General features: G+C 34.3%; 2 long non-coding RNA genes across 2 annotated transcripts; one reads left to right on the forward strand and one right to left on the reverse strand.

Annotated features, from left to right (window-relative positions):
- The first annotated feature begins 33,119 nt into the window (after window positions 1–33,119).
- On the forward strand, window positions 33,120–34,397 carry LOC140054698 (uncharacterized). The gene is made up of 2 exons (XR_011846560.1): window positions 33,120–33,215; window positions 33,652–34,397. It is a non-coding gene; the product is annotated as an uncharacterized lncRNA (long non-coding RNA).
- Window positions 33,874–34,915, reverse strand: LOC140054697 (uncharacterized). The gene is made up of 3 exons (XR_011846559.1): window positions 34,873–34,915; window positions 34,394–34,512; window positions 33,874–34,203 (listed from the first exon to the last, which is right to left on the reverse strand). It is a non-coding gene; the product is annotated as an uncharacterized lncRNA (long non-coding RNA).
- Between the last annotated feature and the right edge of the window lie 37,174 nt (window positions 34,916–72,089).

Below are 72,089 nucleotides of genomic sequence, written 5' to 3' on the forward strand. Positions count from 1 at the left end.
TATTCCATTTTACTGTGAGTAATTGCGGTCAAATTTATAATAAATATTGAAAAACTGCAGGTATATACAAATGATTTCTTGATTGCTGCCCTCTATATATTTTATTCCATGGATTTTTAACTGTATTCAAAGATACTATTTGCTGTATTTAAACCTACGGTAAAGTTTTTTTTTTTTTCTCTTTCGTGTTTTCTTTCACATTTCTACGGTGGCCTATAAGTGTCACGGCAACTTTAAAAATATATCACGGCAATTTTCAAAAAAAGCCACGGCAATTTGAAAAAAGCCACGGCAATTTGAAAAAAGTCACGGCAAATTAAAAATAAAACATCACGGCAAATTAGAAATAAAACATCACGGCAATTTAACAAAATACCACGGCAACTTAAAAATGAAACACCACGGCAAATTAGTATTGAAACGCCACGGCAAATTAGTAATGAAACACCACGGCAAATTACAGAAGCCACGGCGGAAATGAGCTCGTATTATCTCCCGCAAGCGATTTTTTTTCCGTACGAGAGTTCTTCCATCGGTTCGTTTCGGACTCAATCGACTCTCTTCGGTATTCGGTAAAGTCAGCTCACTGATGCGTGACAACATAATACAATTTACATTTACAAACCGCGAGCTTACTTTCACACAGGCTCTCACAATAGTAAAATAAATCTACACTAATACGAGTTTTGATTTGATGACATTAATTAATAAATACTAGGCCTACTTAGTAATTACATTAAGAACCCAATAGCATATTGAAGATATTTAGGTCTACGACCCAATAGTAGGGTATCAGATATTATTTTTTGAAGTTGAACGACCTTTTGTCACGAACAAGAGGCTCTTTTCTTATCGTTTATGGTATTGTAGCTAGCCCATGGCTAGCCTAGCTTGTGTAAGCCTATGCAAGGTATTACTTTTGAATTTAAAATGATTATGTACAGTAGGAATTCCTATGCACAGTGTATGTTTTTTATACCTTTTAAAATAATATTATTAAATTAATATTTATATTGTAAGGTAATGGAAATTTGACGTTAAAGGTGTACGTATTAATTATCCCCAATCTTGAAAAAAAGATTTCAGACTTTTAATAATAGGCAACTTTGAAGTTTTAATTAAGTTATAGGCCTACAACTAATATTATTGTTTATTATGTGTATATGTAATTTGGAAAATCATAAAAAATACATGCAAAGTAAAAAACATTCAATTACGGTACTGACACGACTGCAATAGTACAAATACATTTAATAATAACACATTTTCCAGGAAGCTTATAATTATATGTGATACTATCATCAATTATTAAATTAACACAATATTAAACGCTTTATAAGCAAGCATGTATTTCTATACATTACAACTTACAAGAATACATGTTACTAATACTAGGCCTAAATGTATACAATTTTTCAAATGTTACACTTAAAAACCTGAAGAAAATTGTAATTTTCTTGATAAAAACATCTGTTAGTGTTACTTCTGTACATATAATTTCTAACCTACTACTTCATTTTATTAAAATAAAAAATAGTACTGTAGATGGAATGTACTACATTGAAGCACACGTACGTAGGGCAAGGCTAGCTAGGCTGGCCTTGCTTGTGACGACCAACAAAGTGCTGCTACTGTGTGTGTGTTACTGTTTGTGAATCTGATGGTGGTACATACATTGGTTTGTGGCTGCCTATACAGTATTATATTATTAAAATTCTAGGACTATTATTATTATTACAATGACGTTCAGTACTACTATTAATATTTATTATTATATTTACAGTGAGTATAGTATTAGGCCTCTAGTATAGTATGTATAAATTTGTCACTCGTGCAAAGAAAGAAGCTGCTCACGTTTTGTGGTTGCTGTCACGCATCAGTGAGCATCGGTGGCTTACCGAAGAGTCGATTGAGTCCGAAACGAACCGATGGAGGAACTCTCGTACTGAAAAAAAAATCGCCTCCCGCAATGCAAATATAGGGAAGTTAACTGGCAAAGCAAAACTATGGAGGGCGTCGAAGCAGCGAAGCGTGTTAATTGAAAGTTTTCACACAAAACGTTTTGGACACGCGACGCTGAAAGACGATTCCATACATATAAAAGACGTAAAATAAGTTTAAAAAAACTCCTCAATGATATAAAACATTAAACCTTTTTTATTTTTAAACTTATTTTCTTAAAACATATGTATATTTCAAAAATATTTATATGATATTTTAAATACTATAACATGTCAAACATTGCTATGCAAAACAGTAAATGAACATTCTCGCTTCAAAAATTTCGGAAGTAAAATGAGTCATCTAAAATGTTAAATTACTATTAATTCGAAGTTTTTCAAACTATGCAGAGTGGTATATCATCTTGTTTAACTATTATTGCATCTAATTTTAATTAACACGAGAGAGAAACAATTATTTCAAGGGAGTATAATTTGATTGAATTTAGGCTATTTGACACAGCAGAATAGACATGCATGTGTTAAAGCATAAGCGCGTTTAGGCCATTATTAGGCGCGCGCGCGCTGGCGGCTAGGCCTTCTTACAATACTATAGATACAGTACTGTACAATATCATCATAATAAATACTGTACTTTATTAATTAAATTGCCTGGCTGTGCGTCTCAATAAGGAAATTATGCAAGATAGTAATTTATGTATGTTTATTATATAAACATACACTATATTATTTCTATTATTATTTCATTTTTTATCTGTAATGTTTAATATTAAAGGCAAGACCTAGATGTACCCATAGAAAAATATACCTCAAATATTTGTATGTATTCACATTTTTAAATAATAAATAATAAATTGTAAATACTGTACAGTAATAAATGTTTTCAATTTTATAGGTTTATAGTAGGCATTAAAAAGTTTCATTTATTATAAAAATAAATGTAGATTTTGTTTATTTCAGAATGGACAACCATATACAAAATCTATTTCAGTATGCAGAACATGTGGCTAAAAATCATGTGACTAGATCAAATATACAATTGCCTCCTTTTATATACTCTTATAATAAATATATTTAATAATTATTAATAGATTAATATTGTTAATACTGTAGATATTAAAATTCATTACTAAAAACAATGACAATATTTATCGATAGTAATCTTGATTAGGCCTAACTATTTTTCTCATCACAAATTAAAATCATATTAGAGATACATCGTATTCGTAACAATTACAATATATTTTATATTATAACATGATATAATCTTCTGGAGCCGTCAACTACAGTTAAATATCGCGTCTATTCCATTCACCATTTGACAGTGCTTTTTCAACAGCTGGAAAATTAGTCGACTGTACCATATTTTCTGATCATTCGGAAAAATTGCCTCATGCAAAAAATACACATTTCATCTGACTCCAGACATACCTTTAAAAAAATATAATAAAAAATAAAACCAGTGTTATGTGTAATTTATTGGTAATAAAATTGCAATTAATACATATTAATTGTATGCATAATTATAAAATAAAAATACTGTACAATGTTTAAAATAAAATGTTGCCTGTTACCAAAATGGAATAACCCAAACCTAGCGTTACTTATACAACAAGTGGATTATACTATTATTAAAGACTGGGAGGTCAGTGTAATGATATTAGGAGCTGAAATAATTTTAACGATATAAAAACAATATTAACATTAATGAACTATAAAGATATACTGTAAAACATTAGTTCTTAAACAATTTAAGCTATAACAAACAATACATTATGAAAATGTGTATAATTCGGACCACATTCCACAAAAATACCTAACGATATGCCTCGCACATGGGTGGATATATCCCCAAACTCCAGTCTCTTTTAAAACTTGTATGTAGGCCTAGGCCTTCAAATCTAGGCCTAGTCGGTATGTTTAAGATATGTGATGAGAATTACCTGGCATGGTAGCATTTAAAATACTTGAGTGTGTTTGGTTGATCGCTAACATACTCAATAACAACTGTATTTTAGAGAGAAAATAGTGAAAATTCCTCGTTTTTTGTTCCATCACAACTCCACACCGTCAATTGTTTCTCTAAAACCTTTAAACCACGTGACTAGTTCAATTAATCATGAATATGTATGAGAATACCTGACCTCACAAAAAACTTCCGAATTTTTTAAAGAAAAGTTTGAAAATTGTACGATTTTTGGTTTAAAATTTGAGTAAAATTGAGACAAAAAGTAAGATAGATAACAGGTATATTCCGCTTTGTTTTTTCTTCGTGTTTTTAGATATTTTGATTAAAAAAGTATAAATGAAAATAAATAAATTGTTTTAAGGTCAAATATTTATGGAAAGGCTATGAAAAATGCTAGGCCATTTGTTGATCCAAATTCAATCAACCGTTACGCAAAATAAACAAGTGCGCGTGGTTTTTAAACGGCGCGTTAATGCGCATGCGTCAAGTCGCGAAATTCTCTACGAAACATACGTCACGGCGGAAGTAAAACCCCTGGAATCTTCGATTTTTTTCTGAGGTAAGTAATTATTTGTATATTGATGTAAAATAATATTAATTTACAGTACGCACGTGTTTATTGCACTCTTCTTGAACTCTCTATGCGGGGCTAGACCCTACTAGCCTAGGCCTTATTACCAGGTAGGTCTAGACCCTACATTCTACAATGTTTTAATAATATTTACAGTAATCTGTTTTTTATATTAACAATTAAGTTTTTTTTACAGTAGGCCTAGGGCCTAGGCTAGCTACTGCTACAATCCTACAGGCATTATTATGCCTAGTAAAACTAGTAGGCCTAGCTAGGCATAGCGAATTTACTCGCGCCACTGATCGTCGGCTAGGTCATATAGGCTAGACTTAACTATTAGCAGCCGCAGCTAGGTGGGTATAGGCCTAGATTTTATTGTAGTTGTATAGGCCTACCTATATTATTATAAAACTATCTGTCCTATAAAACTAGTAGTAGGCCTAGCTAGGCATAGCGAATTTACTCACGCCACTGATCGTCGGCTAGGGCATATAGGCGGTGAACCATATAGGCTAGACCTAGCTATTAGCAGCCGCAGCTAGGCCTAGATTTTATTGTAGTTGTATAGGCCTATTATTATAAAACTATCTATCCTATAATAATTATAGGATAGTAGATAGTTTTGGAATTGATACTTGGTATATTTACGATTAGCCTTGAATTATAGTTATTTTATGACAAATATTATATAGTATTATTTTTTTTATAGTGCAAATTAATGTTATGTATAAATATTAAAGTTGACATTGAGCTTGCATACAGTCGGTAGGCTTATGTGTTTTCTAGGCCAGCACGGAAAGTAACTCTTTCTCTCTCACTTGTTTCATTTAATTACGATTGTTTGACTATATTTTATACATGATATTTGTGCTTAAATTCCTTTTAGAACAAGTAGACCAAAATGGCTGAACGTGATGGAGGAGGCCGTGAAAAGGATATAGATATTGTGTAAGTTTACTTATAGAGTACAGTATAAATAAATTGCCCTTGCAAATCTACCTGTACTGTAAGTAGTAACAATCGTATGAGGGTTTGTGTGTTTGATGTCCATCACCACACCACACCAACTTTAACAGTACATGCGTTATTCTATTTTCCAGATACTGTAGTGAGTGTGGAGCAAAGGTTCTAGTGATATCTAAATTCTGTTGGTCATGTAATAGTAGAGAGGCCAAATACACAAAAGTCCTCTATAAAAAGTTTGGGGGGAATTTTTTGTTAATAGCAGGCAACCATGTTGAATGTATCCTTTGTGGGGTGACAAAAACGATAGGGGTGGATGCCATCTTCAGTTTTAGGTTTTAAGGTCAGTTTATGTGGTCAAGAGGTCAAACAAGATCAAAATATAGGATTTTTTTTTATTCACGGAAAATCATCTACATCATCAGATCTATCCAAAAAGGTATATTTGAAGATCAACTGATGCTTCATATTATAGTAATTATGAGATAAACATTTAATTTTACACATAAAAACATAGGAAATTAAATATAAAAGTGTCATTTTCTCAAAATGTTGTTTTCACATATTTCTGTAAAGTACACACAGTTTTTAATAGGCTTTTCCCAGTCTGTTGTAAATTTGTCTTTTTCATGTTGTCCACCAGTCATCGTTTTGATTTTTGTCAGAAAAAATAGGTCAAGTGTTATATGTATGAAACGCCATATGTGCCAAAAGATTGGTCTTTTACTATAATATTAATATTACCTATAATAATGTAATACAGTAATATTTAGAAATTCGTTTTTAGAAAAATTATTAATATTATCTATAATAATGGAATAATATTTAGAAATTTGTTTTTAGAAAAATTTCGAAAACAGAGACCCACTATATGACCTAATGTCGAGATGTTTTTGTTTGGGTCAGAGACTCCCTATAATGTAATTATTTAAACATTTTTTTCATTATTTCAATGATACAAGTTTTTATTGAAGTTTGTTGTTTCAAGAAATCTCGAAAGAGAAGCCTGGGTATTGAGTCTTGTTTTCAAAAACTCTAACTATTGGACTTTATCAAGGTTGGAAGGAGTGGTAATTGGGGACTTCTTCTTGAGGCCTTCGCATCTATGCTATCATGGCTGACGGTGATAACAAATATAAAACTCCTTAAGTAATTAAGAAGTCCTTTATACACATGGATAAAGACGATTTTAACGTTTTTACTGTGTCCAGGTATGAAATCCATTTCTCCCAAAAAGTAAACGCACTTGAAGAGGACAACGTCATGCGACAAATCAAATTCCAGCTATCCATTCTTATTCATATGAAGATCGTTTAAAGTTTCTTGGCCTAACAACCCTGTATGACAGACGAATTCATGGTGACTTGATTGAAAATTTTCAAAAGATTTCGAGGGTGTAGCCAAGGAAGACTTCCTTCAAATAAGATGCAATCTAAGCAGAAATACACGAGGACATCAGCTTAGACTTATTAAACCTAAATTTCACAAAGGACTGATAGGAGATCCACTTTTTCACAATTAGTAATTATATATTTTAATAGTTTGCCAACCAAAGTCGTCATTTCTGAAACCACCAACACATTTAAAAACCGATTGGATTCGTTGTAGAAATGAGGTTAAAAGGGTAAACAAATTTACCTATCTAAACTATCAGAACCCATATTCTAAACACTGAGTGGATGATTGATCAATTCAAAATAGAATCATTGGTATAACAAGAAACGCTGTAATTCATTGATAGGTTCTGCATGACATGGTCAGACTGATCACGAATCACACATAATACACAATATTCTTTCGAACTGACAGATGATAAGGAAGATATTTAAAGTAACAACTTATTGAAAGAAAAAAAACAGTACAGTAGAACTTAGAACTTCATGAGCCACTGAGAAAGCATCGCTCTAAACCTTTGCGGATTTCTATAAGGCAACTGTTTCGATAAAGTATATAAAAACTGACAGAAAATCTGCTGATCAACCATTGGAGTATGATCATAGCCCAATTTTAATATCTTTAACCAAATATGATTTCACATATCTTGATGGATGGCGTTGAAATACCCACAGATGTTCCAGAAGAAAACTTACAGTAAAAACATGATGGCCATGCACTATAGGATGCAGTAAACATGGCTGTAAACATTTTGTGACTATGCAAGTATTTATGCAAGTTACCTAGATATTTCGTCATTTTGTTGTATTTGATCATTACATTGGAAAGGCGTGGATAAAAGCAGTGACACGATTGAAAGGATAGTCCCAATGTACTAATCTGTACTTCCGTATGTGTTTTGGGCCACACTCATCGGTTTCGAGGAGAACAAATATCACACAGTTTTTAGACATTCTTTATGTCAATAACAAAGAGCTTGAAATTATACATGAAAGTTGATGTTAATAATGATATGCACTTTGTAACAGTAGCCTTCAAAAGTATGGACGATGTCTGGTATAGTGAAAAATAAAGTGGTTAAAAACCTATTAAGAATAATCTAACCAGCTTCCATGCCATTACAGGTTGCAGCACGTCATTATTCGCTGGTTATGGGAAGAGGTCATACTGGAAATCATTTGTAACGCATCCACTCCTTGTAAATAGAATTGATTAAGATTAAGACTTTCCACGTACAGTGTACACTAAAGTTTAATATTGCCAAATATATGGTACTCTTGAGCAGATAACTGTATAATAACAGACTACTCTTTGATGCTACCTAACCTCCATCTATACTCAGTGACCATATACCATTAACACTAGTGATATATATTTCCCTTAAATATTAAGTATTTCTCTTCACTCAATAAATATTTAAGTACCTGTATTTCTACTTCGGGAAACACTTTAAATTAAAAAAACTCACCTATGGTGAATACAGACGTCATATAACCTAAACATACGAGCCAACTATCAGGCAGAGATCAGTATGTTGCCTAAATGAATCGGGTCGTTTGGAAGCCCCTAACCCAGTTGTCAGTTTGGAACTTGTTACATACATGTATGTATGTAAACTAAAGAGCCAGATGAAGTTGTTACAGAAAGCATGCATATGTGGTTGTGATTCAATCGTTTGCCGTTACCCAGATGACCAGTAGGCATTATATATCAGTGCTTGAAGAAATACCCACCTCAGAGCGTTACCTCCTTCCATCCCAGAAAAATTTCGAATATTGGCATGTGCCCATGCCGCCCATTACTCCCCATCCACAAATCCTCTGTGACCGTTTTTAAATGAAATTTAAGACATTCCAGTAGTCCTCCAATTTCGGTTATTTTGATACTCTAGGACTCATCCTCTCCATTCCTTGAACACCTTCTAGGAGTGACTCACAAAGTTTAAAATCTTCCCAGTACAATTCTGGTCTTTTTGACACCACACTATAACCATCAGCCCAAGGCTATCGATATCGAAATTATATTTATTTCAATTATTAATACCGATAATTAACAGGTCTGTGCTCTATTTGACCTTATGACCTTGAAAATGACCTTTAAACTTGTAAGTTGAACAATTTATGAACTTCACCATCTGCAGCAATATGTCAATAATGATCCAATAATGGTTACATTTCTTTTAATTAGCTTATATTTTGTTGAAAACAGCTTAAACCTCTATTTTACCATATTTGACCTTATAACCTTGAAAATGACCTTTGACCTGAAATTTGAGAGCGGCATCCACCCCTATCTTTTTTGTCATCCCATAAGGGATATATTCCACATGGTTGCCTGCTATTAACAGAAAATTCCCCCCATGATGAAAAAGCTCACATTAGCCGCCCTACTATAAAGGCAACCAAACAAAATTGCGACCATCTGACTGCTCACCAAAATTCTCAAATGAAGTTGAATCTCAATCTCCCACCTGCTCCACCAGTATTTCGCCTTCTCAGACAGATACCACCATGTCATTTGATTTTTAAAAGCTAAAACATCAAAAGAGAATGTCACAATGCCAAGGAAAAAGTCAAGAAAATTAGATGAAGAAGTAACAATTAACATTGGGTTTAAGCTGTTAAAAAACGGAATGCTCAAAGCTTCTAGAGGGAAACGACTACCGATTAGGTTGCCCAAGGCTGCCACATATCCGATTGTTCTTGAAAGGGCTATTGAAAAATTGGCTGCTTTCGATAGAGAGTTTGACAGCAAAAGCAGCTATGTTTTACTTTACGAAGATAACAGCTACGCTCGATTTATACCAGGAAATTACAAAGAATTCTTTCAACTAGAAAAATACAAAAACGAACTTGGAAGGGATTTCAAGAGAATAATTCTTTATGTATGTCATGAGGATGACTTTAAATCATTTGAAGGAAGAAGTGATGACAGTGAGGAAAATGATAATGATGATGTAAATAATGAAAATCTATTTTACCTGAACCAACATGAAGAAGGGTACGTTAGAGAATCATTTGATATAAAGGAAAATGATGAAGGAGATGAAGACATACAGTCAGAAGTGAAGAAAGATAGTTTTGTCAATTTGACACAACAGCCTTAACTGCCGTGCAAAATCTTCAAGTTGTGACATCAGCGAAAGATGTATGCGCGCAGTTAAATACAAGAATTGATTCAAGTAAACAATTTTTTTTGATATGCAGAAGAAATGCTCCACTTAACAGACAACTTTTTCTGTGGCAACGGGAATCAAAAAAGTCAGATATCATGTCGCAATTTAGGGTAAAATTTAGCGGCGAAGAAGGAATCGACTCTGGGGCATTGTCGATGGAATTTTTGGAAAATAATTTAGACGCCATCGCTGCACAGATGTTTCCATATGGAAGCCCTTTGTATTCAACCAACCAAATCCAAAATGGTAATTTCCGCACTTGCGGAGAAATAGTCTCCGTTTCAATAGCGCAGGGTGGTCCTATCCCATGTTTTCTCAATCGATGTGCATACAGGTGTTTATATGCAGATGTTGATTTGCAGGATATAAAAGATGAAGACTTAACTGCCTATGAACTAGATACTCTAAGTAAAATCAGAAATGACTGTCATGCCCATGTCGACACAATTTTGGAGCATGGTTATACAGGGATAATTGGTGAAAAAAATGTAGAGGATATCTTAAAGTCAGTTAAAGTCGCGTTTGTGGGTAAACGTGCTTTGTGCATGAATGAATTCAAGCGCGGTTTTGATAGGTATGATTTGCAGCAAATTATATCAGCTTATCCAGATGCTTGTGCAAGCTTAAGAGTTCAAAAAGAACCTTGAGCCAGATGCAAACTATCTTTTTTCTTTAATAGAACCCATTCACTCGGAGCAAGGATCGTCGAAGCGCACTCGTGAAGAATCTATTATGGATTACTTTCAAGATTTGTTGATGTCTTTAGAAGACACTGATATGACCGGCTATCATGCTTCTGTGACATGGAATGTGGACAATGAAGAAGGCCGTTGTTCTGAAGACGCAGAATTTGAAAACCCTACCTCAGTGTAGCAGGTGTTATGGGATGGCTGACTGGTCAGAGACAGAAGAATGTCATGGGAAGAGAAAGACCATCTATAACTGCAAGATTCGACCATGAATGTCTATTGCGAAACCCAAAGCATACAGTATGCTTCCCATTGGTTGGTGCTTGTAGCAGAGACTTAACATTACCAGTTGCACACATGCACAGAGAAGAGGAATTTCGTAAGCTTTTTATACTCGGTTATTGCAAGGGTCAATCTTTTGCAAAGTCTTAATTAAACAACAAGCAGCCAATTATACATTCTTTATAGATTGCCACTGACCAACATATGTTCATGTTTTTCAAGCATTAGCACTGTATTACAGAGTTATTATTGTGTTCTAGTTCTGTTTATAATAAACAGTGTTTATTCTATTATGACTTAAAAGTTTTTTTTTGAAATGGTTTTACGTTTGATGACTTGCTAATGTTTTATTTAATTTTCCAATCATTTTATTATAATTAGGCAATGGAAATCCTGTTTAGTATAATAATTAGTACCAGCACGCATAATTAACAAAAAAGAGGTAAATTTCAAAATTAAAATCAGTGCTTCTTTTAAATAATAAAAGATGAATAGTGTTTTAATATGTTAAAGTTTCTGCGTAAAAAAAAAATATGCATATATTTACAGTGTTTTTTCCACTGTATTTCTAAGTTATTAGAAAATGTTTCCTCTTGGCCTGTAACGAATACAGTAGTACACATTTGAATAAACCACATGTTGCAATGCATTATAGTCATATTACTTACTTGATAAATAGACCACATTTTTACATTGTTTTACATATAATTAAAATGAACACCATATATATTTTCTCATAGTCTTGAATCAACTGTCTACAGACGATACTTTAAAACAGTAATGATTGACGTCACAATTATAACATTATTCAAATGCATTACTGAAATAATAAATGAATAGGCAGAGTTTACTCAACAACTAATGTATAGTTATTCATGTTTATTTCATGAATATGTTTACAAAAATTAAACTTTAAATAGGCCATTTTTATCCAAATCCATTCTATAAGTGAAACATATAATATGAGTACATTATAAAACACTCCATTCAAGCTGATAAGCTGTTATAAGCAAAACATAACAATACAATAATTTGCTAACTCAATACTTGAATTATTTTCGGTTTTATTCAACATTTTCAGTTTTATTGTAAATTAAAACTACTAGAACTAGTGCAGGTATATTCTCAATTGACACCATTAACAGCATACCATACAATTAAATTATAAAGCCTAAGTGCTTCTTGCCAATTACTAGGTTGTTGGAACTGACATGTTTCCATGATGTAGATAAAATAGTCATTGTGAATATTATTTTCTTCTGTTTCAATCAAATGTTCCTTCGCAAATATCTTGTTGTGTTCTGTAATAGAAAGTAGCAAGTTTGAAGTACCCCCATGAAGTTCCGGTAAAAAATACTAAAGAACAATCTTTCATTTCCAAACTTATTTATATAATATGTTGGTAATAGCTTCCATCTCACATGCTTTCTACATATTAATTTTCTCGCCCACGCAACCTTGAGCGCTTTGACCTGTAATGCAAAATCCGGCATATTAATACCTCCATCTTTTAGCTTGCCAATTAATGTCTTTCTTTTAATTTTTTCCCCTTTTCCATTCCATAGGAAATCGTATGTCAGTTTATTCACCTGTAAAACAACATAATTTGGTACATCAATTATAGAGGCGTTATGAATTAGTTTAGATAAACCGAGACTCTTTAAAATTGTAACTTTTCCAAAATATGTAAGGTTTCTACCTTTCCACGTGTTGAGTAGTCTTTCTAAACTTAACAATTTATTAGCCCAGTTTAGTTCTTGACATTCATCCTTTTTATAACCTACATTATTCCTAAAATTTTAATTGGTTTTTTAACCCAATTTAAGTTACATGGTTTTTCAATTTTATTTATATTTCTACCAATCCACATGGCATTTGTTTTTCTTTTGTTAAGGCTCATACCTGATACTTTACAAAAGTTGGTAACAATATTTAAACCTATCTCAATACTATCCTCATTCCCAGTAAAGATAACTGTGTCGTCCGCTAATTGGGCGATGCGTATTTCTTCATTTTGCACCGGGTCGGGGACAGCTATGCCTACAAAATTCACATCATTTCTTATATTACAGGCCATGATTTCTACAGTTAAAATAAACAATAACGCTGACAAAGGACAACCCTGTCTTATACCACTATTCATTTGAAAACTTTCAGAAATCCATCCATTATTTACAATTACACATTCGGTATTATTATAAATTGTTGATACCCATTTACGAAAAGAATCTCCAAAATTAAACTTCTTTAATACTTTGAACATGAATTCCCTATTCACAGAATCAAAAGCTTTACTAAAGTCAAGTGATAACATTGCACCATCAATATCTTCATCTTTGGTATAGAATAGAATGTCATTAATTAATCTTATATTTTCACCCGCAAAACGCCCTTTAATATATCCTTTTTGATCATTGTCAATTATATTTGCAATAATCTTTTTTAATCTTGTACATAATATATGAGTTAACATCTTATAATCAGTGTTTAATAGAGTTATAGGCCGCCAGTTTTCTAAAATTTGTTTGTCACCTTTTTTATAAAGTAAATTGATCACTCCGCGTTTCTGCGTGTGACTCATTTCATTTTTGTTATAACATTCGTTTATGGCATTACAAGCAATATGTTTGATATCATTCCAAAATAATTTATAGAATTCCACTGGCAATCCATCACATCCCGGAGCCTTGTTTAGCTTCATTTTTTTAATAGCTTGTTCGCATTCAGCTATTGTTATTGGGCCTTCACATACCTTGTACTCATCTTCTGATAAAATATATACATTTGAATTATTTAAGTATTTGTTTATGTCCGCTGAGGGAATATCCTTATTACTATATAATTGTTTAAAGAAATTTACTTCTTCACTAAGGATTTTCTGAGGTTTTGTTAATATTGTCCCATTTTCTTTTTTTATACTTTTTATATGTTTTTTTGTACCGTTATTTTTCTCTAGCCCAAGAAAATACTTAGTACTCCGTTCACCTTCTTCCATCCATTGTAGTCGTGAACGTATATAATATGCACCCTTCGCCTCCTTTTCATAAATTTTTTCTAGAACTTTTGTTTTTTCTTCAATTTCAGTCAGAATACATTCATTTTCACGTGTGCAAGTCTGGTCAATTGCTTCATTTAGAATTGTTAATTGCTTCTGAAGCTTTTCCTTTTTTTTAATTTTTTCTTTATTTATTTTTTTACTGTAAAAAATCGAAAAGTCTTTAACCTTCACTTTTATAATTTCCCAAATTAAATCAGGGCTAAGGATCCTTTCGTTGTATTTGGTATTATGTATAATATCCCTAATATGGTCTTGATAATCCATATTTTTCAACAAATCATTATTAAGCTTCCAATAGCTAGGACCCCTTTTAGATTGATGTAACCCAATTTTAATTGATATTGCTTGATGATCTGTTAGTATTGCTGGCCTAATATCACATGATATTATTTCATTGTATTCAACAATATTTTTAGAGGTAAACCAATAATCTAGTCTTCTATAAATTTGGTTATGTTTTTTACGCCAAGTAAATTGTATTTTGTTTGGATTTGTAATTCTCCATGCATCTTTTAACATCAATTTGTTCATAAAATGCTTAACCGTAAACACAGATGTGTCTTTTCTATCAGCACTATTTTTTGGTCACAACGTCTATCAAGTACGCAATTAATATCACCCCCCAAAATAATTCTATCACTGTCAAGATCAATAAAATTTGAAATGATATTATTTAAATCTCTAAAGAATGTGCTTCTCATTTTGCTATTATTTGGGGCATATACATTAATGAACACAAACATCTTATTATTAATTTCTGTTTTAATAATTATATATCTCCCATTTTTACCTACACTTTGCTTTATCACTTTATAATTGAAACCTTTTCTGAATAAAATCGACACGCCTGCACTAGTCGAGTTATTAATACTATGTACACAATCACCTTTCCAAATCGATTTGAATTTTTTAAATAAATCTTGTGTAAGATGTGTTTCCTGTAACAGTACCACATCCGTTTTTTGATCTTTACACCATTTTTCAATTTGTAATTGCTTGGTATTATCACGCAAACCTCGTATATTTAACGAGATACAATGAAAATTTGAATTAAACATTGATCGGTTTATTTAAAGAACCATTGGTAATTATACATACACACATTAATACCAGTATTAAAGGAAAATAGCGAAAGTAGCATGCACAACTATTATAGTATAACACTCTCACTTTTCTATAGTTACTTGTTTTTTACTTTTACTGGATTTTCTTCTTCTCTTTGAGCCTGGCAAGGTAGGAGAGATGTTTTCCTCGTCATCCTTTTGTTCGTTGGTGTTAATCACTTTTCCCTTTACCTTCTTCTCGCTGGTTGAGGCTTGTTTAAGGAAGTCCGTGATCTTGCCTTGCTTCTCTTGAAGTTCATGCCTTTCACTTTCTTCCTTGTCTTCCTCTTCACTGCCTGTACTTTCCTCCGAGCTTGAAACTTCTTCATTAATAATTTCTTTGTTTTCATGTGTGTTAGCATCTTTCGTATTGTTCTTAACGATGACACGTTCCCACATATCTTGAATTAGTTCCGGTAAAAAATACAAAGAATCAGGTCGCCCCTGTACAGTGTCATGTCGTGATTTGCGAATATAGTGAGTGTTCCAATGCTCTTTAACTTCATCAATGCTCTCTTGTAGTAAATCACTAAAACAAAACCACAGGCACTCCTTATGCAGTAAATTAGTAAGGTCAACAACATTATTTTCACAAAGTTCTTTTTAATTAATCCACCAATGTGTGTGACTTCGTCTAAAAAAAGACCACCATCCTTCTATCCTTTGATTCCTTGGCGAAGGAACATAACGGTGACTACCTTGATCATCTCTAAAAAAGGCTTGCATTGCAGCCATTAAACCATTTTCTGTTCCACGATCAGTAACCAAGTCAATTGGACATCCTGCAGCTTTCTCCACTGCTTCTAAATAACATTTTGCAATATTTGTGGGTAAATTATTTGAGCGGGTTACATATAACCAAATAATTTTCCTGCTCCAACCGTCAATACAACCATGAATAGGAAAGCCGAAAGGTTTAGTTTGTCATACCCATCACAATGCCACGAATGATTCGGTCCGGGATTATGATAAACTCGTCTTTTTAGTCGATGGCGTGCCCTTTCTTGAACACCATCTGGGTCCAGCTCTCGTAGTACTTGTTCGACAACCAATCTTGGTACCCGTATACCATTTAATTGCAGTGTGTGCCAAATTGAACGGTAACCTCTCTGACTATCAGGTCCATTCAGTAATGTTTGGATGGACTCTGTTATAAAATCAATATCATAATCTGGATTTTTACGTTTAAGTCCTAGACGCTTTATCCTCTTTTTCAACGTACTTAAACTTAATTCTATGCCATGATACTTGGACAAAAACAAAAACAAACAGATTTCATCATATATAAAACCTTTGAAAAAATAATATTTGATTAATCCGTCTTCATCAATTTCATCTTCTCCTGTCTCATCCAGATCACTGTTTACCCTGCCAGTCATATTGCATTACTGTGTACGGCCTATACAGCCTATAAATATGGTCACTTTTTCTTGGCACCTTCACAACCAAGACTCTCACATATTCATAATAGTTCCTGAAAATAGAAAATATATTGTGTACTGTATGTATCAAACAATTAATTTACACTTACCTGCTGACAATGCAACTGCCTGGACCTGGTTAGTGCTACTTTGCACCGGGTACCCTTTGCACCACATCTCACAAGCTTAACCCAATTTAAAAACAATTATCTGCTGAGCGATTGTGATGTTGAGTGACCGTCTTATGCCCAGTTAGGTGTCAAAGTATAGTAGTGCCGGCTAGGCCTCTTTATTATTAGCCAAACCATCCATGTTGTTATGCCTACTAGGCCTAGGCCTATATATATAGTATACATTCGCTATAATTCATACCTAGACATAGGGCCGTTATTAAGCCTAAACTAGACCTAAGCCTGCTGACAACAACCTAAAACCTGCTAAAGCTTTATTATTATTTTTATTATTTATTTATAGAAATGTAGCCTAGCTATGGGGTGTCACGAAACCTAAGACCACGAAAGCTAAGACCCCTAAGACCTAAGATCACGAAAGCTAAGATCCAAGGCCTAAGATTACAAATATTTATCTTTCTCACCTGCCTTGTATTTTAACTCCCAACATTTATTTTGAATACCACACCTTAGAATTGGCACTTTTATGAAAAAGAATCACATAAAAAGTAACAAATACATTTTTAAATTGATCATTTTACAGACGTTTTTCTCGCACACAAACTGTTTGCGAATTTCGCATGACTAGCCTACAGTACAGTAGCAGTAGGCCTACCATGTTCAATGTTTTTGTTTCTATGGAACGTCAAAAGAGCAAAAATTATATAGAGGGCTGAAAACTCTGTGGAGTGCATCTACAGTGTGGATGGAACAATGTAAAATTAAAATTATAATGATAATAGTATAATCATGCAAGTACGAAGAAATAAATACTGGCAAATAAATTTTAATTTAAAAATCATGATTTGTTTCGTTTTCTTTCTGTTTTTATACTTGTACTATTATAGTTGCTCTTTTGGCGCTCCATAGAAACAAAAACATTGAGCATGCATGATCATTTTTAGGTTTACATGAAATGAATGGAAGTATATCAGCGGTGAATGTGAAGCAAAACCTACAGGTCACAACAGAAATTAATAATATCTTCATTGCGTTTTGTCATAAGAATAAGATTGTTTACCACTACAAACCATTTTCTAAAATAATGCAGTAATAATGAAGTAATAAAACAGTAACAAGGAGCAAGTGTGTAAAATGAAATTACAAATTTTCTAAATAGAAAATTTGTGTTCATTCATATCAAAAATTGTGAATGTGGAAAATGAATGTTGATTGTTTAGACAGGCTAAATTATTAATTGCAACATTGAAGTTATTAATTACACTATAATTACATATATAGGCCTAAAATGCCAACCAAGGCTTTACCATAAATTTGTATTTAATGATATAGAATATAGAATTTTTAACTTTAAAGTGAGTTACCTGAATATTATTATTATTAAAATATTAAAAATGTTGTTCTTGTGCAACAACAAACAAGGTGAGGTGTGTGTAGGCCTAGTTAGAACTTAGAAGAATAGGCCTCTAAAGCCCTTTTCTCACAGAGCTGAGTGCCAGGAATATTGCGGGAATATACCATTACCATGCCGGTATGGTTTTCTGTGAGAACGGGTCGTCTTGGCATCATGCCGGCACCATGCCGGCATCAACATGACCTGCTTTAGACCTAGTAATATTCTAGGGATATTCCCCGCAATGCCAGACGGGCATTCTGTGAGAACGTAACGCCGTTATATTCCGGGGTTCCTTGTCGAGGCTTCAGACACCTTGCGCGGTCAAGTGTATCACTTTGGCGCCGATTCAATTCAATTAACAATAATAATGTCGAACTGGAGGGATAATGAGATAAGAGAGCTGCTTAAAATAAGGGGACAAGAAGAAATTTGTAGCATAATCTATAGCAGGCCTACTAGCCTAGGCCATATAGCTCTTTGTTGGTGCCTAACTAGCCTGACCCTTCGTCGCCTTGTAAATTGTACAGCCTTCTAAGGTGTTTTACAGATTGCCGATTGACGGCTAATTAATTGCTGTACCTGTATAATATATGCACAATATACTGTACATAGCATGTATTGCATAAATATGCTATAAAGGAAGATAATAATCTGTAACCTAACATTCGCCGCCATATATCCCTAGACAAAAATAATAACAATATAGGACGCCCTCAATAATTATTTTGTCAGAGACTTTTTATTGGCCGAGTATGCCCGACTCCTTTCTCACAGAAAGCCGGTATATACCGGTTATATTTCAGGCACGATAGTCCGATGAGAATGGGTATATGCCGGTAACGATACCGGCACGACTCCAGCACCGTACCGGTATATTGCAGACACATCTGTGAGAAAGGGGCTTAAGTCTACTCTCTAGGCTAGTACATCTTTTTGGAGGTATCAAAAATTGTTTATTCTGTAACTCCATGGGCTAGACTAGGCCTAATTATTTTGTGTGATGACCTTTATTATTATTAGTAAGAGTAGGCGAGCTGCAGAGGCTCCTGTGTGTGTTGGGGGCCTAATAGGCTAGCTAGCTAAGCCTACTACTATAGTATAGGGCCTATATATCATATGGTCCATGGAGGTTTTATTTCCAGGGCATAACGTATTTACCTGATCTAATGTAATAAATAGCGAAATATTGGCTACATGCCTTGATCAGTATAAATATTGAGTTTTTTTCTTTCTTATTTCACTGACTGTTTCTGCTATCTGATAGCCTCGGTTCCACGGTGTAGGTGGTTACCGAATAGCTTCGTGTTCTTGCGCGCGATACAACACATGTCATGATGGTACCGCGGAAAAAGTAAACAACCTGGCCTAGGAACCCGCTAGGCGGCGCGATGCAATATGAACGTACTTTAGTTTGAATAGTCGGATTTGCGTCCCAACTACTCGATTTTTAATCCCAATATTTCAAAATGTAGTTTATAAATTTGTTCAACAGGGATTTTAAATTCGAGGTGGTTCATTTTTGATAAATATTTTAATTAAGTGGTTTTTTAAGGCACTAATTCAATAAAAAAATTAAACACGAATTGTCCCTTAAATTTCAGATTTTTGTATGGATGAAAATTCTTTAAAAAATTGTTACCATATAATTTAATCCTTTGAAAATATATTCCATTTTCAAGTTTTTTTATTTTTAATAGTAATTTTACATGATATCCTTTCTCCTGAACCCTACAAATTTCTGTATTTTGAACAAATTTGAAAAAATACGGCGCCCTCTCTTAGACGAAAATTTGTTCGATTTGTCGAGTGGCTTTCCCACTGCATGGGGGGAGCTCGAGGAGTTACAGTATACAAAGAAACATGTCTGTAAAATCATCAATTTAAAGGATTTATTTATTTGTTTTTATGTGTTTCTCCGTCTGAAAGTACTTATAAATCCTAATTTTAAAGTGTGGTATTCAGGATAAAGTTAGTCAACAAATTTGGAGTCAAAATACAAGAAAGGCAGGTGCGTAAGAAAAACATCCTCTGAACCAACACAATGGAGTAAATATATACCAACAAACAACCCGTCAAGTTTGTTTGTTGTAAAGAAAAAATATACATTTACTCAACGGGCGAAAATAATGTGAGTTTATCTATGTTTTGCGGTAGTATTTAATTATTTATGGTAATAAATGAAACCTACTGTGTTTAAAATTATGTATGGATAAACAAGTATTGTTTTTAAGCTGTAGTATATCTTAGAATTTGTAATCTTAGGTCTTGGGTCTTAGCTTTCGTGATCTTAGGTCTTAGGGGGTCTTAGCTTTCGTGGTCTTAGGTTTCGTGACACCCCCTAGCGATTCCCTACTACTAGGCCTAGCCTAGTTTTACTAAGTCTAAGGCCTAGCTAGGCCTGTAAAAGCTAGCCTAGCTACTAGGCCTAGATAGAGTATACAGTAGGCTAGGCCTACTGTAAAAAAAACTTGTTAATGTTAATATAAAAAAAAGATTACTGTAAAAATATTAAAACATTGTAGAATGTAGTGCCTAGGCCTACCTTGTAAACCCGGCCTAGGCAGTTCAAGAAGAGTGCAATAAACACGTACGTCGTAACTGCTGCAGTTAAATACACTAATATATTAATTATTATTTACATCAATGCACAAATAATTACTTACCTCAGAAAAAATCGAAGATTCCAGGGGTTTTACTTCCGCCGTTGTAACTCACTTCCGCCGTGGCTTTCTGTAATTTGCCGTGGTGTTTCAATACTAATTTGCTGTGGCGTTTCATTTTTAAGTTGCCGTGGTATTTTTGTTAAATTGCCGTGGTGTTTTATTTCTAAATTGCCGTGATGTCTTATTTTTAATTTGCCGTGGCTTTTTTCAAATTGCCGTGGCTTTTTTCAAATTGCCGTGGCTTTTTTTGAAACAATTGCCGTGATATTTTATGAAAGTTGCCGTGACACTTATAGGCCACCGTACATTTCTACTTTGATAAATTACGGTGTACTTTTGTAGTATGATTTAAAGATGTATTGTCCCTTGAAACACAAAAAATGAAGGTCAAAATATTCTAAATCTAAATTGGCCATATCAAAGTAATGTCGAAAATTCGAGCCAAAAACGACAAGTTTACGTAATTAACAGGTAAATTAATTTGATTACATTTCGTCTGAAAAATCGTCGCGAGCGAAAGTAAACAAAGATTTCAAACCACGAGTATGCATTATGCATGATGCTAATTGGGATTGTTTACAACTCGTCACAGTTGAGAAGGTGTTTTTTCACACAGATCGCAAGGAAGTTTTATGATTATGCATACAGTCGAGAAGCCAAACAAGGAGACGGGTTGGTGAATTTTGTCCAAGATGGGGAAATTTCTGTCCAGAATGGGGAAATATTTTGTCCAGAATAAGGACAAAAGCGATAGGTGGCGCTATAATCGTGTCCAAGATGGGGAAATTTCTGTCCAAGATGGGGAAGTGGTGGCGCTATATCGTGTCCAAAATGGGGAAATTTCTGTCCAGGATGGGGAAGTGGTGGCGCTATATCGTGTCCAAAATGGGGAAATTTCTGTCCAGGATGGGGAAGTGGTGGCGCTATATCGTGTCCAAAATGGGGAAATTTCTGTCCAGGATGGGGAAGTGGTGGCGCTATATCGTGTCCAAAATGGGGAAATTTCTGTCCAGGATGGGCTTATGCTGTGTCAAAAATAGGCAAGCTGTCCATATAGAGAAATCAGATTTGTCCAAAATGGGGAAATTTCTGTCCAGGATGGGGAAGTGGTGGCGCTATATTGTGTCCAAAATGGGGACATTTGTGTACAGGATGGGGAAATGCTGTGTCAAAAATAGAGAAGCTGTCCAATATAGAGAAATCCGATTTGTCCAAAATGAAGAAATTTCTGTCCAGAATGGGGAAATACTGTGTCTAAAATAGCGAAGCTGTCCAATATAGAGAAATTCGATTTGTCCAAAATGGGGATTTCTGTCCAGGATGGGGAAGTGCTGTGTCCAAAATAAAGAAGCTGTCCAATATAGATAAATCCGATTTGTCCGAAATGGGGAAATTTCTGTCTAAGATGGGGAAGTGCTGTGTCCAAAATAGAGCTGTCCAATATAGAGAAATCCGATTTGTCCAAAATGGGTAAATTTTGTCCAGAATAGAGAAGGGCTGTGTCCAAAATAGAGAAACTGTCCAATATATAGAAATCCGATTTGTCCAAAGTGTTTTCTAAAATAGAGACATTTTCAGCAGAAAAATATAATTTTGACAAATTTCTCCAGAATAGAGAAGTGCTGTGTCCAAATTAGAGAAACTACAGTATCCAAGGCCTAATAAATTCAATTTTTCCGAATTGTATAAAAGAGAAACTGTCAAATATGTAGAGAAATTCAGAAATGTTCAAAACGAGGAAAGTTTTTGTCAAGATTAGCGCTACATCGTGTCGAAAATCTGTCCCGCATATAGAGACTATCCAATATAATAGGGAATGTCTCAGTTATGGAAGCATTCAATTAATATTTAAGACGTATGGTACAGTAGGCCTGTCACACCAAAATCAGTCCGGGCCAAAATCGGTCCGGCGGACCAGTTTTGGCTGCCAAAATCAGTCCGGAGGACCATTTATGGTTATGGCTGCCAAAACCTGTCCGGCCGGACCAATTTTGGCCGCCAAAACTGGTCCGGCCAGGATAAAATCGGTCCGGGTAGTAGGACTGTTTTTGGCCGCCAAATATGGTCCGGTCTTACAAATATATGGTGCGCAAAATGAGTCATAATGTATATATCATTAAAAAAAAGCCATGATTAGTCATTATATTGAAAACTACGGTTTTATTTGTTATTTTAATATTATAAATTAAGCCTGTTTTTTTTATTATCATTATTAGTAGTAACTCATCAATAATTAGTACTAATTGTTAGGCTTTTTGTATACAATATGTATCTCTGCCTGTTTTTAATCTATTTTGTTCTTTTTTAACATCTTCGTTTCCCCATGATGTTAAAAACAATTTAATTATTAAATATTATTATTATTAACTATTTATGGTTAATCAATCACTATATAAGTTCAATACAATTATTATAAAACAATTATCCAATATTGATTAGGCTGAGGAAGGAAAAAGGCCTCAATCATAAATAAAATCTAGCTGGCAATATCAGCGTCTCATACCCGTTCATGTGAGTGTGTGGCAGGCCGAAATATGAGTGAACACCTAAGTCATGTTTGTAGATAAAATACATTTATTTATATATATATAAACTTTATTTAGACACGAGACTGATGTGCAGTACAACTCGTTCAATCAATATTGATTGTTTTTACACAAGTTCGTGATACTGTATTACAAAACAAAACAAAATCAACACCATATAAATACAACAGAAACGAAAAAAATTGAAATTGAAAAGAAACAAAATTACAGCAGAATCCCCTTCATCTGACACCTCTATTTAGGGTACACCATACCGGTACTTCCCGTGTAAACGGGAACCCTTATCGATGTGTATAATTCATGGGGATTCAACTGTAATACATAATAAATCTTTTGGATTTCATTGACGTTAAAATAATAGTGATAAAACACACATTTTACATAGTATTTAGCCATTTTAAAAGTTGGATGTAGATCGTAGATTACCATACCATTATGTTTTACAATGCATTTTTCAGATACGTTTTAAACAACTTAACTGAATTTGGAAGGGTATCAACATTGAGACTATTCCATATAATTGCTCCACGATAAGACAGACTTCGTTTTTTAAAATCGGTTTTTGGCTTTGGGATGAATAGATGTGTATCACTGTTCCTTAGATTATAATTTATATCATTGAATGTAAATACATTATTTAGGTAAGGTGGGGCATTATCTGTCAAAACCTTATATATAACCATACAACATTCATATCTATCTTGATAAAATAAAGGTGACCAATTAATTTGCCTTAGTGCCTCACTACTAGGTGTGTGTCCCATGTTAGACCACACACGATTCGAGCTGTTCTGTTTTGGATAGTTTGAACTCTTTTCATTAGAGTTTGACTACTATTTCCCCAAATTATGTTACAATAGCTCAAGTAAGGTATTACAATAGAGTTTGCAATATGTTTTAATGTGTTTTGTGGAAAATAATAGCTACATCGTCTAAGCATACCCAATCCATTTAGAGCTTTACTTCGAATGTATTCAATCTGATTTTTCCATGATAAATGTTCGTCTATTATGATACCGAGATGTTTGCAATATAGAACGCGTGGTACAACATCGTTATCTATATTAACTGATCTATTTTTTTCTTTGGTGGTTGCCAATCGGTTTGTCGATCCGATCAACATGAACTCGGATTTAGAGACATTTAGACTCAATTTATTATTTTTTTTATTTTTAAGTTCTTCATTTATACTTTGGTATATTTCATTTTCATTTTTTGAAGAACAATAAATTATAGTATCGTCAGCATACATACTTATTTTACATTTGTTTGCAACTTTCGATAGGTCATTTATATATAAGAGGAAAGCAAGTGGGCCCACGATTGACCCCTGAGGCACTCCACATTGGATGTGTGTATAGTCAGACAATGTATTATTTACATTTGTGAATTGCTTTCGCTCAGACAGATAGCTCTCGAACCATTTTAAAACATATTTACTTAAACCATAAAGTCTCAATTGGCTTAATAGTATGTTATGGTTTACCGTATCAAAGGCCTTTTTAAAATCTAGTAAACAGATTCCGACCAGCTTACCCTCGTCTATTGCACTATACCAGTCTTCCGTCACTTTTGTAAGTGCAGTAGATGTTGAGTATGATGGTCGAAAACCTGATTGATTTATACATAACAGATTATTATTATTCAAAAAAGCATAAAGTTGATTAAAAACGACTCGTTCAATTATTTTTGAAAGTATAGGTAGGACGGAAATGGTACGATAATTATTAGGGTTAGTTTTTTCACCATTCTTAAAAATTGGCGTGACCTTTGCTATTTTCCACGTATTTGGGAATTTACATGTTGTGAAGGAGTGATTTATGATTCTTGTAATTGTTGGGGATATAATCGGGGCAGACAGTTTTAGAATGCCCGGTGGTAAGTTATCATGACCAGTGGCTTTGTTTTTTGAAAGATTATTTAAGTATTTATATACAAATTCACATGTGATGTGTTCGAATTCAAAATTATTTTCGGTGAAAGCATCGATTTCATCATAATTTATATCATTTATCGGCTCATGTATTTGTGATGCAAGATTTGAACCTATATTTGAGAAAAATGTAATAATTTCATTTGCGATGTCCTTGGCTTTATAGAGGACATCGCCATTATCATTGCAAATTGTTTGAATAGTTTGAGTTTTCTTTTTTGACGATATAATATATCTTATGGTATCCCATGTTTTTTTACATCGTTTTTATTTTCTTTTATACTTTCTTGAATAAAATTAGCTTTACTTTTACGTATTAATTTATTGCACATAAAATTATTATCTATTAATTTAATTAATGAACTATAAACGTGAATTTGAGTATTTTACTTTGAAATAAAAAAACAATCACCGTATCCTGATGATAAAATAATAAATAAATCCATATCCTAGTAAAATATTTTCATTTTATTACAATTCTATGTAATTTTATTAGAATAAGTAGTCACATCATTTTCATTGTTTTTTTTTTGTATTAACAGGTGCTTTTGATTGGTTATTTGTTATTCGTAGGGCCACTGATAAAGTTTTGCAAGAGGAACTCTTGTCAGTACCGGTAGATTTTGTAATGTAATGTTTGTATTGAATAGGCTACTGTAATCATTGATTGTTTATTAATTAATACCCGCGGTCTGTGGTAAAAAAAAAATAAATAAATAAATAAAAAACAAAGAAAGAAAAAAAAAATAAATAAAAAGGATAAAAAGAAGGAAAAGAAGCGACAATCTGTATTAATTATATTAATAAATATCCTGTAGGCCTACTCTTTCTTGATGTGGTACTACTTTCTTTTGTGGTTTTTATTGTTGGAATTTAATATAATATACTGTAGTTTTTAACGATTAACATAAGTAGACATAATAAATCAGCATAGCAATTCACTCCCTGGTAAATTTAAAGGAATCCACATTGATAGAATAGTTGCTCACTAATAACATTTGTATAGACACAAAGTTTTTGAGAGAAATGTAACAAAAAAATAAATCTAATTGAGCATGATAAACCTTACAGAAAATGCGAAGCACTGGCTGTAATCATATTTTAATATCAACATAATTATTAGCCCTAAACTATGCCTATTTGGAGTAGGAAATAACGCAATTAAAAGCACTAATGTTACTAATATGCAAACACTCGTATACTATTGTAAAATGAGAAAAATTAGGCCAAATATTGCACGATTTGTCAATGATATCACTTTGTTTATAGCTGGAAATTAATGATTCGGCGTGTACGTTTGATTTTAAACCATTGAGTTACTATAATAACTCAAGGATTCCATCATGTGGTCGAAATTCCATGTGGAATTACTGCATGTGACGGTAGATTAATACCCGCGGTCTGTGGTAAAAAAAATAAAATAAAAAATAAAGAAAAAAAATAAAAAAAAGAAAAAGGATAAAAAGAAGGAAAAGAAGCGACAACCTGTATTAATTATATTAATAAATATCCTGCACTCTTTCTTGATGTGGTATAATGATGTCGGTGCCTGTACTACTTTCTGTTGTGGTTTTTATGGTTGGAATTTAATATAATATACTGTAGTTTTTAACGTTAGATAAAAATGTATAGAATCAGTGTAAATTTACTTTAGAGGTAAATTGGAACCATTTCACTCAATAAATGTTCATTATACTTAAAAATAGCTGATAAAGGTGTCACATATTTACCAACCTGTACTTTGAAACTGTTTCCAGGCTGAGTACCGTAATTATTTTAAGGGGATAAGAGCCTATTTTGAGCCTGAATTTTACCTGTGGGACGATAGATTAATACTCGTGGTCTGTGGTCGAAAAAAAGGTTAAAAAAAAGATAAAAAGGTAGAGATAGAGAAGGAAATAAAAAGAAATTGAAGATGATAAAAAAAAAGAAGTGACAACCTGTATTAATTATATTAATAAATATCCTGTACTCTTTCTTGATGTGGTATAATAAGGGCGGTGACGGTACTACCTTCTGTTGTGGTTTTTATGGTTGGAATTTAATATAATATACTGTAGTTTTTAACGTCAGATAAATGTATACATTCAGTGAAAATTTACTTTAGAAGTAAATTGGAACCACATCCCTCACTAAATGTTTATTATACTTAAAATTAGCTGATAACGGTGTTAATTATTTAATTAATAGAACACTTTTCCACTTCAAATGTACTTTTAAAGTGTTAACATAGTACTGTTATTATTGTGTACATTTTGTAATGTTTTCAGATTAGAAGTGTGAACTTAATTAAAGTTTTTAAAACAAAAAAAAGTTTCTTATGTTGTGTTAATGTTTTGCCTTCTCTATATTGTACAGCTTCCCTATTTTAGACACAGTATTTCCCCATTTTGGACAGAAATGTCTTTATTTTGGACAAATCGGATTTCTCTATATTGGACAGCTTCACCATCTTGGACACAGCACTTCCCCATTCTGGACAGAAATTTCCCCATCCTGGACAGAAATTTCCCCATTTTGGACAAATCTGATTTCTCTATATGGACAGCTTGCCTATTTTTGACACAGCATAAGCCCATCCTGGACAGAAATTTCCCCATTTTGGACACGATATAGCGCCACCACTTCCCCATCCTGGACAGAAATTTCCCCATTTTGGACACGATATAGCGCCACCACTTCCCCATCCTGGACAGAAATTTTCCCTTTTTGGACACGATATAGCGCCACCACTTCCCCATCTTGGACAGAAATTTCCCCATTTTGGACAAATCGGATTTCTCTATATTGGACAGCTTCCCCATCTTGGACACGATTATAGCGCCACCTATCGCTTTTGTCCTTATTCTGGACAAAATATTTCCCCATTCTGGACAGAAATTTCCCCATCTTGGACAAAATTCACCACACCTATTGCAAACAAGTGCGTTGCATTATGAGATATGTTTTGATCGAAAACTTTGACTGGAAGTCAAAGTTATTTTTTGAACAAAAAAACGTCTTATTTCAGTTAAATGATTTTGTTTTCAACTAATTTTTGGTGAAAGCTAATAACTATTATGATACTTTAAAATGACCAACTTTTTTTTCAAAATATTTATTTTTTATTTTTTTGGAATTAGTCAAAGGGAAAATACATCTTTAAGGCTTTATTTCAATTGCCATATACAATTAATAAGAAATAACACGAGGTCAAAAGATGGAGATATAAATTAATAAATATAAAAAATGATCAAGGGAATTTTCCATCGAGGGTATTAAAAAGAAAATATCCGGCACGGGTCATATACTGGATACTTTTTTAAAAGCATAACATGACACAGGCGTACATGCAGCGCATAGGCTATAAAAGTGTTTAAATTTCATATAAATATTATTTTGATGATTTGCATCTCTAAGTATGATTATTAAGAATGTCTATTTTAATTCAATTTAAGTTTCATCTTACTCAATGACAGATTCATCTTTTTAGCATGCTCATTTTACTGCTCTAATTGTGTTCCAATATAACATATGGCATATGGCATATCCCACGATATTCTTCTCCGCAAGCTATTGTTGACATTCAATATCAATGACACTGCGTTAAGCTGGATAACTTCTTTTTTATCAAATCTTGTACAGCGTGTTGTATATAAAGGCAAATCTTCAGACTGGTTGCCTGTTAAATCAGGCGTGCCGCAAGGGTCTGTTTTGGGTCCGTTGCTTTTTGTCATGTATGCTAATGACCTTCATCTATACATTACATCTAGTATTATACAATACGCTGATGATGTGTTCATTTTTCGCAATGTTTGCACTAGGGATTCAGACTCAAATATTCAAACAGATCTAACGTCTATTGATTCTTGGGCAAAAAAAAATTGCCTCAAACTGAATCCCAATAAATGCAAATCTATGCGACTTACTTGGAGAAGAGGATATCCCAAACCTATATACAGCATTTCTGATACACTTTTAGATTGTAATGATTCATTAAACATTTTAGGCTGCTCAATACAAAGTAACTTGTCATGGGACAATTAAGTTTAGGATGCAGTATCAAATTGTAACCGTCTTATTGGTCTTATACGGTTAATCACATCTAATGCCCCTAGTAGTGTAGCTCTCCATCTTTATAAGACACTTGTGCTGCCATGCTTATATTATTGTTCTCCGGTGTACCGTAAAAAACATATAAATATGCTAGAATCCGTTCAGAGGAGAGCTACCTGCATGATCTTGAAGAAAGGTTATTTAGATCAACATTATATAGATAGAAGAAAGGAGCTAGGTCTAATGTCAGTAGAGAATAGGCGTGATTTCTTAAACATGACATTCATTGCCAATATAATAATTTCTCCACGATCTGATTTTATGAGTGAATATGTTGATTTTTTTTTAGTTAATAATCGACACCTAGATATACTCACCTTTCATCATGGTAGAGCTCGTACTAATGCTTTTAAATACTCAGGGATAGTACGGTTTCCTAAAATGTTTTCAGAACTTGGTGCTACGATCAGAAACAATCTTATTGAAGAGTCGTTTTTTAAGTTTAAACACAGTTTAAAGCAACATTTTATAGATTTTTAACTTTTCATATTTTTATTAACATGATTGTACCTACTTTGAATTTTTAACTTTTTAACTTTTATACAATCAGAATTTTTAACTTTTATACAATCATAATTTTTAACTTTTATACAATCAGAATTTAACTTTTATACAATCAGAATTTTTAACTTTTATACATTCATAATTTTTAACTTTTATTCAATCAGAATTTTTAACTTTTATACAATCAGAATTTTTAACTTTTACACAATCAGATTGTTCAGATAGCAATTGCATTTTTATAACACTTTTGTTAACATTTTATTATACCTTATTCTTCTATGTTTTTTTCTAAATTTGTTAAATGTCGGTTTTATTGTATCGTTCAAGTTGACAGGGGCTGGTCAAGCACATCACAAGATGACAGTTTTATACTTTTGCTTTTCCGCTACTCCCCTGTTATACTTATATGTTTGTTTTTTTGCTATGTAGAAAGATTGAAAATAAAATAAATAAAAAATAAACCTAAAATTAAACATAAACAAAGTCCCAAGTTAAATATGCAATTTCTGTTATTTTTAGAGCGAGTTCGTTTTGTTGTACTTATATTATTAAGTATTTAATTGTTGTAATAACCAATTTAACGATGACCACCATATTTACCAACCTGAGAGATTTAAAATGCGGGACAGACTATTTTTGTAGGGGGTGAGGGGCGTGATCGGACACAAAGTATTTACAGCCCCCACCCCTTAGTGGCGGCTTGCGACGGAAACAAATTTAGTTCACTGGAACTCCTATGGCCGGAAATATTACTCTCGCACGTAAAATTCATGATGAATGGCACCTCTTGTATTCTGGTACGGTAAGCGATGCAAATATTATTAGATTGTATGTTACTCTTTTTTTGTTAATCTATAATTCAACGTTTTTCAGCATGCTGATTCTTGAAATTATTTTATTAAAAAACATTTTTTGGAGTGTAAAAATTGAACTGATCCACCAACCAATAGCAAGAAAATTGGGTTTACCTTTCATAAATGCACACATGTAATGTGTAATATTGCGATCATGACAAACGCATAGTTATAGGCCCATCCTCGTCACGGCGAGCGACCACGGACACATTAATTGTTACTTTCCTCTGATATTACGTATTTTATTGATGTGTGGTGTAATAATATAAATAGGCCTACTCGTATAATGTTCTATACTTTTAAAATATACCAATTAATTTGAATGCATTTTCCTCTCAAATTGTGATAAAACATATTAACGCATCGTATTATAGGCCTACTTAGGTTTAAACGCGTGTTTCATTAAAAAAAAACACTTGGAATGCGGCTGTCCCAAACGATGCGAGACGGTTGGTAACTATGGACCACATAAATAATTTTAAGTAGCCCTACCATTTGTTTGTTGGAATTAATGGTATCGATTAATTACAAAACTATTGAATATTATGTAATGTCGTACCTTATACCGCCAAACCAAAAATTTGGTACTGAGAGATTTTTTTGTCTTATCTTACACTTTGATATCATGTGTTATTGGTGGTACAATTCAGAATAGAATAGGACAGGCGGTTTAGCGTTAAACCCGGTCGATGTAAATAAAAATCGGATAAAGTTAATTTTCAGTCGAGCGTTTCTTTGGTAAGTTGCCGATGCTCTAAATATCGTCAAATTTAATAACACTTTGTAATAGGCCTATATATATATATATATAACAATAATTAATCAAAAATAAACTTATAAATTTGTAATTGTGTTCTGACCGTACTTTTTCACCGGTTGGTCTCTCTTCCCGTCACGCCGCTCCTTTTGTATATTCTTATTGATGATATAATTCTGCTTATGCCATATTTTTCTAATCTATTTTTAAATGTTCCTGTAAAAATCCTAATAATAAATATGAACCTCTAGGCCTAACCACTGAAATTTTATAAAAGACTTACTTATACAGTGTTATTTAGGGTTAAAATTCAATTAGTAAACAATATGCATACATACATAGTAGATTAATAAAATTTACAGCTTGCCCAGCTTGTTTAAATGGACCCGCACTCAAGGTTACAAAATGGGGATTTGAATTGAATGCTATTTAACTAAAAAACACGCTCTCAGGGAAAAATCACAGAAATTGCATAACTGTACCTTTAAATTTATTTATAAAGTAAAGTCAAACAAGATAAAATCAGGTCTATTTAAGCAATTGAATGCTGTTTAATTAAAAAACTCGCTCTCAAGGAAAATCACAGAAATTACGTAACTGTACCTTTACATTTATTTTTATTGAATGAAATTATTAGTGTTCATCACACGGAACTAAATTAAACTCAAACAAGAAAAAATCAGGTCTATTTAAGCAATTGAATGCTGTTTAATTAAAAAACTCGCTCTCAAGGAAAATCACAGAAATTACGTAACTGTACCTTTAAATTTATTTTTACTGAATGAAATTATTGGTGTTCATTACATGGAAATAAAGTAAACTCAAACAAGAAAAAATCAGGTCTATTTAAGCAATTGAATGCTGTTTAATTAAAATACTCGCTCTCAAGAAAAATCACAGAAATTACGTAACTGTACCTTTAAATTTATTTTTATAGAATGAAATTATTAGTGTTCATCACATGGAACTAAAGTAAACTCAAACAAGAAAAAATCAATTCTATTTAAGCAATTGAATGCTGTTTAATTAAAAAACACGCTCTCAAGGAAAATCGCAGAAATTACGTAACTGTACCTTTAAATTTATTTTTATTGAATGAAATTATTAGTGTTCATCACATAGAACTAAAGTAAAGTCAAACAAGATAAAATCAAGTCTATTTAAGCAATTGAATGCTGTTTAATTAAAAAACTCGCTCTCAAGGAAAATCACAGAAATTACGTAACTGTACCTTTAAATTTATTTTTATTGAATGAAATTATTAGTGTTCATTACAAGGAACTAAAGTAAACTCAAACAAGAAAAAATCAAGTCTATTTAAAGATGTATTGTCCCCCTAAAAAAAAAATTTTTTTCAATATTTTTGTTGAATAGGCCATTTTAATTGCACATAAAAGTTATTCACTTTGACCTCAATTTGGATTGAAAAAAATAATTTTTTACACGGGAAAATCGCAATTTAATGCAAAAATTAACCAACCGGAAGCTATTTGTCTGGAAGACAAATGTGTTCCGGTTTAATTTAACCATTGACCTGAGTTAGCTCATAAATATTCATATTGTATGGATACATCGTGTGGATGATGATGCTTTCCAAATCAACAGCCAACAACGATAGCAATGCATGCGTGCGAGAGAGTTGAGTAGTGATGCGAGACGAATCTTGAAGAAAACACGAAAACTATAGCTAGCAGAATGCTAAGTTAGAATTACAGTTGGTAACTTTGATGTTGAATCTTATTCATTTAGGTGAGTTTTTGTTTCGCTAACAGGAGAGGCCTAGCTAGGCCTAGGCCCGTATTTGCTGCTACTGTACTACTAGTCTACTACTACTACTAGCACTGACAGTCTCGAGTAGCCTAACTGCTGCCTACTTCTGTCTCTAGAAGTAGAGTGTAGTAGGCCTAGGCAGTACACTGCTAGCTAGGGCTACAGTAGACCACCACCAGAAGGGATGTATTTTTGTTTTAATCATGATGAATTGGTTTAATTTTTAAAGATTTCAACTATCTATTCGGCAGTGAAAATTAAAAAAAAAAGAAAATCTAAATATTGTTTTGGATGTTTTTTACTGATGCAATATTTTAAAAATATTTTCTGTATCAAATGCAATAGGTTCAAATTAACATTCCGCAAATAAACATTTTATGCAGATATTTTGACACAAATTTCTTTTTTTTTTTAGGTTGATTGATTGAACAATAAGAGCAAGTAGTGAGAAACATAAAATGTATCGTGCAGTGGCAACATTCACAATTTATTGAAACGTTTCTTACTATTAAAATGACACTTTGTAATGGATGTGAGCGATCTTAGAAGACTATAGCTGTCGTAATTACTGCCACAATCAACACATTGATAATAGTAGACAAATTGACACAAAAAACAATACAGGAATTCAATAAGATATACTGTATATATATATTTTATTAACTCCTTTTGCACTGTAATATTTACAGTAAAATTATGAAGTGTAAGTAAATTTGAAGAATTTATCCTGTGTACTGTTGTAGTAGTTTTTTTTTATTTATTGAATGTTATGTTTACAAAATAATATACTGTACATATAATACAAAAAAAATTATACAATATTTTACAAGCTGGACAAGAACATATTGGCCGAATGCAGCAGGAGAGTCAGAAATATTTTTCCTGCAATATCCAATCATATTCCAATACCGAGTCTATCATTGTTGTCTTTGGGTGACCTCTGTTCCAGTCTTCATCAGCTCAACGTCTTTTAAAAAAGTAAAAGCAAAGTATGAAAATCTGGAAAAAATAGATCATGCATATTTAGTGCAAAATTGGGCTAGTGAAATTGCTTACTTTGACATAGTCAAATAAGTATACTACCTTTCTATGGTAATTAAAACACATTACTTATAATGTTATAACTTATAAAAAGAGAAAATAAATATTTGACTTACTACAGTACAGAGAACATTGTTTGTGTTGTAAAATGGCTAAGCTGGCTTTTCCCCTCTGTCTACTTGTACAGTGCTGCTGGAAGGTTCTCAATTTCAGGCTTGTATTGCAACCATTTTCCCTGAAAAATGTTTGTTTTATTTTTATCATAAAAATTAGTTAAACAAGCTTCAACTGTAAATATATATGGTACAGCAAGCTGGCTGTATTTTCGGAATGTAGCTAAGATTGATGGCATATAGCCTAGGCCAGTCTATGAAGAGTACAATGTATAGGGCCTAGCTGGGCATCTTCTGCAGGGACCCGATTGTCACAGTCTGCTTGCTACTAGCCTAGTAATATGCAGCAGCATGTATTAATTATTCTAGTAGGCCTAGCCCTGAACGGAAAAAATCCCAGGCTAAGTTAATTAATTTACCTTCCTGTTATTATTGCGTTATATATATTATTATATTTAAAATAACCGTCTAGGCCTACTAACCGACAAATTAACAGCTCAGCTTTACATATTTATACAATCACAGGCCAGGGAAACCCATAGTCGAGTCGCGTGGTGTGGTTGTACATACAACGTGCATCCTCCATTGTTAGATCAGATCTCTGCTGTGTGGATGCTCATTAACATATCATGCATATGTATGAGTTAGCTCTACCGGCCTAATTTCTGAGCCGATGATTTCGAAAAAATGGTAAACTTATTTTGATTTTTTTATAAGCGAAATCAATATTTTTTTTCGGATTTTTTTTTGGGTGGAAGTGAATAACTTTATGTTAACTACAAAACGGTCTATTCAAAATTTGATTTTTTTCATCTTTATTTTTCATTTTTTGGGGGACAATACATCTTTAAGCAATTGAATGCTGTTTAATTAAAAAACACGTTCTCAAGGAAAATCACAGAAATTACGTAACTGTACCTTTAAATTTATTTTTATTGAATGAAATTATTAGTGTTCATCACATAGAACTAAATTAAAGTCAAACAAGATAAAATCAAGTCTATTTAAGCAATTGAATGCTGTTTAATTAAAAAAACTCGCTCTCAAGGAAAATCACAGAAATTACGTAATTGAATGCAATTAAATGCTGTTTAATTAAACAGCATTCAATTGCTCAAATAAGCTTGATTTTATTAGTGTTCATCACAAAATAAACTGCTTAATTTTTCCTTGATAATGTGTTATATTAATATTTATAATATGTGAATAAAAGATACTATACATAAATTGACCCGATTAAATAATACTGTAGAGTAACAGACAAATATATAACATCTTGCACCTTAATATTTTATATCATTGCAAATTTATTTTCAACAGATGCTGCAGTTTGTTGAGGAGCCAACAAGCTATGCAAGACAAAATAATTCAGCTACCATACACTCTAAAAAAAAACCAAACAAATATTAAATGTCAACCAGGAACTAGATTGGGCACCAAAAAACAAAAAGTATTATATCAGCCACAGTTTCTCTTAATATCATATAAATAAAACTAAACATTCTTATTCACCAGGTTTTATTGTAGGACATTTTGATTATATAAATCCATTTACCTGAAAATGTATTTGAATTTCTTGGCTAAAATCACAAGCCCTTACGGCATTATCAACTGCAAGTTCAATCAAGGTCATGAAAGTCTTTTGGTACAGCTGATTTTTATTATCCTACGGTAAAAAGAAAAAAAATCATAAAATAAAATATTCTATATAGATTAGAAGTCTGCAACATGTATACAAATAACACACTTATGCACTTGTATTTTTACATTAAATTGTAAAAATGTATAAATTAAAATGTACATGTATAACATTGATTAATAAATATAATGTTAGCTAGCATTTACTTCTTGACATTGTATAATAATTAATATATCGTAAAACACTAACGGTTGATACTGTGTGTAAATTAGTATGACTTCTATTCTAAAAAAAGTATGTCTGTATACTAGCTAGCTGGCTAGGCCTATACTATAGTGTAGCCCTACTAGCTAGAATAGAAGAGTGTAGCAGTAGTAGTAAGCCTAGATAGTAAGTAGGCCTAGTAGTAGCAGGTAGGCGCGCCCAGCCCGACATATAGTACTATACTACTACCCCAGCGGGCATACCGACGTTGAATCAACGTTGAAATTAGGTCGCGACGTCGGACAACACGACATCAACGTCGGACCAACGTCGATCTTCCTCCGTTGATACAACGTGATTAGTTCAACGTTGATATAACGTTGAATTCAGGTTGAAGCCTGACAATTCATGGTCGATATACCTTCGTCGGTACAACGTCAGTATTCAACGTTGTATCAACGTTGAAATCAGGTGGATGTCCGACAATTCAAGGTCGAAATACCTTCGTCGATACAACTTCAGTATTCAACGTTGTATCAACGTTGAAATCAAGTTGATGTCTGACAATTCAAGGTCGATCTACCTTCGTCGATACAACGTCACACTTTAACGTCGATACAACGTTATAATCGGGTTGAAACCTGACCATTTAAAGTCGATATAGCACCGTCGATACAACGTCACTACTACAACGTTGATATAACGTTGAATTCAGGTTGAAGCCTGACAATTCATGGTCGATATACCTTCGTCGGTACAACTTCAGTATTCAACGTTGTATCAACGTTGAAATCAGGTGAATGTCTGACAATTCATGGTCGAAATACCTTCGTCGGTACAACGTCAGTATTCAACGTTGTATCAACGTTGAAATCAAGTTGATGTTTGACAATTCAAGGTCGATCTACCTTCGTTGATACAACGTCACACTTTAACGTCGATACAACGTTATAATCGGGTTGAAACCTGACCATTGAAAGTCGATCTACCATCGTCGATACAACGTCACTACTACAACGTTGATATAACGTTGAATTGAGGTTGAAGCCTGACAATTCATGGTCGATATACCTTCGTCAGTACAACGTCAGTATTCATCGTTGTATCAACGTTGAAATCAGGTGGATGTCTGACAATTCAAGGTCGAAATACCTTCGTCGGTACAACGTCAGTATTCAACGTTGTATCAACGTTGAAATCAAGTTGATGTCTGACAATTCAAGGTCGATCTACCTTCGTTGATACAACGTCACACATTAACGTCGATACAACGTTATAATCGGGTTGAAACCTGACCATTGAAAGTCGATCTACCATCGTTGATACAACGTCACTACTACAACGTTGATATAACGTTGAATTCAGGTTGAAGCCTGACAATTTATGGTCGATATACCTTCGTCGGTACAACGTCAGTATAATCGGGTTGAAACCTGACCATTGAAAGTCGATCTACCATCGTCGATACAACGTCACTACTACAACGTTGATATAACGTTGAATTCAGGTTGAAGCCTGACAATTCATGGTCGATATACCTTCGTCGGTACAACGTCAGTATTCAACGTTGTATCAACGTTGAAATCAGGTGGATGTCTGACAATTAAAGGTCGAAATACCTTCGTCGGTACAACGTCAGTATTCAACGTTGTATCAACGTTGAAATCAGGTGGATGTCTGACAATTAAAGGTCGAAATACCTTCGTCGGTACAACGTCAGTATCCAACGTTGTATCAACGTTGAAATCAAGTTGATGTCTGACAATTCAAGGTCGATCTACCTTCGTCGATACAACGTCACTCTTTAACACACACACACACACACACACACACACACACACACACACACAATTCACATTTATTTACTCATCGTTTATAAATACAGTTTCATAGCATAAATGATGGCAAGGATCCTGCATAGAGAAGTTTACACTTCTGTTTTCGCAGGACCCTTTTACATAAAAAACATAAAACTATAAACACAACATAATAGATACAAAATAAAAAAAAAACATTTCCTATATACATTTTAGAGTTGTTCATCATCAAAAAGCGATACTGTTTTACTAACATGATTATTTATACATTTTGTCTTAAAAAAGAAGATATTCAGTTTATTACTTCCAGTACATGTGGATTCTTTCTATATATATTATAGCAAAAGTATGAATACATATAATATAAAACAGGCTATGTGTGTATACTCGCACACACCAACACAAATGCATAATATATGCATCTATATTTTATGAGTGAAGCATTTTAAGTTCTGTAATTCGATAAAATGTCTCTTTTTACATATTTTTTTAGTATTTTATAATTTTTGTTAACAATATCTAAGTGATTTCTACAGAGCTCGTTCCATAGTTTCGGTCCGTGAATACTGATAAAATGTTGACCAGACGTTAACCTAGAGTATGGTTGTTTTACGCTACAAATATTTCGAAGATTATGGGTAGTATTTTCGTTTCTTTTGAATATCATTTGGATTCGTCTGGGTAAAACATTGCTTTTAATCTGGGCCATGAAACCTAGGACGGTAACTCTGTTGATATCTTGTATGTTAAGTATATTTAATTGCTTAAAGAGTGGCTCAGAATGTTGCCATGGCTTTTTAAATAAAATTATTCTAGCAGCCTTTTTCTGGAGTTTAGGAAGGGATTCTAGTGTACTATCATATGTACTGCCCCAAATAATGTTTCCATACTGAAGGTGCGGTAGAATTAATGTATTATACAAATTTGTTAAAATCTAATTAGGAAAAAAATGTCTAGTTTTTATCAATATTCCAATAGACCTAGCGGTTTTTTTGCTAATAAGCCTTATATGATTTTTCCAGCAAAGGTTCTCATTTATTACAACCCCAAGAAATGTTACATTTTTTTGTTGTTCTAAAGTAATGTTATTCATTTTCAATTCAATGTTGGTTGTAATAATACGCCTTTGGGCAGTTTTAAAGATTACGTAATTTGTTTTGCTGGTGTTTAATAAAAGTTTTTTAGCTTTGAACCACATATTAATTCTATCTAGTTCCACATTCATAGTGTTTGCCAATGCGTTCAGGTTATTTCCACACTTGAATCCTGTTGTATCATCGGCAAAGCTAATTAATTCAATTTGTGTACTTGAGTTACATATATCGTTTACATATACAAGAAACAACAAAGGTCCCAAAACGGACCCTTGTGGAACACCAATACTAGTCTCCTTAATATTAGACGAAGTACCATTTATAAAAACATATTGCTTTCGTGATTTTAAGTAGTTACTGAACCATTTTAGTGTAACACCTCTTATACCATAGTGGAATAGCTTGTTCAGTAATATACTGTGGTCAATAATATCAAATGCCTTTGACAAATCCATAAATTGGCAATTACGAACTCTTTGTTTTCAAATGCCTTTAGTATTTTGTGGATCAGATCAATTATAGCGTGGGAGGTTGAATGATTGTTTCGGAAGCCGTATTGCCAATCATTTAGTATATTATAAGTTTTAAAGTAATTATACAATCTGGAATGGACTATCTTTTAAAAGATTTTAGAGAAAATTGGTAGTAGTGATATCGGGCGATAATTCGAGGCTAAATGACGGTCCCCTTTTTTGTATATGGGAATTACTTTTGCAATTTTTATCTGTTCCGGTATTGAGCCAGAGTGAAGAGATACGTTAAATATATAAGTCAAGGGCTTTACAATAGCATCACCAACTGCCTTGACTACCTTTGGTGAAATATTATCAAAACCAGGTGTTTTGTTTGCATCAAGTGATTGAATCACTTTTAACACTTCCTCCTCATTTACATGGTAGAAAAACATAGAGTTACTTTGCCTGTTTAGCAGGTAATCAGAGTATTGTGCCGTTGATGGCTCAATACTGTCTCGTACCTTGAGACCAACATTAATAAAATGATCGTTAATGTGGTTTGCAATAGGCTCACAACCCTCTATGAGTTTGTCACCAGATGTAAAAGTGGATGGAACATTATTTTTGCTTCCACCTGGATTTATAATATCATTTATAATATTCCATGTTTTATTTTTATTTCCTTTAGTATTGTTAAAAACATTTTCATAATATGATTTCTTTGCCTTTTTGCATGTACGCATAAATGACTTATTAAACTCTTTATAAATATCCTTATTTTTAGACGAGGGATGTTTTATAAATTTGCACACATGTTTTCTTTTGCTAGACTTTAAGAGTCTTGAGCTCATCCATGGTTGTTTGAACTTTTTATACTTCTTGTGATTTTCTTGAACTTTTTCTTTTTTTTTAAAGTTTTTATTATATAATTTTTTGAAAGTGTTGATAAAAGCATTGTAAGCATCATCAGCGTTTGTCCTTACATATACATCAGCCCAATCAACAGGTAATAAGTCATTATATAGTTTATTTATATTTCTTTCGTTTATTGCATATTTATGAGGTTCTATATTACCGGTTTTTACTTTAATATGTTTGTCGGGCACGGAGTGGATAATTTGGTATACCGGTAAATGATCAGATATGTCTGAGATTAGTATACCAGATAACATTTGTTCAGAGAGTGTATTGGAGAAAATGTTATCAATTAATGAAGATGTGTTGTTTTGTATTCTAGTGGGTCTTGAAATCGATGGGTAGAAGGAATGCGACATCATTACTTCTAGAAAATTATTTACAAAATCAGTCGATTCATGCTTAAGTAAATTAATGTTAAAATCACCCATAAAGTGGCATGATTTTCCCTCGATATCAATAGTGTTAAGAATATCGTCTAGTGATCTATTTAAAAGTTCTATATTCGAATCGGGAGGTCTATATATTATACCAACAATCGTATTGTTACATTTTTTTTCAATTATTTCAATAAAAATACATTCACAAGATTCAATAAATAGATCTTTTCTTTGTTTTATGTCAATTGTAGCAGAAACAAACATACCAACTCCCTCTCCTTTACGGTTCTTCCTATCTAATGCGAGGAAGTCATAGCTCGGTAAATATGGTTTGCACGATGTATTGTTACGTCGTATCAATGTTGAAATCAAGTTGATGTCTGACAATTCAAGGTCGATCTACCTTCGTCGATACAACGTCACTCTTTAACGTCGTATCAATGTTGAAATCAAGTTGATGTCTGACAATTCAAGGTCGATCTACCTTCGTCGATACAACGTCACACTTTAACGTCATATCAATGTTGAAATCAAGTTGATGTCTGACAATTCAAGGTCGATCTACCTTCGTCGATACAACGTCACACTTTAACGTCATATCAATGTTGAAATCAAGTTGATGTCTGACAATTCAAGGTCGATCTACCTTCGTCGATACAACGTCACTCTTTAACGTCGCATCAATGTTGAAATCAAGTTGATGTCTGACAATTCAAGGTCGATCTACCTTCGTCAATACAACGTCACTCTTTAACGCCGTATCAATGTTGAAATCAAGTTGATGTCTGACAATTCAAGGTCGATCTACCTTCGTCGATACAACGTCACACTTTAACGTCATATCAATGTTGAAATCAAGTTGATGTCTGACAATTCAAGGTCGATCTACCTTCGTCGATACAACGTCACTCTTTAACGTCGTATCAATGTTGAAATCAAGTTGATGTCTGACAATTCAAGGTCGATCTACCTTCGTCAATACAACGTCACTCTTTAACGTCGTATCAATGTTGAAATCAAGTTGATGTCCGACAATCCAAGGTCGATCTACTATCGTCGATACTACAACGTTGAAATAAGGTTGAAATCTGAAAATGTAAAGTCAATCTACCATCGTCGATACAACGTCACTATTTACCGTTAATACAACGTTGAAATATGGTTGAAGTCTGAATATTTAAGGTCGATCTACCTTTGTTGATTCAACATCACTATATAACGTAGTATCAACATTGAAATCAGGTTGAAGCCTGACCATCTAAGGTCGATCTATCTTCGTCGATACAACGTCACTATATTAACGTTGAAATCAGGTTGAAGACCGACAATTTAAGGTCAATCTACCATCGTCGAAACAACGTCACTGTATTAATGTCGATACAACGTTGAAATCAGGTTGAAGTCAGACAATTAAGGTCTGCCATCGTTGAAACAACGTCAATAAGTTAACGTTAGTACAACGTTGAAATCAGGTTGAAGCCCGACCATTTAAAGTCGATCTATCTTCGTCGATACAACGTCACTATACTAACATTGATACAACGTTGAAATCAGGTTGAAGGTTGACAATTTAAGGTCAATCTACCATCGTTGGAACAACATCACTATATTAACGTTGATACAACGTTGAAATCTTACAATTTAAGGTCAATCTAAAATCGTCGAAACAACGTCACTATATTAACGTTGAAATCCGGTTGAAGTCAAACAATTTAAGGTTGATCTATCATCGTCGATATAACGTCCCGTTGATAAGACGTTGAAATCAGGTCAAAAGTTTGAAAATTTAGTGTCGGTCTGCCACTGTTGATACAACGTCACTATTTAACGTTGATACAACGTTGAAATCAGGTTGAATGCTGACAATTAAGGTCGATCTACCATCGTCGAAACAACGTCACCATTTAAAGTTGATACAACGTTGAAATCAGGTTGAAGCATGACCATATAAGATCTACCTTTGTTGATTCAACGTCACTATATAACGTAGTATCAACGTTGAAATCAGGTTGAAGCCTGATCATCTTAAGTCGATCTACCATCGTCGATACTACGTCACTATTTAACGTTAATACAAGGTTGAAATCAGGTTGAAGCCTGACCATCTAAGGTCGATCTATCATCGTCGATACAACGTCACTATATAAACGTTGATACAACGTTGAAATCAGGTTAAAGCCTGACCATTAAAGTCGATCTATCTCCGTCGAAACTACGTCACTATATTAACGTTGATACAACGTTAAAATCCGGTTGAAAGCTTCCCTTTTAATGTCAATCTACCATCGTCGATACAACGTCACTATTTAACGTTGATACAACGTTAAAATCAAGTTGAAATCTTAAATGTTTAGGTCGATCTACCATCGTCGAAACAACGTCAATATTCAACGACGATACAACGTTGTAATTAGGTTACAAGACTGTCAGACCAACGTCGATCTACCCCTGTTGATACGTCGTCATTATTTCAACGTTGATACAACCGACAATTCGTGGAAACGACGTCACGATTCAACGTTGTATCAACGTTGAAATCAAGTTGATATCTGACAATTCAATGTCGATCTGCCTTCGTCGATACAATGTCACTACTACAACGTTAACATCAAGTTAACATCTGAAATGTTTAGGTCGATCTACCATCGTCAATAGTCAACGACGGCACAACGTTGTAATTAGGTTACAAGACTGTCAGACCAACGTCGATCTACCCCTGTTGATACGTCGTCATTATTTTAACGTTGATACAACCGACAATTCGTGGTCGATATCCCTCGTGGAAACGACCTCACGATTCAACGGTGTATCAACGTTGAAATCAAGTTGATATCTGACAATTCAATGTCGATCTGCCTTCGTCGACGATACAACGTCACTACTACAACGTTAAAATCAACATCTGAGATGTTTAGGTCGATCTACCATCGTCGAAACAACGTCACTATATTACATTAATGTCGACACAACGTTGAAGTCTGACTATTTAAGGTCGATCTATCATCGTTGATACAACGTTACTATTATAACGTTGATACAACGATGAAAATTAATAATGATCATGATTCACCGTCGTGTTCTTCTGTGATCCACCAATCACATAACGTAATATGTTTACGCGCTCGATCTTACGTACGACGTAACCATTTTCCCGCCGCCGCGCCGGCCCTTTTATAAACGAGCCGAGTGTGTGTGTATAGTCGATCGGACAGCAAATTGATTCAAGGCCAAGCAAATATCCTATAAATAAAGCGGAAAACGTACCTTTTTTCTTTACATTAATATATAGATTAGTGCAAACTGTAAGTACAGGCTTTACCCTATATATTTTATCTATTTTTAGTCGCGTGGAAGCGACTCTATAGTTCACTATGTCGGTCGGTTGGTCGGTCTGTCTGTCTGTCGGTCTGTCTGTCGGTCTGTCTGTCTGTCGGTCTGTCTGTCTGTCGGTCTGTCTGTCTGTCTGTCGGTCCGGTATCACTATGCGTTTTATCGCTTTCTGACCTTATCTTGATATCAGTTTAATCTAGCTAGGTCAATTTTTCACAGTATATTCCTTATGGTCAGGAATCAATGTGGTTATGTTTTCACGGTGCGCAATAAAAAATTACGTGGTCTACGCACGATTTAACAAAATCAAGTTTGTAATCATATCTTCACAACCATGAATCACAATTAAATAAAATTTGGTACTCATAAATTTCAGGGCATAAATCATCATATGGCAATACAATTACGTGCGTAGCGCATGTAACGCATATGTACGCGCGCTTAACATTTTCAAAATTTATTTTCGATGAAATAAGAGTACATTTCAGGCAATTTTAAGCGTTTACAAAATTGCCATGAGTGCGCATATTTTTGCGCGCGCACTGCGCGTTAAATGTTATTGCGCACTCTTTTTGCCCGATTTCTGTTTTCTTGACTTACTTTTCAACTCGAAATTACGTTATACGAGCATGTCGAAAGTGACAGGCTACGCACGTGTAAATTAAAAAAATATAAATGTTTTTAAACATTTCAACATTTTTAAACATGTTCAGTAATTTCGGTCAGTATAGTTCACTATGTCGGTCGGTCGGTCTGTCTGTCTGTCGGTCTGTCTGTCGGTCCGGTATCACTATGCATTGTAGCACGCGACTTAATGGCTGTTGGCCTTGTTTTAATAGGTTTAAATTTCTTTAAAACCTACAAGACTGTTTTAACAAAACGCTTTTAAAAATCCAGTAGCTCCCGCCGCGCGCAGAGGTTAGGTCTAGGCTAGTCTGCTGGCCGCGTGACGACGTGGGTGGTGAGATAACTAGCCAGACGCTTACCGACGTAAATCTTCTAATTGTAACCCCCAAACTCTAATAGTAACCCCCCCCCACCCCTTCTAATAGTAACCCACCTTATAAATATAATAAGCCTAGGCCTATATTTATTGTTTCGTTGTAAGATTACTGTTGCTATTACATATAGCAAGGCTAGACTAGCCTAGGCCCTAGGCCTATTTAATTAGGGCTTACTTTCTTTATGATAATTTGCTATGGTATTGATATAGCCTACCCTAGGCCTACCTGTAATTTTAGCTAATTAATTGTGTTGTGTAATTATCTAGACCTAGGCCTATTGGCTATTTAGGCCTAGCCTAGACTTAGTAGTAGGCCTCCTCCTCTAGGCCTAGCCTTATAGAGCCTAGCCTAGGCTAAATTATATTTATTGATTCAATCCTGTTAGTGTTATGAGCGATTTTGGTCGATGTTGGATGAAGATGAAAAAAAATAAATAAATAATAAAATAAGTCAATCTGGGGCCTAGGCCCTAGGCCTAGCCTAGGGGCTACAATAATATCCCACTAGCCTAGTAGGCCTACTCTAATAGTAACCCATGGGGGTTACTATTTATAGGATAGGCTAGAGTCACAAAAACTTATGATGCAGCCGTAGACTAGGCCTAGATTTTAAAAATGAGATAGGCCTATGCCTCATCCTAGTAGGTGTACCCCCCCCCCCTTCTAATTAGTAACCCACCCTAAAAAACAATTAAAGAATTATTTAATATTAAATAACCCAGGATTTCAATTAGAATATTTACGGTATGCATAGGTAGTCTAGGCCTAGCATAATAGGCCTCAGGGCCTGGGTAGGCTATACGCCTAGTTAGGCCTATATATACACGGTACTATATAGGCTAGGCCTAGGCATATAGTAGGCCTATCTATAGCCTGGCATGTTAGGCTACTAAACTTAGTCTTCCTACTCTATAATATTACTACTACTACTACTGGCTAAGCCTACGACTCTAGGCTTACTTAGGTCTAGCTACAGGTAGATCTACTACTACAGACGTCCTACTAGCTGCCTAGGTCTATATAGACACACAAATACAATATTTTTTATACTCAGCCTACACTATAGTAGTACTAGGCCGGCTACTGCAACTAATTACATGGAGGATAAAAGGATCCTCATTAGAAAATAATAAATATTAACATTAAAAATAAAAGCAAACTTAACTAGCGCCCTCTAGGATTTTTTAAATCGAAGTAGGCTAACGCTACAGTAGGCTGCAGTCAGCCGATTGTATTATATATATATAGCAAAGAATAATTAATGAGCAGATGAAGGTTTGATTTTAAAAACATGTATATTATTGGATATAAAAATATAATTTCTATGATATATATTTTGCAATTATATAAAATTTATATAAAAATTATTTAATTATTAAAAAATAAAAAAACACATAATAAAAATCAAGGAACTATACAAACATTCAATAATACAAAATATCCCAAATGTAGTAGGCCTATGACTTTGAATACAGCGCTAATCTAGTTTGCATTTTCCTGGCATTTTATAAATGATTCAGATAACCATATCTTATAAGCCCCTACTCTAGGCCTTACAACACAAATGAATCTACAGTAGGTTAAAAAATTGCATATAAAACAAACCAAAAATCTAAACCTAACCAGTAATCTATCAGTAATCAATTGAGTACTACTGTAAGTAAGTACTCAAGTAATTTTTTGGTTTTTTTTTAATAACTTTATGTGCCATTCTTTAGTGTCTTGTTTATCGATTTTTGAACGCAGTGAAGGGTTAATAAATTTGAAATTTCAAAGGCCTAATAACAAAACAAAATAATGTAAATTCCTTAAAAAAAATTTATTACATTTATTTATAATTCTAACTAGAGTTATGGCATATTTGAGACAATGGAGAAGAACTCGTTCAGTTGTTGAAGCTTTGATTAGGGAGGGCAGTAGTGATGATGAATCCAACAACACTAATTCAGCTCAGGATGATGAGACAATCCATGTGGCAGATACACAAGAGTTGACTTCAGAATCCGACTTTAATTATGAATCAACATCTTTTGATTCTTCTGAAAATAATATTGAAGATAACGAAAATAATGACAACATTGCTATTCAACTTCGGACATGGGCCACAACACATGCATGTAATATACTTGCCTTGAATGACTTGCTTAATATTCTTCGCAATCATGGTCTTACTAGTCTTCCAAAAGATGCACGTACTTTATTACAAACTCCAAATAATGTTCCTAGTGTTGACAAGTGTGGTGGCAAATATATTTACTTTGGACTTGAATCTTGTATTTCGAGTGTTTTATTCAAAAATGTATATCAATCATCTCGTATTAAATTAAAGATCAACATTGACGGTTTACCTCTTTTTAAATCCTCAAGTGTTCAGCTCTGGCCAATATTGTGCAGCTTCCATAATTACCCACCATTTATAGTTGCATTGTTTTCAGGAACTGCCAAGCCAGACCCACTTGCCGATTATCTGTTTGATTTCCTTGAAGAATTGAAGCATTTAATAAATGTTGGCATTACCCACAGACATACAACCTACCAATTTGAAGTTGAAGCATTTATTTGTGATGCCCCAGCACGAGCTTATTTGAAATGCATAACAAGTCACAATGCATACCATTCATGTGAAAGGTGTCAAATCAAGGGTTCCTGGGAAGGGAGAGTTGTCTTTAATTCAAACTCCAACTTTCCTCTTCGTACAAGAACACAATTTGATATGGTTGGGTACGAGCAACATCAGCAGACAAAAACACCTCTCATCGACATCGGTATAAACTGCATATCACAATTCACCCTCGACTATATGCACCTGGTGTGTCTTGGTGTGGTACGCAGAATGTTGGCATTCATGAAGAAATCCTCTCATGTGTCGCTTGTCAGCTATGCAAATAACAGAGATATCAACTAACCTTATGGAGTTAAATGGAAAGATGACCAGAGAATTTGCACGGCAACCACGATCTTTACTACATTTAGATCGGTGGAAAGCCACTGAGTTTAGACAGTTTTTGCTATATTCTGGACCAGTTGTTTTGAGAAATGTGGTCCCAAACTTAGTCTATAATCACTTCCTGTGTCTTTCAGTTTCCATTTCAATTATGCTTAATTCATCTGATCATAAGAAAGCAGCACATTTACCATATGCAAGGCAGCTTCTCGAATATTTTGTAAAAAAATCAAAGGCAATATATGGTAGCACATTTACAACATATAATGTCCACAATCTCACACACCTTCATGAGGATATAACATACTTCGGGTCTTCCCTCAATGAAATTTCTGCATTCAGATTCGAAAATCATCTGCAAATGATAAAAAAACTAGTTAAAATGCACAAAACCCGATAGTTCAAATTGCAAAACGCCTAAAAGAAAAGGAGACAAGTTGTCAACAAATAGCACCTTTCAGATGTACCAGCTTCATATCCACGAAGTTGAAAGACCAATGCTTTTTTTTGCATAGCAATGAATTTGCACTTGTTCGAGAGTTAAGAGATGACAGTACATATGTATGCGATTGTATTTCCCTCAGACATACAGTGGCCTTCTATGATACCCCATGTAATTCGAAACACATTTTATCAATAGTATTCATAGAGGAAGAGGCCATGAGAGTTCGGTCTCACCGCAAACTTGTAGAAAAGAAGGATCTACAAAGAAAGGCAGTACAATTACCATACAACAATGGATTTGTTCTCTTTCCACTGTTGCATGAAGTTGAATGGAATTAGCGAAATTAGATCATTCCATTACATACGTGAAATGTTCAAAATCAGATTTTGAATAGGCCATTTCGCAGTTTTAATCACTTCCATGAACAAAAATGAACAAAAATAATGAATACACTTAAAAAAAGCAAAATAAACAATTTGAGTTTTTTTGCTATAAATTACAATTTTTTCATATAAATAATAACTTTAGTCGCTTCAAAACGTGACTCTACATTTTACTATGTCAACCCAATTTTGTGCACATTACTGCATCTATGTATATGGTCTTGTTTTTTTTCAATCCAATTTTTGGTCAAAGTGAATAATTATTAATTATGTGACATTAAAATGGCCTATTCAATAACAAACAATTACTGTATACATGCAATATTATATACACAATATATCTACTGTATCTATCTATCATAAAAAAAAGTTAAAAAAAAAATACTGTATCCTTCTAACTAAACAATATAAATTTAATATACGTACCTGCACATAAAAAAAAAATGAATATTTTTTTTCTATGTTTATTAAAGATGTATTTTTGACTAATTCCAAAAAAATAAAAGTTGGTAATTTTGAAGTATCATAATAGTTATTAACTTTCACGAAAAATTAGTCAAAAAAAACAAAAACATTTAACTGAAATAAAGACGTTTTCAGTCAAAGTTTTCAATCAAAACATATCTCATAATGCAACACGCTTGTTTGGCTACTCTGTATGCATAATCATAAAACTTCCTTGCGATCTGTGTGAGAACACCTTCTCAACTGTGACGAGTTGTAAACAATCCTAATTAGCATCATGCATAATGCATACTTATGGTTTGAAATCTTTGTTTACTTTCGCTCGCGACGATTTTCTGGACTAAATTAATTTACCTGTTAATTACGTAAACTTGTTGTTTTTGGCTCAAATTTTCGACTTAATTTAAAGTGAATAACTTTAATATAACTTTGATATGGCCAATTTAAATTTAGACTACTTTGACCTTCATTTTGTTGTCTTTTAAGGGACAATACATCTTTAAGTATGCCTAGCTGTATTAAATAATATTATTATAAATAATTAAGACTTCATCATCGAGTCTATTATTTAAATTATTGGTTATCCGCAACGAAGTTGCAGGATAACCCTTGTGATTGTACTTAATCATCATCTATTTATGTTTTTTCAGCCTTGTCTCATAATTTTACCAACTTTTAAACAATTTCGACTTAATAAAAGCATGTCAGACAACATGGACAATTTGCGCATATTTTTGATGAAAAAGTAAAAAAATTCGTCAAAATTATGCCTTTTTTTAAATAGTCATAGACTCTAAACTACATGGTGAACTTTTTGTTTAATTACATATTCTGAAGGTTGATAAGTTATTCTTAATAGATAATAAACATTTGCGCATATTTTTGATGAAAAAGTAAAAAAATTCGTCAAAATTATGCCTTTTTTTAAATAGTCATAGACTCTAAACTACATGGTGAACTTTTTGTTTAATTACATATTCTGAAGGTTGATAAGTTATTCTTAATAGATAATAAACCTGGTGCTTTTATATGATTGTTTTATTTTGCTTTCTATTTTATTTGCATTAGAAGCTAAAAAGGGTAAAATTATTTACCATGCTAAATTTTTTGCAATATTGTATTGACAGGAATTTTGTATAACATATTTTTAAATAACATAAAAAAAAAGAGACAACCCCAAAAAAAGGGCGGGATGCGAGAGCCTAATTATCAATTGTAAACTGTGAAAAAGTATATATAGGAGAGACCGGAAGGGCACTGAATACAAGAATTGGGGAACATAAAAAAGACGTATCAACACACAACCAAGTAGTTAGAACACGTGCTAATAGAAATTCTTCGTCCAAGGTTTTACATAAGTCAGCCATAACTGACCACGCTATAGGGAATGACCATATTCCAAATTGGAATGCGAGAGTTATTGAAAAAGAAGCACAGACAGACAAAAGAAAAATAAAAGAATCTATCTGCATAAGAAAAAGACCACATAATATCAACAGAGACATTGGTGGGTATGACCTCCCACATACATATGATAGTTTGCTGGAAAAAGTTGAAGCAGGAGGGGGCCAGCGGAGACGCTCTACCGTCAATACCAACCAGACGGCTGGTGGCGCTGTTCAGCGTCACTTACAAAAAACCAGACCATTCCAACCCAGGCATTAGTCTGAAGCAGCTGACAGATTGTCGGCGAAACGTCACGAAGGTAATTTTATTCCTTTTCGTTGTCTTGGTTTAACATAAAAGTAAAAATCCACAAAAAAAATCAATGTAATTTCATTTATCAATGTTTAATAATGTATTTTATTTCCGTTCCACACCCATATACCATACCCAAACTCCGATCCATGGATCCATGAGATGATGATTGAAAACATTAAATACTCTCTTTTCTTCTTTTTGTACCACATCATTTTGTAGGTTTTATCATTTACACTTATGTGTGGATAGCCTATAGTTGCTGACTACAGAAAATTAAACAATTTTTTTCTCCAGAAACATGGCTAGCCTATGGGCTCGTGCGGCCTGGATTGAAGGGCCAGGAGTTGAAGAAGAAGGTGTTATCCCTGCATGTTGGATAGATGAAAAACAAAAAATTGTGTATTGGCCAAACACACAGGAAAAAAAGCAATGAAGGAGATGCAAAAGCCCCAAAATGGATGGTTTGATTTTGAACTAATCAAAATAAAGATTTCTTCTGGTACTTTAAATCATCATCACAGTCTATTACGATTACAGCATCATCCTTTTTATTTTGTCAATGAAAAAACTAATAACTTGTGTAGTATTGTATTTTAAAATAATTAAGAAATTACTTATATGATATGACAGACGAAGTATAATTCAGGCCATTAAAGATTGAATTGTTCCCCAAAAATGGTAAATAATTTTTTTATCCAATTTTTGGTCCATTCAAATTACATTTTCAACAAAACAATATATGTAAATTATTTTTCAAGGGGACAATCAAATAAAATATAATAATTTCGTAATGGTAAAACCTCATACTGTAAATCATTTGTGTAGAACGGTTTTATATTAATAATTTATTTTTTTTGCATTCTCATTAATTAGAACGTAAAGTCGAGTGCGAGGCATATGATGACACCACCGCCGACGAATCAAGTAATGAAATGCCAACTGGCCCCGAAAGAGAAAAACAAAAAAACGATCATATTCAGATTTTCTAATGGGTATACGTCTAAAACGTGTTGTAAAGAAAATAATTCTGACACTATCTAAAAAATATGTCAGCACTAACTTGATTACACAATTGTTTAGTTTGAGATAAATCATTTTTCATTTTTAACTTTAAAACTTATTTAAATTAATTATCACTTTTTTTGTTATATTCGCCTTCCAGTTCGGATATTGGAGACGCGCCAGAAGCACCACCATCACCGCCATCACCGCCACCACCGCCACCTCAGGCAAATAAGCAGTCTTCTCCACCTGAACCTCAGAGGGTTGCTGCACCAATGTCGGAAAAAAGTATGTAATTTTTTTTTTCTGAACAAAGTTTTATTCAATTTTTGCCAACATTCATGATGCCGTAAGACTAACATGGAAACAACAATTTTTTTTCAAATGACAGTTCTGAAACTACTCACGGAGATAAAGGACAATATAAATAACCTTGGGAAAAGATACGAGCCAAGAGACTCAATAGTCAATATTAAACGTGTGGAAACAATGGAGGAATACCATAAAGCAAATAAAGATTTGGAAAAAGAAGAAAACTACCAATTATTGGTAATTACGGTAAACACTGCCTAACAATATAACGCAACTATATCCTTACCAGCCAAGTGGATGATTTTGTATCACATGCCATTTATTATTGAGCTAAACGTTTATTTAGCTCAATTTCTGTTAAAACTAATCCAAATTTATTCACATTCTTATGATTATACAATAACAAAAATTCCTTTTTCATTAAACTGTTAAATTGTAAATTGAACTTATGCATTTTTAATTTAAGGTAACACAACTTTCTCAAGTTGGCGGAATCGATGTAAGGGACAATGTTGGAAAGACTATGTCAATGACTATGTAAGCAGTTCTAATCTGTATAATACTTTGTGTGAGGGTATATCTATAAAAAAAATCTAAAGGCAAAGATTTAAATATAATTATTTATAATAATAATAATATAAAATATGATCTGTGTTGGGGAATTGGGGTTGCTGGTGAATTGCAAATTTCAGACGAGGCGAGTCCCTATCTGCCTAATGCTAGCTACGGCCCTGACTCTACTAATACTGCTATTGCTACTAGTAAATTACTAAATTAAACTACTAAATTAAAAATTAAATTAATATGTTACATTATCTTTTCAGAATCCTTACTAATGAAATCATGTCACAATTAAATATGAAGGGCAATCGAAACAAACAGGCGTTTGGTTTGTCGAAATTATGTTTTGTTGTCAAAGGTATGTTTAAATTATATAAAGTATTATAATTAAAGATGTATTGTCGACCTGAAGGAAAAATTTTCTTTAAAAAATATATATACTAGCTCTTACGTGCATTGAAATTGATTTTTCAGACAGTGTAAAAAGAACACAAAGAACGACTGAATCAGAAATTGATATTGGAATCGCAAAGTTTTTGAAATATGCGCCAGACAGGAAGGGAGGCAAGGGGAGCCGATCAACAGAAAATTAATTCCAGAAAACTATAGATCATGAAAGCTAAGATCCTAGATTGCAAATTACTACTGTATTAAAGACACCTTCCCTACGTTTTTTAGATCTAATTTAAGATCACAAACTACATTTAATGTAAAATAATACTATATGGTCCTATTGCGATAACTTTTTTCGTCTTTAAATGGTTAAAAATGTGAAAAATAAGTCGATTCTAATAATTATAGTGGTCCGCTATAAATCCCAAAATGCATTGCACGCGGATTAATATATTTTTTTTCTTCTGTAATTCACTCACTTTTCAATCGTTCGCGAGGCCAAAACAAATGGAAGACTCCTAACTTTTCAGCGAAAATACCAGGTTTTCCCCAATTTGTATCAACGGAGTCTGGAAAAAATAGAAAGACAATTAATGCAGCAACTATACGTCAGGCTAGGTATAGAGCTAGTGTAAGATGTTCTTACGTTACCGATGTTTACCAGCTAGGCTTACAAAACTAAGCCTAGCTAGGCTGGTATCGGATCATCTCGGTCGCGTTTCATTTCGGTCGCGCTTCCTGTAAATCGAACTTCCGGCGATTTCTATGGAACGCCGCTCAATGCAGTACTGTACACTGTAAGCTCTAATTAAAGATCGAAGTGTAAGGCGAGCCTTAAAAAAAAAAGACCGTCCACAAGAGGTCATTCACTGCGAGCTACTTTTCTCACTTTTTATCATAATTTACAATAAAATGTACATTTAAGACAAGGAATGACCTTGTTTAATGTTTTTAAAGTAATATGTATTATTTTTACAAAACGTCACAAATTGTAGGGAAGGCGTCTTTAATTAGCACTTACTTGCTTTAGAATTTTTTTTTTTTTCAGAGAGAATACAGGCCTATAATTTTTTTTACTATTGACTCGGGTTCTTAGTTCATCAGGTCTTAGCTTTCATGATCTTAGGTTTTGCGACACAATATTATTGAATAAGACATAACCACCCAAGAAAAAATTCATACATGCCAACACTTCCAGATTTCTCCACATTTTCTCCCACATTACAAAGATAACAGAATTTGTGTGCATATGTATTGTTTCTGCATTAAATTTTAAAAAAGCTTCACACAACCAAATTTACGATATTTAAAGAACAACTTGACCAAGGATCATATTTCAACAACGTATTGGGGATGTACATATGATTTCAGAACCAGCGCAAATTAAGGATATCACCGCACACGCTCGCCGTACAGCTGTCGTCGTCAATTGCAGTGACGTACTTCACAGGCGCATCGCAAAATTTAAGTCATAAGTTTTCACTGTTTTTGCTAATTTCAACTGTATTATGCTTAAATTTAGCAAAATGTTCAGTCAATTTACGGCGACGGCTGTACGGCGAGTGGTTGCGGAGATATCTTAAATCTCGCGATGGTTCTGAAATCATGTGTACATCCTTAATACGTTGTTAAAAGTTGTCCTTTAAGCCAGTGTACAACCATCTGCAGTCCTAATTTTTTTTCGAAACGGAAAAGTTATTCCCCTCACATAGCCACCTTGTGATACCACCTTACCTCTGTTAACCTAAAAAAAACCACCATCTCCCGTTTTTAAACTTCAGATGTTGGCATGTGTAGAGTTTGTAATTTCTTAAAACTATAGAGCGCCACCAACGGAATCAATCGCAAATATGATACAAACAAACAGGGCAAACTTGGTTGAGAGAAACAAAATATAACTTTAATCCTGATTATCTTGCTCTTAACATGCATACAATATCGCTGTCACTTCGTATCTCGAGGGAGGGATTCACTAAATATGAGAAAACAATAATTAAACATCAATCAATGGAAATTTGGGCAGCACCCATGCTTTAGCAACATCAACAAATTAATAATTCTTAGTCCTTTATCAATACAATATACATTAAGTATAGCAATTTCCTTATACAGTATTATTATTCAAACAACATACAATAATCAAATGGACCCGTCACAACTAGGCCCTAATCTCTGCACTAGCAAAACACAGTACTGTAAACAACAGTAACACGCCGTCGTAGGCTGTAATTTAGGGCTATTAGCTAGGCTTAAAAAATTCAACTAATAACATTAACATTCAATAACAAGATAATATAATTATAACTCCAAAGCTCACCGAAGTTTTGTGGCTCAATAGAAAACCTTTACGAATCTACAATTTCTAAATAATATCTTTACAAACTTGAAACTAAAGGGCAAGGCACTACCACGCTGCATACATGAAGGCCGCCATGATACTTCTCCAAGACAACCAGCCTAGCGCCCTCACTAGCTCAGTGCAATGGGAACGCTATACCGGCCCCTTAATTTAATACATTACAATTACTTAGCTCTAATGATTAAAACAATGATTATACAGATATAAACAGTTTAAACTTTGTCTATAATAACATTGTTAAATTTCGATTATAAAGTCCTCTTTGATCTGCATAATAGTTGCTTATTATTCAATTTGACCATCCTTGGGGGTAGACTGCCCCTCCGGTCATAGGCATATGGGTTTATTCTGCCCCTGATTCTTCAGTTGCCTTTACGAGTAGACACAATTTCGCAATAGGACGATTCAAGGTGGAAAATTGAGTTTTTACTGTGCATGATCTAACAAGTCCATTGTTATCCCTTTTAGACTCCACTATCCGCCCAAGCAACCAACTGTTCCTAGGTAAACTGTTATCCACTACCAGCACAATATCTCCAATTTCCAAGTTGCGTTTAGGATTAAACCACTTCTGACGCTCTTGCATAGTAGGCAGATATTCCTTCCTCCATCTCTGCCAAAAAAGATTACTAAAATATTGGACTTGACGCCAATAACGACGAGCATAAATATCACGTTTGTCAAATACACCAGGTGGTAATGGCAATTGTTCACGTTGTGTCAACAACATGGCTGGTGTCAATGGTCGAAAATCATTTGGATCGGTTGACAAGGTAGTTATTGGCCTATTGTTTACAATCCTTTCCACTTCGCAAAATAATGTCTGGAGACCCTCATCATCCATTTTCAGGTTCTGTTCTTTAAGTACTCCTTTCATAACCCGACGCACAGTTCGTATCATGCGTTCCCAGACGCCACCAAAATGAGACGCTCCTGGAGGGTTGAATTCCCATTCAATATCTCTTTGCTGCAAGTACATATGTATGACTTGAGTGTTCCATTCTGAAATCTCCTTCTTTAACTCTTTGTCGGCTCCCACAAAATTTGTACCATTATCCGATCTAAGTTTCTTGATTTGGCCTCTTCGGGCAATAAATCTTCTCAAAGTATTATTGAACGAGCTTGTAGTTAATGAATATGCCATTTCTATGGGGAATGGCACGGGTAGATAAACATGTGAAGATAACACCATATCTCTTCACAAGACTACGACCTAATTTGATTTCAAATGGACCAAATAGATCAATACCCGTATTGTGGAACGGTGGATGATCGCTCACAATTCTATCTGGTGGCAGTGATGCCATCTTCTGTTCACTAGCTCTAGCTCGGTGCTTCTGACAAACTACACATCTGCTTATAACACTTCTGATCAAGGAACTTGCTCCAATGATCCAATACCTTTGCCAAAGTTGTGATAAAATAGCACTTCTACCAAGGTGTCCAACCTCTTTGTGTATTTCCACTATGATTAATCTTGCAATAAGAGAATTCTTGTGTACTACTACTGGATGCTTTATCTTGTCGGGAAGAGACGCCTTGTTCAGTCTTCCTCCCACTGTAATCATTCCATTTAACAACAACGGATCAAGTTTCTTAAGAGGGCTATTTCTCATCACCCGTCCAATAGATTCGTCATTAACATTCTTAAGTACCTCTAACTCCTGTTTAAAATGAACTCTCTGTTCGTGTGCAAGAATTATACATTCCGCTGATCTCAGGTGTTGCAACCTAACATTGCCTAGTTGCTTACTGGTGACCCTTTGCATAGTTTCTCAACAGCAACCAGTAACCATGCCACAATTCTTTTAATTTTTCCATAAGATGAATGCTTAGTAATTAGATCATCTAAGAAACAACATGAAGTACAAGCTGGAACTAATACATTTGATACCCCTTTGATTTCTGGGTCATCCTCGGTGATAAGAGGTAAGGACTTGGCTTGTAAGTCTATCCACTGCTCACATTTATCTGTGAGGAATTCTGGTCCGTTACGCCATCTAGTGTTACTTAGAAATTCCTCAATCCCGAATTCCCGAAACCTCATTAACACACCAATTAGACTATTGGTTAGGTCCGGCCCCTGTAGAAGGACATCGTTCAGAGATACACCGTTACATTTTGCCGCACAGTCGAAGACCACTCTGATCTTTCCTGGCTTTCGTTCGTTAGATATAGGATGATGGGGTATGTACCATATCCTTTTCCCTTCAGGTGTGTTTGACTTAATAACTTCTTCCATGTATCCTTTCTCTACCATTTGATTTACAGCTTTGTTATACATCTTTCTTAATTCAAGATCACGTTCAAATCTCCTTTCCAATGAATTAAAACGTTTCATAGCCAAACATCTATTATCTGGCAAGACTGTACCCTGGCTTCGCCATGGTAGAGGTAACACATAATGTCCGTCCACTAAACTGCTCGCACCATCCATCATTTCCATGAACGATCTGTCTTCCACGGACAATCCTACGAACTCTGTTGCTCTATCTGGGAAATCAATATTAACAGAATCTTTTACCATGTTGTTAAACTGTTCATATTCTTGAATGGCTTGCAACTGAACTCTGCTTACAGGTTTCATATTAGCTGTCACCCCCTGTCTTACTATGCTCCATGGGATCCAGCCCAATGCTGTTTTCGATGCATAAGGTGACCCCGGTGGGCCTGTCACCACTTCCAGGGGAGTATATGCCTCGGCGACAGCATTGCCCAGCATCAAACCAATTTCCCCGTCAACTTCAGGAACAACCACTCGTCCCCGTAGATGATCCCATCTGTTCACATCATCTTGTGTTGGAATATGCTCCTTAGTGACAGGCAACGTATTCTTTGAATAAATATTTGGTAGTCTAAACTCGTTGTCGCCGTTCAAATTGCTAATAACAATATTTGAGATTATATGAGTCTTTAAAACCTGAGTCGTTCCCATGGTGTCGAGTATAATCTGCGCCTTTCGTCCTCCAAGTCCCAGTTCATTTCGCAAACGGTCAGTGCAGAATGATACACTGAACCCTGGATCAAGGAACACATAAGTCGTTACAGCCCGGCCGTTCTTTTGGGCAGCACCCATGCTTTAGCAACATCAACAAATTAATAATTCCAAGTCCTTTATCAATACAATATACATTAAGTATAGCAATTTCCTTATACAGTATTATTATTCAAACAACATACAATAATCAAATGGACCCGTCACAACTAGGCCCTAATCTCTGCACTAGCAAAACACAGTACTGTAAACAACAGTAACACGCCGTCGTAGGCTGTAATTTAGGGCTATTAGCTAGGCTTACAAAATTCAACTAATAACATTAACATTCAATAACAAGATAATATAATTATAACTCCAAAGCTCACCGAAGTTTTGTGGCTCAATAGAAAACCTTTACGAATCTACAATTTCTAAATAATATCTTTACAAACTTGAAACTAAAGGGTAAGGCACAACCACGCTGCATACATGAAGGCCGCCATGATACTTCTCCAAGACAACCAGCCTAGCGCCCTCACTAGCTCAGTTCAATGGGAACGCTATAGCATGTATGAAAGCACTTTGATTATTTCTTAGAATGGGTCCTAATAGAATATCAAGCACAACCAATGGATTATAACCAAGCCTATCTAAGCCTATAAAAGTGTAAATTGATTATACAAAATAGAATATTTAGAGTGTACAGTAAATTGCATGTTTCAACTAGTATGTTTGGATTGCCGTATGTCTGCATGTAGCCTGGGCGCAGAATAATTATTATACACATTTGCGGGAAAAAAGTATAGAAACATTTTTTTTTGGTTTTTCTAATAGAGTATACCATATGGAATGTCAGAAAAAAAATCCCCAAATTTTGTATGGCACTTTTAAATGTTGGCCTATATAACACACACAAATTCCTATTAACATACACAAATACCTATAAATAGGGGATAGGGAAAATCAATTAACAGTTTTTGTTACTTGCAGTTGTGTTTTAATGATTAAAATTAGTAGAAGCTTACATTAATAACTACTTCTCATAGTAGTTGATGAATCAAGTCGATACAATGACATCATCATGCCAGAATCCAATATGGTGTCCAATTTGGCGGGAAAAACAGGGTATTGCTAAACCCCCGCAAACCCCTGGAAACCTAAAAAAAAAACATAGAAAACCCCACTGAACCGACATAAAAGTGATTGAATCATGGAGTGTACGAACCACTGGGTATGTCCATCTAAAAAAAAAATTAAAATTTCTACTGTTAACTACTTATTTTTGGGATAAAACATCATTTTTTGGTTAAAAATTAGCAATCATTTTTTTACCAAAAAAATGATGTTTTACCCCAAAAATAAGTAGTTAACAGTAGAAATTTTATTTTTTAAAAACATGGATATGTAACCCAGTGGGTCGTACACTACATGATTCAATCACTTTTATGTTGGTTTGGTGGGGTTTGCTATGTTTTTTTGGAGGTTTGCAAGGGTTTGCAAGGGTATAGCAATACCCTGTTTTTTCCGCCAAATTGGACGCCATATTGGATTCTGGCATGATGATGTCATTGTTATCGACTCAATTTATCAACTACTATGAGAAGTAGTTATTAAAGTAAGCCTAAGCAAATTTTAATCAACATAACACAACTCCAAGGAAAAAAAACGTGAATTGGTTTTCCCTATCCCCTGTATGTGGGTATTTGAGTGTGTTATAGGCATTTGTGTGTGTTATATAGGCCAAAATTTAAAAGTGCCGTAAAAAATTTTCCCCAAGATCCTGGGATGGAGATTATTTTTTCGGACATTCTATATGGTATACTCTATCAGAAAAAAAAGAAAAATATTTTCCTATACTTTTTTCCCGCAAAATTTGTACTGCACCCAGGCTAATGACATATGATACATATGTTTTAATAATTGCATCAATAATATTAGGTTTTTAAAAATATACTTTTATTGGCGCTAGTTTCGTTTCGCACCTGTATTTCTTTTGACTTCTTTCGACTTCAAATTTGGTAAGATAACTTATCATGAATTGTCATACATTAGAAGAATGACATAAAAAGTCCTTTGATTTTACAGATGTGTTTCTCGCATACTGTTCACGAATTCCGCATATTCGAATTGCACAATTTTCGTTTTCTATGGAGCGCCAAAAAAAAAATTGTAATATATTATAGTACTGGCGCTCCATAGAAACGACTATATTGAACATGGAGTGTGCGAAATTCAAGAACGGTGTACGAGAAACACGCCTGTAAATTCCTTAATTTAAAGGATTTTTCTGATAACTTTTATGTGATTCCCCTTCGTAAAATTTCTAACGAGCCCTAATTCTAAGGTGTGGTATTCACGATAAAGTTACTTAACAAATTTGGAGTCGAAATAAGACAGATGCGAAACGGAACTAGCACCCTTTTATTTATGAAAATGTACAGTTTTGAATAATATTTAGGTCACTTACAGAATATGGCGCTAGTTCCGTTTCGCACCTGTTTTTATTTCGACTTTTATTTCGCTCGCGTACCATCTAGGTCGTTCCCACAGATGGTTCTCGAATACATAATAATTTCAGCGTTAAAAAACTGGCGTTTTCAAATGTACAATAATGCATGTCGTTTACAGGAACGAATAAATAGACACTGTGATGTATGTACTGAACTAAAATTAGCACCCTGGGAATTACTTCCGAAAGAGAAACTTGTCACAAAATGAGACCAATTGTTTAAGTCAAATTTAAACAAACTTAATTTGTGTTTTGTATATAACATTATAGTGTTGAGGGATGGGAAAGAGGATGGGTGCAAAGAGGAACAATTTTTAAATATATTCTTTATCCATGTAGTAACGAAATATTAATTGTTTTCATGTTTTACAAATAATATACCACTAAACACAGTAAAACATTGCGATGTAATACTTTGTTGAAACTATCACCGTGCTAGTCGATTGAAATAGTACAGTACATGTAACGATACATCACTACCACGTGTATATGTTTATATAATGTAGAACAATTTGTGAAAACCACCTCTATTCGGGGCAAATCATAAATTCGATTTAATCGTCAATAAATATTAAATTATCGAACTCAACTTAATTAGTAGGCCTAATGGTTTTCAATTGTTTCTTAGAGCCAATTCATACTTAAGTTGGTTCCTACCCTACCCACCAAAGTTGTTCTGCGTTTAGGGCATGTGATGCACCGTAAGCCTATCCTCTACTGGTTTTGAAATAGTACAGTACATGTAACGATACATCACTACCACGTGTATATGTTTATATAATGTAGAACAATTTGTGAAAACCACCTCTATTCGGGGCAAATCACAAATTCGATTTAATCGTCAATAAATATTAAATTATCGAACTCAACTTAATTAGTAGGCTTAATGGTTTTCAATTGTTTCTTAGAGCCAATTCATACTTAAGTTGGTTCCTACCCTACCCACCAAAGTTGTTTTGCGTTAAGGGCATGTGATGCACCGTAAGCCTATCCTCTACTGGTTTTACAACGCTACTCATGCCAGTGAGGAAAGGGTGATGATCGTGGGTGGTTTAAATGCAATAATAAAGATTTGTACATAATATACGGCGACTGAAAACGCTAGCTTATTATCTGTTTAAAAAAAATTATATCCAACCTCTGCAGCACAGATTGAAAAAAAATGGATTGAATTTCTGTTACAGTACTTGCCTTTACGACGCCTGAGGGAATAGACACTTGTGGAACAGAGATTGGAATCTTGAAAGAATTTCATTTAGCTTCGATTTTGTATAGATGACAAATTTCGTTTTTGTAAAAGCACAAGTTAACGGAGTACTTACTCGAACGTTTCGATCTCTATCAGAGATCCTTCTCAACTGACTGCGGAGTGTTAATGCAGCTTGGTCATTCTTGACGTCATCTGTTGATGACGTCGTACGCCTCCGGTTGTAGGTTGGAGGTTGTGCGGGGCTCGGCCAGGTGATGTGTCTATCAAATCATTGTACAAATGCGTTTTAAAATGGTTTAATTGTGAACAAAACCTATTTCTCGTTCAATGGTAACATTTATAGGCAAATACAAGGCATTGCTATGTGAAGCCCAATAAGTCCTATATTGGCGAACTTGTATCTAGAGTGGCTCGAACATCAAGCCATAAACACGGCACCCACTAACATCAAGCCTGTGTATTGGAAACGATACGTTGATGATGTATTAGCTATCATCCCCATAGGTACAGTACATACATTTAACACACATCTTAATAACATCGATAATGTCAATATTGACAATATCAAGTTCACCACAGAATCGATGACAAACAACACAATACCTTTCCTGGACATGCTCATCACACTCAATGACAATGGAACAGTTACCACCTCAGTTTATCGGAAGCCCACTCACACAGACCAATATTTACATTTCAACTCACATCATCCACTCGAACACAAACTGGGGCTTTATAAACACGCTTGTGGACAGAGCTGAGAAGGTAGTGGGAGATATAGATTTGAGGAAAGTTGAGATGGATAACATCAAGAAAGCGTTACACAACTGCCAGTATCCAGAGTGGTCCTTCCAGAGAGTTATGGAAAACCGAAAAAGAAAAAAGAACAAAGGACACGAACCACAGAAGGAAAAGATCAAGATGCGAGGTAGCATAGGAATCCCTTACGTAAAAGGAATGGCAGAAAGAATACGACGCACTCTCTCCTATCACAATGTCGGAACCTATTTCCTACCCCAAAATAAAATCAAGAATAGCCTCGTCCACCCAAAAGATAAAATCGAGAAGATGGATACATGTGGAGTAATCTACGAAGTCACCTGCCGCAACTGTCCACAAGTTTACATTGGGGAAACAGGAAGGGCATTACAAACACGAATTAATGATCACAAAAAAGATTTTACAACAAACACGGGGGGAGTAATGACTAGGGCCTCCAGAACATCCACATCTTCGATCATACACAAATCTGCCATTACAGAACATGTCATAAAACACAATCATGTACCAAACTGGGAGGCTACCATCTTAACCAAAGAGCCTAAACGCAAAAACAGACAGATTAGAGAATCATTACATATAAGGAGAAATAAGGAGAAGACCATGAACCGGGACACTGGAGCCCACGAACTCTCGCATTTGTACAATGATTTGATAGACACATCACCTGGCCGAGCCCCGCACAACCTCCAACCTACAACCGGAGGCGTACGACGTCATCAACAGATGACGTCAAGAATGACCAAGCTGCATTAACACTCCGCAGTCAGTTGAGAAGGATCTCTGATAGAGATCGAAACGTTCGAGTAAGTACTCCGTTAACTTGTGCTTTTACAAAAACGAAATTTGTCATCTAGAGATTGGAATGTTCCATTCATCGCAAATCAATACATTTGTATAAACGTATATTAAATCTATGAAAATAGTATTTTTTAAAGAAAATCGGCCTGTCTTCAACATTATGATGCTGTACTCGAGCTGTTCAACCGGTTTTCAGCCATTAAAAACAATTATCGTAGGAGGAGATAGGAAAATGCGAAGCATCCTCGTATTATTGTTGTCTGCGGGTATTTTTCAAGACGGACATCCATTAGACAGTGTATACCACGATCGAAAAACACCCCTATTTGGGGCAAATCGTTGAACCTAAATTCGTTTTAATCGTCAATAACTAATTATCGAACTCAATTTAATTAGTAAACAGGGTTACATCAGGTGGTTAAAATCAGTACCGAAAGTATGAACCAACTTTATATACCATTGAGTAAACATTCTAGAAATAACGCGCGATTTACCGAATTTTGCCCTTACGTAAATTTATATATAGAAGCAGCTTATTGTGAATACTACACCTTAACATTGGGCCTCATAAGTACTTTTATGAAGAAGAATCACATAAAAAGTAACAAATAAATCCTTAAATTGATGATTTTACAGACATGTTTCTCGCATACCGTTCGCGAATTTAGCATACTCGAAGTTCAATATTTTCGTTTCTATGGAGCGCCAAAGGAGCAACAACAATAGATGGTTAAAAACTTAATGCATTTATTATTGAAATACACGTTTAATTTTAATATTATTTTGTCAATAAAAGTGCTGTAACATTTTACTGCTAATAATTTGCTTTTTTCAAATAGCAACCAACCCTAGGCCTAAGAGTAAGACTAAGACTAAGAGGAATATTATTTAGATCAGATATACCGCTACAGTACATGTAATATGATGATGAATTTGTCGATTTTCATTCCTAAAAGTTCCTGCAAAAACCATGTACAGTATCAATAGTAATATTTTTGTTGCATTGACATTGACAAAATATGATAAAATTGAACGTAATTTTTACCAATAAATGCATTAAATATACGCAATTTACTGAGTTTTTAGCCCTCTATTATGATTGCTCTTTTGGCGCTCCATAGAAACAACAACATTGAACATGGAGTATGCGAAATTCACGAACCGATGTGCGAGAAACACGTCTGTAAATTCATCAATTTAAAGGATTTGTTTTTTACTTTTTGTGTGACCTCCTTCGTAAAAGTGTTTTTGAGGCCTAATTCTAAGGTGTGGTACTCACGATAAAGTTACTTAACCAATTTTGAGTCGAAATAAACGACAGGTGCGAAACGGAACTAGCGCCCAGAATATAGGCCTAGTAGTTATATATATGGCCTACTGGTGGGCTTGTTATTAAGGAGGACCCACTATAATTTAGTATTGTAGAGATTGTCTTTAGTAGTTAAATGTTCAAATTCAGAGTTGAATTATTGATTGTTAGTTAAGTGTTACCAGCTAACTAGGCCTACAAAACAAAGCATTTAGGCCTTAGACTAAGAAAACAGGCCTATCTATACAGTATGCGATCAAGGCACACGTACGACGCGAGCTACTTGTTTATTAAGCCTTTCCTATTAGTATTAGGCCCTACCGGTAATTGTTTTTCAATAATGAAGAAAAACAATTACAAATTTGAAATTACGTTGTGCCGAGATACGGTATCGGATCTCCTGCCTGCAAAGGTAAATGGCATTATAAATAATGAATAATATTTACCTGTTAAAGTATTGCTTCCTCTGATTCGTTTTTATCAACAGACTGAGACACCTCTCAGCCTCAGCAGCAGTAGCCACGTAATGTCTGATTATCAGTCCGCTTTTCTGGCATGGCTTTTCTAAATGGATTCCCTTCTCAATTACACTTCCTGCTTCGTGTTCCTTCAACCATGGAGGAAATATTCCTCCATGCTTTAACTTTGTTTCAATTCGAGAATCTTCGGATATAACTTTTAGTTGTGATATTTGTTTACGCGCGATCTCCATCTACTAATAGATAAAGCTTGTTTTCCTGTCGACGCCATCATCGTTAATCGTTAAAAGTTCAACGACGATCGTTAGAAAACGATCAAGTTGAAATGATAACGATAGTGAGTACCTTTTCTTGTAAATCGTTAACATTTCAATGTTTACGTGGAAGATCGCCGGTTATTTTAACGATAGCGTCGAATAACGTCGACAGGAAAACAGGCTTAAACCAGGGAGTTGTTTTGTTGTTGTTATAATAACAACTCCCTGCGTAAACATTGAAATGTTAATTAGGTACTCGCTATCGTTATCATTTCATTTCAACTTGATCGTTTTCAAACGATCGTCGTTGAACTTTTTAGCCTGTTTTCCTGTCGACGCTATCATCGTTAATCGTTACGATCAACGACGATGCGTCGAATAACATCGACAGGAAACAAGCTTAATGCGCGCGTGTTTAGATTTTACTGTATAACTAGGCCTATTTTTTATTTTGTTGTGTTTTAGGTAAAAGCATGTTTTTATACCAATGTTCATCATAGCAAAAAAAATGATGGGATAACCCGACCACTGGTAACCAATCCACTCTAAATTCACCTTATTCTAGTGATTTAATAGAAAACAAATTAAGGAATAACAAAAATGAAAAGATATTGAATTCAATATGCCGGATTGAATTAGTTGTTTCACAATTCGATCAATGCTGTAAAGATAAACAATTTACGTCGTAGATTTTTAGTCTTGTATCCTTTTTAGACCTATTGTATTTAGTATGGGACATTAACGAAAAAGATTGTCCCAAATCAAGACCCTTTTAAACATAGTTTATAAAATACTTAAAGTGAATGTTTAAAGTTAAGTTGGGTTTTTCTTATGATTCATTAAACAATTTCTCGAGAGGAGGGTGAACCTCCATTCTGTACCAATTTTTATACAACGTTAAAGATATGAAACGAGTTTGAACAATTAAATAAATTAGTGTGTATTATGAATCTGTCTAATGTAAATAACCAACACATCAATCTGTCTAAACGTTGATACGATGGTGAAGTATAACTAAAATTCAATTTTCAAATCCAACGTTGTATCACGTCATATAAAAACTATTTATGACGTTCAAATAACGTTAAAAACTTCCGTTGATTCACTTTTTAATTTCAACAACAATCCAACGTCGTACCAATGTCATTTATAGGCTATACGTCGTTGATTCAACTTTAAAATCCAACTAAAATCCAATATTGTATCGACGTTGTGACTAGACGTTGATATAACGTTGATTTTCGACGTTGATGTAACCTTGTTATCCGACGTTGATACAACGTCAACAAGTGGACGTCGATTCACCTTTCAAATCCAACGTATTATTAACGTCGTGTCTGGACGTTGATATAACGTTGATTTCCGACGTTGACATAACCAATTACCGACGTCGGGACAGGACGTGGATGTAACGTCAATTTCTGACGTTTACACAACGTCAAAATATGACGTCGATTCACCTATCAAATCCAACTACAATCCAACCTATTACCGACGTCGAGGCAGGACGTCGATATAACGTTGATTTCCGACGTTGTCATAACGTCAAAATATGACGTCGATTCACCTTTCAAATCCAACTACAATCCAACCTATTACCGACGTTGGGACAGGACGTCGATATAACGTAGATTTCTGACGTTTACACAACGTCAAAATATGACGTCGATTCACCTTTCAAATCCAACTACAATCCAACCTATTACCGACGTCGAGGCAGGACGTCGATATAACGTTGATTTCCGACGTTGTCTTAACGTCAAAATATGACGTCGATTCACCTTTCAAATCCAACTACAATCCAACCTATTACCGACGTCGGGGCAGAACGTCGATGTAACGTCGATTTCTGACGTTGATACAACGTCAAAGTAAGACGTCGATTCACCTTTCAAATCCAACTACAATCCAACCTATTACCGACGTCGAGACAGGACGTCGATATAACGTTGATTTCCGACGTTGTCTTAACGTCAAAATATGACGTCGATTCACCTTTCAAATCCAACTACAATCCAACCTATTACCGACGTCAGGGCAGGACGTCGATGTAACGTCGATTTCTGACGTTGATACAACGTCAAAGTAAGACGTCGATTCACCTTTCAAATCCAACTACAATCCAACCTATTACCGACGTCGAGGCAGGACGTTCATATAACGTCGCTTTCTGACGTTGACACAACGTCAAAGTATGACGTCGATTCACCTTTCAAATCCAACTAAAATCCAATGTATCGCCGACATCGATTTACCGTTGATTTCTGACGTTGACACAACGTCAAAGTATGACGTCGATTCACATTTCAAATCCGACTACAATCCAACGTTGTCTCGACGTCATAATTGGACGTCAATATAACGTTGACATCCGATGTTGATACAACGTTGGCATAATGACGTCGATCCACCTTTCATATCCAGCGTCTATTCAACGGCGTGTCGACGTCAGGGTTCAACGTTGATTCAACGTCAATCCAACGTGTTTTGCCCGCTGGGACTGTACTACTAGGCAGGATGAAGCAAACACCTACTAGTAATAATACTCTTCTAGGCCTACCCTACTACTAGAGGGCGTAGCTAGGCCTAGGCTCAACATTAATTAACCAGGCCTAGGCTAGGCTACATAAGTTTAAAAATACCATTAATGAATTGAAAAGACAGCCTAGCCTAGACGATCCGCCTAGACTAGGTTTCTTAGACGCTAAGCCCTGCCCACCCAAGCCTTCCTCTAGTAGAGGGCTACCTACCGGCCTAGGCGTACATCATACAGCACCCGTTCCTCGAAACACACGTGACACGGCGGGTGTCACGAAACCTAAGACCACGAAAGCTAAGACCCACTAAGACCTAAGATCACGAAAGCTAAGACCCAAGACCTAAGATTACAAATTCTAAGATATACTACAGCTTAAAAACAATACTTGTTTATCCATACATAATTTTAAACACAGTAGGTTTCATTTATTACCATAAATATAATTTAATACCACCGCAAAACATAGATAAACTCACATTATTTTCGCCCGTTGAGTAAATGTATATTTTTTCTTTACAACAAACAAACTTGACGGGGTGTTTATTTGTATATATTTACTCCATTGTGTTGGTTCAGAGGATGTTTTTCTTACGCACCTGCCTTTCTTGTATTTTGACTCCAAATTTGTTGACTAACTTTATCCTGAACACCACACTTTAGAATTAGGACTTATAAGTACTTTCAGAAGGAGAAACACATAATAACAAATAAATAAATCCTTTAAATTTATGATTTTACAGATGTGTTTCTTTGTATACTGTAATGTAACTCCTCGAGCTCCCCATGCTCAATGTTTTTGTTTCTATTGAGCGCCAAAAGAGCAACAATAATAGTACAAGTATAAAAACAGAAAGAAAACGAAACAAAAAAACTTATCATGATTTTTTAATTAAAATTTATTTGCCAGTATTTATTTCCTCGTACTTGCATGATTATACTATTATCATTACAATTTTAATTTTACATTGTTTCATCCACACTGTAGATGGACTCCACAGAATTTTCAGCCCTCTATATAATTTCTGCTCTTTTGACGTTCCATAGAAACAAAAACATTGGACATGGGGTAGGCCTACTGTACTGTAGGCTAGTCATTTTGTGTGCGAGAAAAACGTCTGTAAAATCATCAATTTAAAAATGTATTTGTTACTTTTTATGTGATTCTTTTTCATGAAAAGTGCCAATTCTAAGGTGTGGTATTCAGAATAAATGTTGGGAGTTAAAATACAAGGCAGGTGCGAAAGATAAATATTTGTAATCTTAGGTCTTGGGTCTTAGCTTTCGTGATCTTAGGTCTTAGGGGGTCTTAGCTTTCGTGGACTTAGGTTTCGTGACACCCGTGACACGGCAGCATTAAACAATCTTTGCTGCTGTCGCGTTCCTCTTTGTCACACACGTACACACAATACTACTGTAATCAGACTTATATGACGGTTTGCGGTGAGTTAGAAACACAAAAGTAACTTAGGCTAGGCCTAGGTCTAGAGGAAGGTTTGGGTGGGCAGGGCTTAAACGTCGAAGAAACCTAGTCTAGGCGGATAGTCTAGGCTAGGCTGACTTTTCAATTCATTCATGGTATTTTTTAACTTATGTAGGCTAGCCTAGGCCTGGTTAATTAATGTTGAGCCTAGGCTAAACCTACTACCTAGGGCCTAGGCCTTTTTGTTGGGGCCTAGGCCTAGCTACGCCTATACTATAGTAGGCTAGCCCTACTAGCTATAGAATAGAAGAGTGTAGCAGTAGTAGTAAGCCTAGATAGTAAGTAGGCCTAGTAGTAGTAGCAGTAGTTTACGATATATTATAAAATGTCAAGAAGTAAATGCTAGCTAACATTATATTATTAATCAATGTATTAATATACATGTACATTTTAATTTATACATTTTTACAATTTAATGTAAAAAACTGTAAAAATACTGATTAGGCTTATTCCAAAACTGATGACCGGCATCCTCTGTGATATTAATTGATTAACTGGTTGTTACAAATGAAAAGTTTAACAATATTAAAATTGATTTTAACTTGTTTCTTGAAAGAAAAATGTATATAAGTTAAATTTTAATATTAATGTACTAGATACCATATCTATTTATATCATAGATTAATGTGACCACTGTAGCATCTCTTTTACTGTTAATTAGTGTTATAACTACCTACTACTAGACCTATTGCATAAATTAGATTGTGAAGTAATTATTGGTCGTGTTGTATTTAAAAAAAAAAAATTAATTATGGTATATAATAATAATATTCATATCATCATACTCGTCAGAACAAGTGCATAGGTGTGTTATTTGTATACATGTTGCATACTTCTATATAGAATATTTAATTTTATGATTTTTTTTTCTTTTTACCGTAGGATAATAAAAATCAGCTGTACCAAAACACTTTCATGACCATGATTGGACTTGCAGTTGATAATGCTGTAGGGGCTTGTGATTTTAGCCAAGAAATTCAAATACATTTTCAGGTAAATGAATTTATATAATCAAAATGTCAATAATCAATATTGTGTTAACATCATCTTATGGAGCCATAAAAACTAGTTATGTCAAAAGATAAAAGTGTCAGAATTTACCACAATAAAATATAAAATAAAATATAATAGCATAATAGACACGTTTCTCGCTCTCGACCAATCAGAAATAGTGGGTATAGATCTGTAAACAAACCGAACACCTCTCGCGTAGTGCGTGTTGAAGCATAGCGAAATGGCGACTGCCGAGTGCTTTTGTTGCAAGGTGCATCATAAATGTTGTATATGTTGGATACATCGTGAATTTAACTACACAAAATCACTGAATAATATTCCTGTTTTTAATTTTCAAACACTTGCTGAGTGGTTTGCGTCGGCTCCGAGGGATAGTGGCGCAAAATCTTGGAAATTTTCAAGGAAAGGTACGTCCACGATGTGCTCGTGTCTCTCCGCCCGCCCGGTGGCGTTGCCTGATGCGGTACTTCGTCTACTAGGCCTAGGAGGTTTGGGTGTCTGTTTAATCGCCGAAGAACATCACATAATACATGGAAGATGCAATAGGAGCATGAAGAAGAATGAAAGATAATAATTAATATATTTACGCAACATTTGTAAAAAAATCAACAGTTAAAGACCCCTTCCCTGCAATTTTGGACGTTTTTTGGAAAATAATACATATATATCACTTTAAAAACATTAAACCATGTCATTCCTTGTCTTAAATGTACGTTTTATGGTAAATTATGATAAAAAGTGAGAAACAATGCACTTCCTAAGTAGCTCGCGGCGATCGACCTCTCGTGGACGGTCTTAAGCCTAGCCTAGCTAGGCTTAGTTTTGTAGGCCTAGCTGGTAAACATCGGTAACGTACGAACATCGTACGCTACCTATATACCTAGCCTGACGTTGTATAGTTGCTGCATTAATTGTATTTCTATTTTTGCCAGACTTCGTTGA

Source organism: Antedon mediterranea, chromosome 7 (genome assembly GCF_964355755.1).
Source record: "Antedon mediterranea chromosome 7, ecAntMedi1.1, whole genome shotgun sequence".
Taxonomy (NCBI): domain Eukaryota; kingdom Metazoa; phylum Echinodermata; class Crinoidea; order Comatulida; family Antedonidae; genus Antedon; species Antedon mediterranea.